The sequence below is a fragment of the Oncorhynchus nerka genome, linkage group LG18, assembly GCF_034236695.1.
Source record: "Oncorhynchus nerka isolate Pitt River linkage group LG18, Oner_Uvic_2.0, whole genome shotgun sequence".
NCBI lineage: Eukaryota > Metazoa > Chordata > Actinopteri > Salmoniformes > Salmonidae > Oncorhynchus > Oncorhynchus nerka.
In genome coordinates, this window is record NC_088413.1 from 20566564 (window position 1) to 20638652 (window position 72089).

At 41.8% G+C, this 72089-nt stretch overlaps 2 protein-coding genes and 1 pseudogene across 2 annotated transcripts; all 3 read left to right on the top strand.

Moving 5' to 3' along the window:
* The first annotated feature begins 23122 nt into the window (after positions 1 to 23122).
* Positions 23123 to 23719, top strand: LOC135561602 (ecto-ADP-ribosyltransferase 5-like; annotated as a pseudogene).
* A 13215-nt stretch (positions 23720 to 36934) lies between these two features.
* LOC135561799 (C-type lectin domain family 4 member M-like) lies at positions 36935 to 45897 on the top strand. Its single transcript, XM_065003665.1, has 6 exons — positions 36935 to 37193; positions 37340 to 37441; positions 38273 to 38527; positions 38633 to 38775; positions 44170 to 44270; positions 45279 to 45897. Exons 1-6 carry the CDS (start codon positions 37007 to 37009, stop codon positions 45382 to 45384), a joined length of 894 nt encoding a protein of 297 aa, XP_064859737.1. The 5' UTR covers positions 36935 to 37006; the 3' UTR covers positions 45385 to 45897.
* A 15287-nt stretch (positions 45898 to 61184) lies between these two features.
* LOC115120669 (C-type lectin domain family 4 member M-like) lies at positions 61185 to 64025 on the top strand. The gene is made up of 6 exons (XM_065003664.1): positions 61185 to 61333; positions 61486 to 61587; positions 62465 to 62761; positions 62881 to 63026; positions 63117 to 63217; positions 63749 to 64025. The coding sequence occupies exons 1-6, from the start codon at positions 61210 to 61212 to the stop codon at positions 63918 to 63920; spliced, it is 942 nt and encodes a 313-aa protein (XP_064859736.1). The 5' UTR covers positions 61185 to 61209; the 3' UTR covers positions 63921 to 64025.
* The last annotated feature ends 8064 nt before the right edge of the window (positions 64026 to 72089 follow it).

The window sequence follows — 72089 nt, forward strand, 5'->3', positions numbered from 1 at the left end:
TGTACTACATCCTGTCAAATGGAGAATCATCACCTGTACTCTGTACTACATCCTGTCAAATGGAGAATCATCACCTGTACTCTGTACTACATCCTGTCAAATGGAGAATCATCACCTGTACTCTGTACTACATCCTGTCAAATTGAGAATCATCACCTGTACTCTGTACTACATCCTGTCAAATGGAGAATCATCACCTGTACTCTGTACTACATCCTGACAAATGGAGAATCATCACCTGCACTCTGTACTACATCCTGTCAAATGGAGAATCATCACCTGTACTCTGTACTACATCCTGTCAAATGGAGAATCATCACCTGTACTCTGTACTACACCCTGTCAAATGGAGAATCATCACCTGTACTCTGTACTACATCCTGTCAAATGGAGAATCATCACCTGTACTCTGTACTACATCCTGTCAAATGGAGAATCATCACCTGCACTCTGTACTACATCCTGTCAAATGGAGAATCATCACCTGTACTCTGTACTACATCCTGTCAAATGGAGAATCATCACCTGCACTCTGTACTACATCCTGTCAAATGGAGAATCATCAGCTGTACTCTGTACTACATCCTGTCAAATGGAGAATCATCACCTGTACTCGGTACTACATCCTGTCAAATGGAGAATCATCACCTGTACTCTGTACTAGTACTGTGACTGGTGATGCAAGGAGCTCTTCAATCAAATTCTTCTTACGGTGGATCAGTTCTCTCTGTCATCCCAGTCATGTGTTTCTTTAAATAGCTGTGATAATGATGATCCACCCCATGGTGACAACTTTAAAGTTACTTTCTCTTTCAATTTGGATAAATCTTTAACTTCATTTTCTTCATTACAATGTAATATATTATTGTGATAGTGAGGTATGGTCATACTAGACATAATCTAGCTCAAATTCTTATTATATGTGTACGTAGCCAGAAGGGGAATTGTCAAAGGTTACCGGAGTAACTACATTGGCAGGGAGTGTCAGTTGTCTCTAAGCTTCGTCTGCCAATCATGTTCTCAGCTGGTGAGATTCTGATCTCTTGTACACACAGTGCTTCATGTCAAGACGATGATTTAGGCAGAATCCCAATGACTCTCAAACAGCTTCCTATTGTTGTTTCCTTTACCTTGTTATGTCAGTGTGAGACCCAGATGTTTTTCCCACAGAGACTCATTCAATTCTATTTAATTATATGGGTTTTCCATCATATTGCTTTTATATGGCAAGGTCTTTCAGATCTGTGGTGGTTACAAAGGAACGATGACAGGAGACAAGGAAAGAGGACAAGGAAAGGAATGAATCAGATTGGAAAGGGACCTTACCTGTTTGGTATCACAGCGGCTGACTGTGTAGTTAAAGCTGGAGTCCAGCCACTGCAGAGGTAGCACCTAATCCAACAACTATACTGTATATGTACAGTGATGTCTGTTTGCACAGATAAATACAGCTCACACTCTAACACACACACACACGCACACACACACACACACACACACACACTCTTTCTTTTGTCTCCATAACATTCTGTCATTCAGAATGTCAACACACTGGACACACCCAAACACGTATGCACATTGCACATTAAGTGGATGTTAACAGTTGTCCCTGTGGGTGATTGTGTCATAACAACAAACGCCTTGAGAAGGAGGATACATTGACAGACAATCACATATTTCTACAGATTCTGAAGTGGGGGTCAATGTTCTCTCAAGAATTCTGGAGAACAGAATGTTGAATGTCTGCATTCCAGCAACGTTCAGCAAACATTCTGATGTGTTTGGATAAAAGGGTTCCATTGTTGTACATCTGACCTGGGTCACTAAAGTTACAATAATTGATGTTGTAGTCATACAAGTCATACAGTGTTGCTGGTGCTGTGTAATCTAGCAAAGGTGAAACACATTGACGGTGCTTCCTGGGTTGAGAATTGAGGTCCGGTTTGGATTAGTTGATAACAGCGTGGTCCTAGCAATGTAAGGGTGGTGGGTTTGATTCCTGCTGGAGTCACATATCCTAAACTCTAAATGTATACACTCACTGTACTGTAAATCACTTTGGATTAAAGAGGTTGATAAAATTGTTATGTTAATAAACAGACTTCCGTTAAAAAACAACGTATTTTCACCTACAGTATCAGTCCTGATTCAATCACAGTGTGTAGAGTACAGTATGTAACAATACTGTATATCACCTACAGTATCAGTCCTGATTCAATCACAGTGTGTAGAGTACAGTATGTAACAATACTGTATATCACCTACAGTATCAGTCCTGATTCAATCACAGTGTGTAGAGTACAGTATGTAACAATACTGGATATCACCTACAGTATCAGTCCTGATTCAATCACAGTGTGTAGAGTACAGTATGTAACAATACTGGATATCACCTACAGTATCAGTCCTGATTCAATCACAGTGTGTAGAGTACAGTATGTAACAATACTGTATATCACCTACAGTATCAGTCCTGATTCAATCACAGTGTGTAGAGTACAGTATGTAACAATACTGGATATCACCTACAGTATCAGTCCTGATTCAATCACAGTGTGTAGAGTACAGTATGTAACAATACTGTATATCACCTACAGTATCAGTCCTGATTCAATCACAGTGTGTAGAGTACAGTATGTAACAATACTGGATATCACCTACAGTATCAGTCCTGATTCAACCACAGTGTGTAGAGTACAGTATGCAACAATACTGAATATCACCTAGTTAGAAGATGTTTAACTTCCATGTGATACTATGCAAAAAGGTATTGTAAGATGTTGTGTTGTCAGGATACAGTCATGATTCTCAACTCTGTTCCTGATGTTGTGTTGTCAGGCTACAGCCATGATTCTCCTCTCTGTTCCTGATGTTGTGTTGTCAGGAAACAGCCATGATTCTCCTCTCTGTTCCTGATGTTGTGTTGTCAGGCTACAGCCCTGATTCTCCACTCTGTTCCTGATGTTGTGTTGTCAGGGTACAGTCCTGATTCTCCACTCTGTTCCTGACGTTGTGTTGTCAGGATACAGTCCTGATTCTCCACTCTGTTCCTGATGTTGTGTTGTCAGGATACAGTCATGATTCTCCACTCTGTTCCTGATGTTGTGTTGTCAGGCTACAGTCTTGATTCTCCTCTCTGTTCCTGATGTTGTGTTGTCAGGATACAGTCCTGATTCTCCACTCTGTTCCTGATGTTGTGTTGTCAGGATACAGTCATGATTCTCAACTCTGTTCCTGATGTTGTGTTGTCAGGATACAGCCATGATTCTCCTCTCTGTTCCTGATGTTGTGTTGTCAGGCTACAGCCCTGATTCTCCACTCTGTTCCTGATGTTGTGTTGTCAGGCTACAGCCCTGATTCTCCACTCTGTTCCTGATGTTGTGTTGTCAGGCTACAGCCCTGATTCTCCACTCTGTTCCTGATGTTGTGTTGTCAGGATACAGTCCTGATTGTCCACTCTGGGGCGGCAGGGTAGCCTAGTGGTTAGAGTGTTGGACTAGTAACCAAAAGGTTGCAAGTTCATATCCCTGAGCCTACAAGGTACAAATCTGTCGTTATGCCCCTGAACAGGCAGTTAACCCACTGTTCCTAGGCCGTCATTGAAAATAAGAATTTGTTCTTAACTGACTTGCCTAGTTAAATAAAGGTAATAAATAAGAATACAAATGTTGTGTTCTCAGGATACAGCCCTGATTCTCCTCTCTGTTCCTGACGTTCTGTTGTCAGGCTACATCCATGATTCTGTTCCTGATGTTGTGTTGTCAGGATACAACCATGATTCTCCAGTCTGTTCCTGTAACTGGTAGTATATTTGTGTATTTAACACTTATTTCTACAGGTTATTCTTGTTGGGATATATTTTTTTTAAAAAGAGCCCTGTTTTATCTTGTTCCAGACTTGTGGAGGTCTACATTTTTTTCTGAGGTCTTGGCTGATTTCCTTTGGTTTTCCCATGGAGTCAAGCAAAGAGGCACTGAGTTTGAAGGTAGGCCTTGAAATACATCTACAGGTACACCTCCAATTTACTCAATGGATGTCAATTAGCCTATCAGAAGCTTCTAAAGCCATGACATCATTTTCGGGAATTTTACAAACTGTTTAAAGGCACAGCCAACTTAGTGTATGTAAACTTCTGACCCACTGGATTTGTGATACAGTGAATTATAAGTTAAATAATCGGTCTGTAAACAATTGTTGGAAAAATGACTTGCGTCATGCACAAAGTAGATGTCCTAACCGACTGCCAAAACTATAGTTTGTTAACAAGAAATGTGTGGAGGGGTTGACAAACAGGTTTTAATGACTCCAATTGTCTATGCTCCTTGTTTACTTGTGTAACCTGTCACTATGAATTTAGTAGGTTATCGCACATATGTACCACTTCAAATTGCAAACCGATTTGCCCTGCAGTGTCCTTCCCAGGTGTTCTAGTGGTGCACCAGACCCTCCTGCAGCAAAGCACCCCCACAACATGATGCTGTGCTTCACGGTTGGGATGGTGTTCTTCGGCTTGCAAGCCTCACCCGTTTCCCTCCAAACATAACAATGGTCATTATGGCCAAACAGTTCGATTTTTGTTTCATCAGACCAGAGGACATTTTTCCAAAAACTAGGATCTTTGTCCCCAAACTGTAGTATGGCTTTTTTATGGCGGTTTTGGAGCAGTAGCTTCTTCCTTGCTGAGCGGCCTCTCGGGGTATGTCGATATAGGACTCGTTTGCCTGTGGATATAGACCATTTTGTACCTGTTTCCTCCAGCATCCTCACAAGGTCCTTTGCTGTTGTTCTGGGATGGATTTGCACTTTTCGACCCAAAGTACGTTCATCTCTAGGAGAGAGAACGCGTCTCCTTCCTGAGCGGTATGACGCCTGCATGGTCCCATGGTGTTTATACTTGCGTACTATTGTTTCTACAGATGAGCGAGGTACCTTCAGGCGTTTGTGAATTGCTCCCAAGGATGAATCAGACTTGTGGAGGTCTACATTTTTTTTCTGAGGTCTTGGCTGATTTCCTTTGGTTTTCCCATGGAGTCAAGCAAAGAGGCACTGAGTTTGAAGGTAGGACTTGAAATACATCAAAAGGTACACCTCCAATTGACTCAAAGGATGTCAATTAGCCTATCAGAAGCTTCTAAAGCCATGACATCATTTTCGGGAATTTTACAAACTGTTTAAAGGCACAGCCAACTTAGTGTATGTAAACTTCTGACCCACTGGATTTGTGATACAGTGAATTATAAGTGAAATAATCGGTCTGTAAACAATTGTTGGAAAAATGACTTGTGTCATGCACAAAGTAGATGTCCTAACCGACTGCAAAAACTATAGTTTGTTAACAAGAATTGTGTGGATGGGGTTGACAAACAGGTTTTAATGACTCCAGCCTAAGTGGATGGAAACTTACGATCTTTGTTCCCAAACTGTAGTATGGGTTTTTATGGCGGTTTTGGAGCAGTAGCTTCTTCCTTGCTGAGCGGCCTCTCGGGGTATGTCGATATAGGACTCGTTTGCCTGTGGATATAGACCATTTTGTACCTGTTTCCTCCAGCATCTTCACAAGGTCCTTTGCTGTTGTTCTGGGACGGATTTGCACTTTTCGACCCAAAGTACGTTAATCTCTAGGAGACAGAACGCGTCTCCTTCCTGAGCGGTATGACGCCTGCGTGGTCCCATGGTGTTTATACTTGAGTACTATTGTTTCTACAGATGAGTGAGGTACCTTCAGGCGTTTGGAAATTGCTCCCAAGGATGAACCAGACTTGTGGAGGTCTACATTTTTTTTCTGAGGTCTTGGCTGATTTCCTTTGGTTTTCCCATGGAGTCAAGCAAAGAGGCACTGAGTTTGAAGGTAGGCCTTGAAATACATCTACAGGTACACCTCATATTGGTTGGGGTGATAAATTATAATTCAAGATTTGAACACGATGTTATAAATTAGGTTTGGTTTATCGAACAACAATTATTTACAATTCATTGAAAGTCGCTACGAATTGGGCTGAGGTTGAGCGCTTGATGATGACTTCACTAGCAAAGCACTATTGGTCGTCACCGAAATTACGTTATGAATGGGGGTAACGGAGAAAATTGTTTGTCTGTTAGAAGGAAAATGTGTGCATTAGTGGTTCGAGTCACTTTTCCGAAGTTGATAAAAATTACAAAATACATTTTTAAAAGTAATTTGAGAGTCGCCAGGATATTCAGGAAAGATGCTAAAAACTAGCAGCTGATACGTTAGGTAGGCATCATAAGAATTGTGGTGTTTGTTTGAATTGAATTAGGCTATGGGAGAGAGAGACTGGATGTCGGAATCGTAAAACATTGTGACAATGGATTCTGATGGTTGTCGATTCCAGGTTTGATTGGTTATGTAACACCAGTGAATTTGAGCACTGTTTCCATAGTGTGGAACCATGTTAGGATATTTAAAGTTTGAAAAGCAACCTCTATAGAAAAACATAACTGCATATGTTTCGGGAAATTAGCTAGGTTGAATTTGGCTATTCGAGCTTTGCCCCTGATATGTAGACATCCGTAACAGGGGCAATAGGGTTTTTTTTCCTTGAGGAACTAACAGATGTGAACGTGAGTCTCTGAGTAATTTTGCCATCTGAAGCATTATAGTAGTGAGTTTTCGTATAGTTAGTTTTTAGCTGATAAAAGTGGTTTGTTTATTTGTTTACTGGTTATGGTCAATTTTAGGGGTTGATTTAACTTAGTTAAACATTGTGTTCTGGCGTGTTTAGGTAGGATTCTTTGTTCCGGGACGGATGGGAGTTACCTAAAATAAGTAAATTAAAGGAGCCATGGGAGAATGCGAATGCATATTTATTCAATATCGGGGATTAAATTACGGATTTCTTACACTGAGAAATGTACGACATTTGTGGTAGAGGGGAAAAGTAATACATTGGATAATAATGTTATCAGGTTAATTGTATCTAAGGGAAGCATGTTCATTTAAGTAAACATATACGTGGACGATGTTTAAAACTTATGATTAATGATTTGAGTCAAAGGGGAATTATCAGTAGGTTTAGTTATAGTTCACTTATTGAGTTTCTGAATCGAAGTAGCATAGTGAAAGTCAGTTAGGCGTGTTGTGTCTCACTTTTAGAAGCCTCCTGGGATTATAATTTTGGGGAGAGTGGGGGAGAGAGCGGCCATAAACGACCAAATTGAAAAAGCTCTGCAAATATATACACATAAAACAATTGTTAGAACTATTTGTTTTAGTGCAAAGGTATTTTAAAGAGGATGCTCACATATGGAACCTTATGCGTTTTTATTTTATGGGTTTTAATTACACAGGTGATTATTTTTATTTTAAGGATAAAGGGTTCTTTAACCTGTTGCTTCTACTCGGGACGCTTGCGTCCCAACTAGAGCTCTGGAAATGCAAATGCGCTACGCTAAATGCTAATAGTATTAGTTAAAACTCAAAAGTTCATTAAAATACACATGCAGGGTATCGAATTAAAGCTACACTCGTTGTGAATCCAGGCAACAAGTCAGATTTTTAAAATGCTTTTCGACGAAAGCATGAGAAGCTATTATCTGATAGCATGCAACACCCCAAAATACCCACAGGGGACGTAAACAAAATAATTAGCATTTCGGCGTTACACAAACCGCACAATAAAATAGAAAACATTCATTACCTTTCACCATCTTCTTTGTTGGCACTCCTAGATGTCCCATAAACACTATTTGGGTCTTTATTTCGATTAAATCGGTCCATATAAAGCCTAGATATCGTTATATGTAGACTGTGTGATAAACGAAAAAAACATTGTTTCAAAACGTAACGTCATTTTTTAAAATTCAAAAAGTCGACGATAAACTTTCACAAAACACTTCGAAATACGTTTGTAATGCAACTTTAGGTATTAGTAAACGTTAATAAGCGATAAAATTCATCAGGAGGCGATGTAAAGATCATTAGCTGTCCGTCTGGAAAAATGTCCGGCTAGAAACTCAACGAAAATATCCGGTCCTAGACCGGATTAGATACTGATGTCCTGTATGTGTTTGACCAAGAAAAACTCGAAGGGAAATGACAAGACTCTAGACACCCTGTGGAAGCTGTAGGTACTGCAACCTCAGTCAATTAATTGTGGTTCACGTTTATCAATGGGTTCAAGTAGCGCATGGATATATTTTCCCCATTTTCAGTGATCAGTTTTTCCTGTGCTTTTCGATGTAAATGCCGTTCTGGTAAAGCCACAGCAGTGATTTAACCAGTTTTTAAACGTCTGAGTGTTTTCTATCCACACAGACTAAGCAAATGCATATACTATATTCCTGGCATGAGTAGCAGGGCGCTGAAATGTTGCGCGATTTTTAACAGAATGTTCAAAAAAGTAGAGGGTCGACTGAAGAGGTTAACCTCTTGCTTCTACCCTCTACTTTTTTGAACATTCTGTTAAAAAATCGCGCACATTTCAGCGCCCTGCTACTCATGCCAGGAATATAGTATTTGCATATGATTAGTATGTGTGGATATGAAACACTCAGACGTTTATAAAACTGGTTAAATCACGGCTGTGGCTATAACATAACGTGCGTTTCATCGGAAAGCGCAGGAAAACTGATCACTGAAAATGGAAAAATATATTGCTGCGCTACTTGAACCCATTGATAAAGGTGAACCACAATTAATGAGGCTGAGGTTGCAGTACCTACAGCTTCCACACGGTGTCTAGAGTCTTGTCATTTGCCTACGAGTTGTTTCTTGGTCAAACACATGCAAGGCAGCGCATTTCTTCAGGTCTAGGACCGGATATTTTGGTTGAGTTTCTAGCCGGACATTTTTCCAGACGGACAGCTAATGATTTTTACATCGCCTCCTGATGAATTTTATCGCTTATTAACGTTTACTAATACCTAAAGTTGCATTACAAAAGTATTTCGAAGTGTTTTGTGAAAGTTTATCGTCGACTTTTTGAATTTTAAAAAATGACGTTACGTTATGAAACGCTGTTTTTTTTCGTTTATCACACAGTCTACATAGAACGATATCTTGGCTATATATGGACCGATTTAATCGAAAAAAAGACCCAAATAGTGTTTATGGGACATCTAGGAGTGCCAACAAAGAAGATGGTCAAAGGTAATGAATGTTTTCTATTTTATTGTGCGGTTTTGTGTAGCGCCGAATATGCTAATTATTTTGTTTACGTCCCCTGTGGGTCTTTTGTGGTGTTACATGCTATCAGATAATAGCTTCTCATGCTTTCGCCGAAAAGCATTTTAAAAATCTGACTTGTTGCCTGGATTCACAACGAGTGTAGCTTTAATTCAATACCCTGCATGTGTATTTTAATGAACGTTTGAGTTTTAACTAATACTATTAGCATTTAGCGTAGCGCATTTGCATTTCCAGAGCTCTAGTTGGGACGCAAGCGTCCCGAGTAGAAGCAAGAGGTTAATATGTCTAAAATGGTATGGAAACATGACAAAAAAAAGGGGGGGGTATGACCTTTTGACCTTATCGTGGCTATCTTTTGGGGTCTGATCAGCCCCGGGGGAGAGCCATTTGTATAATGAATTGTGGTCAGTTGGGTTACTAATTTGAAGATAAATTAGTTATAATGGAGTGTTAGTTTGGGGTTTAGAATTATTGTTTGAATCACTGAAGCTGATTTACAATATTAGCTGTGAAGTTTTTGAATTGGCTATTATGGATTTGATATTACAACAGAAAATAGTTATATTTATCATTGAGAATAAATAGGGGTGATAAATTACTGTAGATAATGTATTCCATGTTATTGTCAGATAGAATACTGAGGATCCCTGAAGTAAAGAGCTGGTAAAGTGTAGGAAGGATTTCGATATGGTTAGCATTTGTTCAGGCTCTGGTTAACCATTAGGAGGTCTTTTAAATATTATTACATTTGACAGGAATATAGGACATCTGTGGTGATTTAGGATTATTGTAAGGATTAAGATAGATTGATTAAGGAAATGTAAGGACTTTAGAGATGGCCACTTGTAGACATGTTTTTTCTAAAATCAATGATTTTAGATAGTCAAACAGTGAGACACTTAGTGGCATTTTGAGAGATAGGAGAGAAAGGAATTACTGTTTAAATCGGTAAATATATATATTTAAGAACATATATAAATAGCACAGATACTTCTTAAACTAGATGAGCCACTGGACAGAGAATTGATACAGGATTGGGATGAATGGATGCCCAAGGGAGAATTGGACATACATGATAATGTCAGAAAATAAGGATAATTTACTAATCCTACCTAAGTCATTATTTAGGGTATATAATGTTGATACCTGGGCAGAGCCAGGTATCAAAAGGGGGGTGGGTAAGTTAGTGGCCTATTCGATAAGAAACTAATAATAAAAAATAAATATATTTTTTTTTAGCTATCAGATAAAACATATGAGAAACTGTTTGTTAACCAAGCCTGTATGTCCAGGATTTTATGCATTACAGGTGACCTACAGGTGAAGTCACTCAATCCAGTCCCAGAGGCTTGTTGGGGGGACCATACCAAGGACTCCTGGTGACAGCTAGCTGAAAGAGCTACCCGGATTCATATCGCACGGCGGGAGGGTAAGACACACTCACACTGTCGAACAATAAACTGTGTTCGAGAGGAGAACTGGAATTAACAGAATTCCGGGGCCATCTCTCGAATGAAGTAACCCTCCCTGTCCTGTCACCCCTGTTTTTGTTCATAGAAGTGAAGATGTGTCTGGCTCTTTCGAAGTGATGTGTTCTCGGGGAGAGGGTGGGGCTTCACATGGAAGCTGTTCGTCTGAGCTGTCTTATCGTGGGTGACATATTCCTGATACAGCATGTCCTACTTGAGTATGCGGAGAGTGGTAATTTGGCCCATGGTTTAGACGATGAGGATTTTGTTCCAAAATAAGCATAAGAGATCCCTAGATCTGGGTAGACAGGAAGTTAGAGTAGAGGTTGGGAAGGATCTCTCAATGGAGTTTTATGTAGACCAACATGGAGTCTCTAACTACATGGCAGTCTAGGACTCTGAGCCATTATGGCATATATCGGTGCAGGTTCCCATATTGATCGTGGACACAGGTCATAGCTCATTTGGAGAGAGAGGGCTATATGAATCCACTCACCCAGTATGGAAGAACGTAGAGTATAGTGAAGGTGAGAGTTTTTGATTGTAATCAGGAGAGAGGGATGTATTGCATAAAGATATGCCTAACCCTTTAAACAGAAAATGAAGGAGGATCTAGGGTTGTGGTATGGATATGACCAGGTCTTGATCGACACCCTAGTACGGTTCTGGGTAGAGGAGTTTAGGCCGGTAAAGCTGTTCACGAAAGCAGGAATGCCAGATAATGACAGTTGTATTGATTTGCACTATTTAAATCTCCAGGTTCCTCCCTTTACAGTGACCGGAGGAGATTATTACCGTTTGGCCCGGTACAGTACTCTTGGGAAATGATGTCAGGGCGAGGTTTTACCGACAGATTGGACAGGATTATGCTCCAATGTAATGCCTTTCACACTCATTCAACACCAAGACATGAAGTATAGTCAAATGGGAGAAAAGAGCTATTCCATCCGGGTCTCTTATTGACTAAGTACACATTGATAACATTGGGGTTCCAGGGGGGGTGCCAGATGAGTCAAAGCAAGAAATCAGATCCTAGCAGGATTAGAGTTAACCTCATAGTCCACCAATACCGTATGCGGGTTCGTGACTAGGGCTCAAGCTCATTAGCATAACGCACAATGCGAAAAAATATTCCTAAAAATATTTAACCTCCACACATTAACAAGTAAAATAGCTCAAATGAAAGATAAACAAGTTGTTTATCTACCCAGCAAGTCAGATTTCTAAAATGTTTTACGGCGAAAACATAGCACATATTTATATTAGATCACCACCGAAATAAAAGGCAAGCGGCAGCCATTTTGTCCCAGAAAAAATAAAATTTAAAAGTAGGATTAAAAAATAAATAATTCACTAACCTTTTGAAAATCTTCATCAGATGACAGTAATATTACATGTTACACAGTACATTTAATTTTTTTTCAATAATATGCTATATAATATCCATAAATCTCGGTTGACAACATTTAAAAAAAAACATGCTACTCAAATGTCAGGAGAAATGATGATAGCTCCGACAGATAACGTCAGATAACAAGCAATAAACATGACTAAATATACATGTTCTACATATAGTTACAAAGATACACTTCTTCTTAATGCAACCGCTGTATTACATTTATTTTTAACGTTACAGACATCGTTCACTTGGCTATACTAGGAGTCGGCACTCCGATATTAGCAGTACGTTTGGAGTCCACAGAAACCCAAAATAACCACATAAATATTCCTTACCTTTGATGTTCTTCCATCAGAAGACGTAGAAGGAGTCATACTTACCCAATACATCGTTTGGTTTCACGTTGTGTGTCCCTGTATTAGCATATGCTAACAGCTTCAGCTGGAATGCATCAAAAATGACTTCTGGTCCAGCACTCTGCGCATTAAAACTTCCAATTTACATATTATATGTCGATTAAACTGGTCAAACGATGTGCAAAATCGAGCTTTATGATGTTTTTAGCATGTAGAACAAAGGACAGCGCTAACAGACAAACCGGCTTCGAATGCTGCATGTTGGAAAAAGACGTACTCCAAATCGGCCGCGCGCAATAGAGTGCCCGGTTTTGAGAGGGACACGCAGAATTTCGCGCACCAAAGGTGCAGGGCTCGTGCGATTCTCACAGTGAACTTGAAAGCAGACATCGCGCTGAACTGATAGAGACTGTTCCTGGGAAGGGTGTTGGCGATGACGTCAAAGTAGAACCAACTTTTCCATTGTTGACAGAGTGTTTGGGAGAATGGCTCTCCTGAGACTTCTGCTTTACATACAGACATAATTTAAACGGTTTTAGAAACTTTAGAGCGTTTTCTATTCAATAATATTTTTTATATGCATATATTAGCAATTTTGGGTAAAAATATTTTCAGTTTACTATGGGTACGCACTTTCTCCAACAGGGGCAGTATAGAGCAGGAGTTCTAAGAGGTTAAGCTTTATTTTGATTTATTACACTTGTATTTGTATGAATGGTAAATATTTATGTTTCTGCAGTTTGAATTTGGCACTCTGCAATTTTACCGGATGTTGTCAAATCTATCCCGCTAACGGGATCCGAGCGTTAAGGGATCCCTAAATTAAAGACATACAGTCAGTGTCCAGATTTCAGTTTCTATTTAACCCATCTAAACAGTAGGCTACAGTTCCCGTTGATGTGCCATAGGCCTATTTGAAGTCCCATCTTGTGATGGTCAAATTTGTGTAGCACCTCACAATCATCACATATGCAGTTGAAGTCGGGAGATTACATACACCTTAGCCAAACACATTTAGACTCATTTCCTGACATCTAATCCAAAAAAAAAAAATCCTTGTCTTAGGTCAGTTAGGATCACCACTTTATTTTAAGAATGTGAAAAGTCAGAATAATAGTAGACAGAATGATTTATTTCAGCTTTTGTTTCTTTCATCACATTCCCAGTGGGTAACGAGTGGAGGACAGAGGAGCCTTTTAAAGAAGAAGTTACAGGTCTGTGAGAGCCAGAAATCTTGCTTGTTTGTAGGTGACCAAATACTTATTTTCCACTATAATTTGCAAATCAATTCATTAAAAATTCTACAATGTGATTTTCTGTATTTTTTTTCTCATTTTGTCTGTCATAGTTGAAGTGTACCTATGATGAAAATTACAGGCCTCTCTCATCTTTTTAAGTGGGAGAACTTGCACAATTGGTGGCTGACTAAATACTTTTTTGCCCCACTGTACTAATTAAAATGCCTTTGTTTGTATGGCATGTTCAATAGCAACAACGTTTTAAAATCCGACTCTTTTCGGCTGCATGGCCTTCTCCCCTCAGACGCACCACAAACTCCCACTGCAGGACCCTGGCCATGGTATCCAGGAAGTCGCCGCCACCGGTGCCGCCTAGCGACTGCAGGGTTCCGTTGGCTTCTACCCCTGACCCCGAGGCCTTTGTTGGTCAATTTCTTCAACAAATGATCAGGTCTATTTAATTATCAAACATACATTAGTAATGAAAAGGAAACACAGACTCTTTGTTTAAGTATTAAAAAATACTCCTTTAGTAATAAAATTGTAGGCAGAAGTTGGTAAAGAGTGTAGTATAACAGCTTATGATAGCTCTCCCCAGGTTCTGCATAATGTCTAAGACATCCTGTAACTCATATAGCCTCCCCAATCCCCCTTACGTAACTTTCCCTGACAACAACATTTTAATAAATCCAACCTCCCCTGACAGCAGGAACCTTCTTATCAGCAAGAAAAAACTCAGAAGTGGGTTTGATCAAAACCTTTCATCACAGGTACAGGGTCATAACAAGGTGAACAAGTGTAAGCATCTTCTGACAGGGGGCTGGTTTCATCAGGTCTGTGACAGCCTTCTCTTCTCAGAAAACCAGATAACCACGGTGGGATCCGGACAGGAGGAGTCTGAACGTAGAAGCCTTCTGATAGTGTCTGAAGGTCACAACACTCAGAACAGGTTTTAACACACACACAGACATCTCCTGAAGAGGAGACCTCACAGCTTATCATAAGATCATGTATTAACACTATAAGGCCTTGGTTTAACCCTCTTTACCTCGACCAGGGCCAAGATGAAGTTACTTCTGGGATTTTTTGTTACCTGTTAGAGGACGGCCCTCTTTGACAACTGAGCTGGAGGACATTGGTTAACCTCTTCAGTCGACCCTCTACTTTTTTGAACATTCTGTTAAAAATCGTGCAACATTTCAGCGCCCTGCTACTCATGCCAGGAATATAGTATATGCATTTGCTTAGTATGTGTGGATAGAAAACACTCAGACGTTTAAAAAACTGGTTAAATCACTGCTGTGGCTTTACCAGAACGGCATTTACATCGAAAAGCACAGGAAAAACTGATCACTGAAAATGGGGAAAATATATCCATGCGCTACTTGAACCCATTGATAAACGTGAACCACAATTAATTGACTGAGGTTGCAGTACCTACAGCTTCCACAGGGTGTCTAGAGTCTTGTCATTTCCTTCGAGTTTTCTTGGTCAAACACATACAGGACACCGTATCTAATCCGGTCTAGGACCGGATATTTTCGTTGAGTTTCTAGCCGGACATTTTTCCAGACGGACAGCTAATGATCTTTACATCGCCTCCTGATGAATTTTATCGCTTATTAACGTTTACTAATACCTAAAGTTGCATTACAAACGTATTTGAAGTGTTTTGTGAAAGTTTATCGTCGATTTTTTGAATTTTAAAAAATGACGTTACGTTTTGAAACGATGTTTTTTTCGTTTATCACACAGTCTACATATAACGATATCTAGGCTTTATATGGACCGATTTAATCGAAATAAAGACCCAAATAGTGTTTATGGGACATCTAGGAGTGCCAACAAAGAAGATGGTGAAAGGTAATGAATGTTTTCTATTTTATTGTGCGGTTTGTGTAACGCCGAAATGCTAATTATTTTGTTTACGTCCCCTGTGGGTCTTTTGGGGTGTTGCATGCTATCAGATAATAGCTTCTCATGCTTTCGCCGAAAAGCATTTTAAAAATCTGACTTGTTGCCTGGATTCACAACGAGTGTAGCTTTAATTCGATACCCTGCATGTGTATTTTAATGAACTTTTGAGTTTTAACTAATACTATTAGCATTTAGCGTAGCGCATTTGCATTTCCAGAGCTCTAGTTGGGACGCAAGCGTCCCGGGTAGAAGCAACAGGTTAATACCCTGTAAGTCAAGACAGTACCATATCTGTGCTGCAGCAGAGGTGTCCTCGATGACGCTGGTGGACCGGGGCAGATCCTCCTTGGTGACCTCAATGGCCTGATTCCATCCACGGAATGCCTACGACAACGGCAACTGGAGCGTAGGTTATCATTCAACATGAAGGTCACCTGAGGAGGAAAGGTAGAGACAGGAGAGGCAGAGAGAGGAAATGAGAGGTAGGGAGAGGAGAGGTAGAGAGAGGGAAGGAAAGGAAAGGTAGAGAGAGGAAACGAGAGGTGGAGAGAGGAGAGGAAATGAAAGGTAGAGAGGAGGAGAGGTAGAGAGAGTAGAGGAGAGGTAGAGAGGGGAGAGGTAGAGAGGGGAGAGGTGGAGAGGTAGAGAGAGGAGAGGGAGAGGTAGAGAGAGGAGGTAGAGAGAGGAGAGTTAGAGAGGTCAGAGGTAGAGAGGTCAGAGATAGAGAGAGGAGAGGTAGAGGAGGAGAGGTAGAGAGGGCAAAGGTAGAGAGGGCAGAGGTAGAGAGGAGAGGTAGAGAGAGGAGAGGTAGAGAAAGGAGAGATAGAGAGAGGAAAGGTAGAGAGGAGAGGTAGAGAGAGGATAGGTAGAGAGAGAGGAAAGGTAGAGAGAGGAGTGGAGAAAGGAGAGAGGTGGAGAAAGGAGAGGAGAGATAGAGATAGGATAGGAGAGGTAGAGTGGAGAGGTAGAGGGAGGAAAGGAGTGGTAGAGAGAGGAGAGGAGAGGAGAGAGAGGAGTGGAGAGGAGTTAGAGAGATTAGAGCAGAGGAGTTAGAGAGAGAGAGAGAGGAGAGGAGAGGAGAGGAGAGGAGAGGAGAGGAGAGGAGAGGAGAGGAGAGGAGAGGAGAGGAGAGGAGAGGAGAGGGAGAGGAGAGGAGAGGAGAGGTAGAGAAATGTTCATGACAGAATAAAGGATGGATGTGTAGGAAAGTAATGAAAATATGGGAGAATGGAAAGAGGATACATTGAAATGCAGAGAGCGAGCGAGAGAGATAAAGAGAGAGAGAGAGGGAGAGAGATACAGTGAGAAAGATAAAGGAAAGATAGAGAGATACACAGTAGTGAAAGCCCAAGCAACCACATACTTGGTTCTCTCAATGAGGCTGGTGACAGTCAGTGGAGGATGGTGGGAGGAATTATAGGAGGATGGGCTCGTTGTAATGGGGTTTCCATATATTTGATGTGTTTGGTACTGTTCCATTTATTCCATTCCAGCCATTACAATGAACCTGCCCTCCTATAGCATGTCAGACCAGCCTCCAGTGGTGCGTGCGCGTGTGTGTGTGTGTGTGTGTGTGTGTGTGTGTGTGTGTGTGTGTGTGTGTGTGTGTGTGTGTGTGTGTGTGTGTGCGCTCCAGTGCATTGTCTTTAGCAGGAGCATCAGTGAACATGTAGATCTCAGAGGAGGGTGGCGCCTCCATGAGGGCCAGCTGGGAATTACAACACACACATCAGAGAGTCAGACTACACTGGGATCAAGTACTGGAACTCTATGGGAAATAACATGTTCAGTCTAACTAACCAGCTCTGGCAGAGTTACTAAAACAGGCAACCACATTTCAAATGCAGACGTTCAAATACAGCCTTCATATTGGGAATGTGAAAGTAACATTTGCTAATTAAATCAAATGTATTTATTTTGCCCTTCTTACATCAGCTGATATATCAAGTGCTGTACAGAAACCCAGCCTAAAACCCCAAACAGCAAGCAATGCAAGTGTAGAAGCACGGTGGCTAGGAAAAACTCCCTAGAAAGGCCAAAACCTAGGAAGAAACCTAGAGAGGAACCAGGCTATGTGGGGTGGCCAGTCCTCTTCTGGCTGTGCCGGGTTGAGATTATAACAGAACATGGCCAAGATGTTCAAATGTTCATAAATTACCAGCTTGGTCAAATAATAGTAATCACAGTGAACAGGTCAGGGTTCCATAGCCGCAGGTAGAACAGTTGAGAGTTGAGAGAGTGGAACCGGCCAGGCAGAGACAGCAAGGGCGGTTTGTTGCTCCTTTCCTTTCACCTTCACACCCCTGGGCCAGACTACACTCAATCATAGGACCTACTGAAGAGATCAGTCTTCAATAAAGACTTAAAGGTTGAGACCGAGTCTGTGTCTCTTCACATGGGTAGGCAGACCATTCCATAAAAATGGAGCTCTATAAGAGGAAACGATGCCTCCAGCTGTTTGCTTAGAAATTCTAGGGACAATTAGGAGGCCTGCTTCTTGCGACCGTAGCGTACGTGTAGGTATGTACGGCAGGACCAAATCGCAAAGATAGGTAGGAGCAAGCCCATGTAATGCATTGTAGGTTAGCAGTAAAACCTTAAAATCAGCCCTTGCCTTAACAGGAAGCCAGTGTAGGAAGGCTCATGACATCGCCTGAACACACACACACACACACACACAAACACACACCTGCAGTCCTGACAGACACAGCTCTCCTCCTCCTGTTGCTGTCACAGAGTTAACACTCTGTTTGAAAATGTCTGCATTTGTTGTGATGATCAGAGGCCCAAATCCTGCAAACACACACACACACACACACACACAAACTCACACACACACACACACACACACAAACTCACACACACACACACACACACACACACACACACACACACCTCAAAGGACTGATTGCGTAAGATTTGAACAGAAGTGAAAATATATTCCACACAAGTAAAAGAACTTTGGGTTAAAAGAGTTATCCGGCTCCAATTTCAGGGAAGCATTAGTCATGTGATGTAACAATAATGTTGTAGTTGGACAGCACTAACAGATCTGGGACCAGGCTAACACCCACCTGTGTCCTTGAGGGGACCAGGATGTATGTTACTGCTGATCTGGGACTAGGCTAACACCCAACTGGGTCATTGGATGGGACCAGGATGTATGTTACTGCTGATCTGGGACCATGCTAACACCCACCTATGTCCTTGAGGGGACCAGGATGTATTTTCCTGCTGATCTGGGACCAGGCTAACACCCACCTGGGTCGTTGAAGGGGACCAGGATGTATGTTCCTGCTGATCTGGGACCAGGCTAACACCCACCGGGGTCGTTGAAGGGGACCAGGATGTATGTTCCTGCTGATCTGGGACCAGGCTAACACCCACCGGGGTCGTTGAAGGGGACCAGGATGTATGTTCCTGCTGATCTGGGAACAGGCTAACACCTACCTGGGTCGTTGAAGGGGACCAGGATGTATGTTCCTGCTGATCTGGGACCAGGCTAACACCCACCGGGGTCATTGAAGGGGACCAGGATGTATGATGAAGGTTCCTGCTGGGTTCCTCTATTACTGTCCATGATGGAGAAGGACACTCTCTTTGCCTCAGTGATGTCATCACTCATACTGCCTGAGGTGTCGTTGACAAAACACAACACTGATGACTGGGTGATGTCCATTATCCTGGGAGGGAGAGAGGGGGGAGGGGGATGATAGAGAGTTGTAAAGAGGGAGGGAGGGAGGGAGAGAGAGAGAGAGGGGGATGATAGAGAGTTGTAAAGAGGGAGGGAGAGAGAGAGGTATGACAGAAGAGATAATGAACGTGTGAATGAAGGTTAGTCATAGCTGCTGTATACTTCATACAATCTGTATGTTTTGGTATGGTGGTATCTGCTGTCTACTCAGAGGTGGTGATGACAGACACTTCATGTTGTTTTGGTATGGAGATATCTGCTGTCTACTTAGAGGTGGTGATGACAGACACTTCATATTGTTTGGGTATGGAGGTACCTTCTGTCTACTCAGAGGTGGTGATGACAGATACTTCATATTGTTTGGGTATGGAGGTATCTGCTGTCTACTCAGAGGTGGTGATGACAGACACTTCATGTTGTTTGGGTATGGAGGTATCTGCTGTCTACTCAGAGGTGGTGCTGACAGACACTTCATATTGTTTGGGTATGGAGGTACCTTCTGTCTACTCAGAGGTGGTGATGACAGACACTTCATATTGTTTGGGTATGGAGGTATCTGCTGTCTACTCAGAGGTGGTGATGACAGACACTTCCTATTGTTTGGGTATGGAGGTATCTGCTGTCTACTCAGAGGTGGTGATGACAGACACTTCATGTTGTTTGGGTATGGAGGTATCTGCTGTCTTGTTGAAGGAATTCTAAATTCCTATGTTTTATTTCCCAATCAAAATTAAACACTCTGTCAATGCATTCGAAGGGTTTGTAAGACCCTATATTTTATAAGAATGGACAGAGCCCCGGTCTTAAAAGTCAGGTAACAGCGTTTAATTCAAAAGAGTACTCAGTTCATACACATTTTGCCACAGGTTATAAACTGAAAATGACGTCAGCGTTTTCTAAATGTTCTGTCTCTTCTTGACACTGGTAGAAAGGCTCTATAGATCTCAAGCCTTCCCTCCTCGCCTAGAGCCAAGGTCAGTCACTGTAAATCAGCATTCTAGACAGTCTGGAGATAGTCCGTCCCTGCCATCTGGAGATAGTTCATTCATTTGTACAAAGGAACAGACCGTCATTGTACTAAACTCCTGACTACATTATATTCAATACTGAGAGCAACAGAGAAAATTCATACATGTACAGTAACATAAGTCTTTTAATTCATCCTGATTGAAATGTATACATAATTAGTCATTATAGATAAAAATTCCTTAACATATCCACCCTTTGATTAAATATTATACATCCAATCACACATGTAGTTATATTGTAATATTAAAAAGCTCATTTCTATTTTTAATAGAGATATTTCTTGTCATCAAAACATCACCTAAACCTAAACCCCATACTTACATTTGCCACAACTGTTTCTCAGGCCTACATCAGAATCATAACTCTTCTTATCCCGATTTTCGTTACAATCTTCATAAAAAAACAGTTGAATATTGAGATGGGATACAACCTAGCCTCCCTAAACATCAAAAATGGTCTCATCAAATATAAATTCCCCACAAATAAAAGATCCAGATTCGTACACTTGTTCTGTAGACATGCATTCAGTCCTCCACGGGTCAGAACCTGGAATCGGCCCATACCGCACCATCTATTGTGTCATCGATTTCTCCAGAGTCCTGGAAATAAGGCCTCGCACACAGGGAATTAGACAACAGCCACATAAAACTAAAACAGTCACACAGGTGAATGTAGCCCATAACACAGTGATCATAACATTTTTCCATTTTCCAAACGTACTATCAAACCCAATTAGTCAGAGAAGTATCCACCCCATAGTTTTCTGACAAACCGTGAGCCAGGGTGGTCAAACCAGCTGAGGCTTCAGTCACTGATTCGTCTGGAGCTGTGTTATTTGGGATGTAAGCACAAACATGGTCCTGATCATCACGCATACTTCTCCCTTTTCAGCCATTAACATATCTAATGCAATTCTATTCTGCCAAGCCATCCAGCTGGTTGCTTCAGTCTGTTCTGCAAAACCTTTAATAGCATCTCTGGTATACTTGTTAAAGCGCTGTTGATTATCATAAAAATAATTAATCCAGTCCACGTTCTTATTGAGAGTAGACCACCCGGAAATGCTTAACTTCTTGTTAATCCAGCCACTGTGTCATTTCAAAAAGGCTTTACGGCAAAAGCACACCATGTGATTATCTGAAGACAGCACCCCGCATACAATAACATGAAAACCATTTTTCAACCAGGCAGGTGCGACACAAAAGTCAGAAATATCGATATAATAAATGCCTTATCTTTGAAGATAATCTTTTTGCAATCCCAAATGTCTCATTGACACAATGACTGGTCGTTTTGTTCGATAAATTCCTTCTTTATATCCCCCAAATTTCAATTTATTTGGCGCGTTTGATTCAGAAATACTTCGGTTCCAACTTGCCCAACTTGACTACAAAGTATCTAATAAATTACCTGTAAACTTAGTCCAAACATTTCAAACAATGTTTCTAATCCAACCTCAGGTACACTAAAATGTAAATAATCAATCGAATTTAAGACGGAATAAACCGTTTCCAATACCGGAGAAAAATAACGAGGTGCGTGCTCCTGTTCACAAGCACAAAAGACTTGAGTTCATCTAAGTGACACATGGAAAGAATAGGACTACTTCTTCATTTCTCAAAAGAAAAACATTGAACAATTTCTAAAGACTGTTGACATCTAGTGGAAGCCGTAGGAACTGCAATCTGGGCCCTAATAAATCAGGTTTCCCATAGAAATGCATTGGAAAACACAATGACCTAAAATAAAATATTCCCTGGATGGATTGTGCTCAGGGTTTCGCCTGCCAAATCAGTTCTGTTATACTCACAGACATTATTTTAACAGTTTTAGAAACTTTAGAGTGTTTTCCATCCAATATTACCACCCATATGCATATCCTAGCTTCTGGGCCTGAGTAATAGGCAGTTTATTTTGGGCACGCTTTTTATCCGGACGTGAAAATTCTGCCCCCTAGCCCAAAGTGGATTTATAACCTCTCATATAGCCGCAATATCAACCCCTGCAGAATTAAACACTTTTTGCAGTAAAATGATACACCACATGTAGGTAAAGCTTGGACTTGGGAACAGGAGTGGAGAAATATTATTTATTTATTTCTGCATTTTGACAGAATGCAATGCTCAGTTCGATACTATCTGTAGGGGTGCTGTCTTCATCATAAAAGCAACATAAAACCTGATCATATTTTAACCACATAAAATATGCATCAAAGCCAAAATAAAATCTCATCAGAAACACCTTGGTCGTTTCCACAGCTGTCTTTTTCCTTACAACCGGTCAAAATGATTTCATTTGGACATTTTCCACAACAATTATTTCAATTTATTTGTTGGGTTCTTGTATTTTCTCCACAGACCCTAAACATCTTTGCAAGGTGAAATATGACAGAACTTCACCGATGTCACCTAGCATTCATTCTATTGATCTTTTACATTGTTCTGTTGATCAAGGCTTTATTTATTCTTCAAGGGCAACATATACTTGTAATGACAAAATAGATGCTACATGTATCTAATTATTGACAAGTTGTCTAACAAATAGCCTACCAAAATGTTGGAAATAATAAGCAGAAACATATCTAAATCAAACTAAACAAAGTCATGCACCCCATGTCAAATAAATATTAGTGTGGGGTCAGTTTTTCACCATATCACATACAGTCAGGCGGATGGGTTATTAGCCATGGCGGGCGGGTGTGGGTGAAAAAACAGATGACCACTAGGCTGCGTATGTAGTATATCTGAATGTGTCGGCGTGTGCTTGTGTAAGAAATGGAATTCGCCCTGGCACTCTATCTAAATAATGCCATTTGCGCAAAGGTCAAGTCTACAGAATGTTGTGGCAGCTATACCACATGGAGACAGTTTGAATACACAGCATTCCATTGCTCTATCTGTATACGAATAACAAACCCAGACCCAATTCCAAATCGATCTATGTGGACTTCAACAAAGCAGTTCAAGATTCTGCATATATGACAACATCATTCAGGTACCATGCACTGCATTTCTACCTGACTGACGCCATTCAGATTCTTAGAGAAAGACAAGAGACATGTAAGGAAACCTTTCACAGAACCAACAAGAAGTTTGATCTGAGTGTTCTCAACCACAAGATCCGTTTCGGCACCTTCGCCACAAGCTCTTTAAGATCTGACTTAGCCAACTTTGAGAATGTGTCTTGCTTTGAGATCCACACTTGCTTTGGCGCTGAGCTAACTTCTTACTCAGCCTTTCCTGAAGAGAGAGAAGTTTTAATTCTGCCATATGAGATTTTTGAAGTCACCAAAATCCAGAGAAAGTCACCAGTGAATAACCTGTTGTGTGAAGTCATCTACACACTAAAGAGCAAGGGAGTAAACAGTGATCGGAATTGAAAATATATTTTGAGTGGAGGAGAATCAAACATCATCAGAGCATCAGATACAGGCTACATTATTATGTTGATAACTACTGTATGTTACTGATCATTACCACCTCTACCAATGAGAAGTAGCCTGATCTGACACAACAGCTGCCCCAGCTTCACAGTGTAGAGATCCTGGCCTTGTCCCAGGTCAGCTACATTGCAGACACATGCCTAATCTCACACCTGTATAGGTCTTTAACATATCAACTAACCACATAATTTAGCAAGCTGATGCCCTACAACGATGTCGATGACCTGGCACACAATTGATTCATGCAATGCAATGTCTGCAATGTATTCCACCTTCACTGCAAGCCCTGTTAAGGCTTGATTTAACCTGCAATGATTGCAAATCCTTAAAATCACCTCATATTCCTGACTGTCATGCCTAATGGCTGTACAAAGAAATGACACGTCAGTACTGGCTTTAAAGCTTCCTTCACATTACATGGTTTACAAAATCCTTCAGTTTTATTACCTTTCACACTATGCAAGTCTTGACAGGATTGCATGTGTCCCATCATGTCTAATCTGTAATGAATTATATCAGACAAACTGACTCAATTGAACCTAAGGTCAGTTCGTAATGGGTTGTAAGAATAACAAGAGTGAGGAGAAAATACAACTTGGAGGGCTCTGAGGCTGAGAGAGAGGGTTGGGTGAGAGAGCACTGAGAAGGGTTAGTCGTTAACTTTGAGAGCTCTCTGAGGGTGAGAGAGAGGGTTGGGTGAGAGAGCACTGAGAAGGGTTAGTCGTTAACTTTGAGAGCTCTCTGAGGCTGAGAGAGAGGGTTGGGTGAGAGGCACTGAGAAGGGTTAGTCGTTAACTTTGAGAGCTCTCTGAGGCTGAGAGAGAGGTTGGGTGAGAGAGCACTGAGAAGGGTTAGACATTCACTTTGAGAGCTCTCTGAGGCTGAGAGAGAGGGTTGGGTGAGAGAGCACTGAGAAGGGTTAGATGTTAACTTTGAGAGCTCTCTGAGGCTGAGAGAGAGGGTTGGGTGAGAGAGCACTGAGAAGGGTTAGACGTTAACTTTGAGAGCTCTCTGAGGCTGAGTGAGAGGGTTGGGTGAGAGAGCACTGAGAAGGGTTAGTCGTTTCCTGTCTGTGAGGTCACTGGCCGTACGCCTCTCAAAGTAGGAGTGCTGATCTAGGATCAGTTTGGCCTTTTAGATCATAATGAATAAGGTAATAGGGACAAGGGATCCTAGATCAGCCCCTGAGCTCCGTAATCCTCAATCAACCAATCACAACCAGCAGAGAGAGTGGGAGGAGTGGGAGGAGTGGGAGGAGGACACAAAACATAGATGAATGATACAGCTACAGTATCAATCCTAAATACCATGCAGCCTTTTCATGGGAGGGAAATTCTGTCGGTTTCATTAAGTACATTGTTCATCTGACAAAACTGGTTTGAGAGACTCAGTCAAGCATAACCGACACACGTTGATAACACTAGTCTGGTATGTGATTCTACCATGAGACTAAACACACTGGCCATGTCCGACTCCCCATACTAACTAGTGGGCTGATGGATATGAGAAAATACAATGTTTTATACTATGTGAAATGTCTACTACTGAGTCATTCATTTCAGCCTTTTAATGTTTTTATTATTTTTATTTATCCTTTATTTATCCAGTTAGGCTAGTTGAGAACAAGTTCTCATTTACAACTGCAACCTGGCCAAGATAAAGCAAAGCAGTACGACACAAACAACAACACAGAGTTACACATGGAATAAACAAACATACAGTCAATAATACAATAGAAAAAGTCTATATACAGTGTTTACAAATGAGGTAGGATGAGGGAAGGCAATAAATAGGCCATAGTGGCAAAATAATTATAAAATAGCAATTAAGATTCTTAATCTAGTGTAATTCACTACATGCTATTGAGGAAGATAATTGTCACTTCAGACCCAGATTATAATTAGCTGATAATAAGATAAGTGGATAGACTGTAGAAGACACATTCTCATTAGCATGCTGTACTAGGCTCACCCATACTATTTGTTGCTTATTGCACACATTTTATCTAGACTACATTGTAAATAGCGTAGTAATAACCAGACAGATAACCATGTAGCGTAATATTAATGTAAGAGATCCAGCCGGCTCACCAGGCTCCATTCTAAAAATAGTATGTTATAGTATGATCAGAACACAGTAGTTATAGTCAGTAGTAGTCAAGACAGATGTCAGACACGGTCCAGGTGGTTTGTCTATGAGATCCAGCCGGCTCACCAGGCTCCATTCTAAATAGTATGTAATATGATCAGAACACAGTAGTTATAGTCAGTAGTAGTCAAGACAGATGTCAGACACGGTCCAGGTGGTTTGTCTAAGAGGCAGGTTGACCAGGAACATCAAATAGTACAACAATCAAGGGCATATTTTAGTCATTGACCTTTTATTAATTGATCTGATAAAGGTGTTTTCATATTCATATGACTGTCTCACACCTGCAAATGGGCCACACACTTATTTAGAAGTTGGATTCTGGGGGAACAAATGTTTTAAATAGATGGTTGACAGATCCTTCAGTTTAGGTAGGCCTCAGAGACATGGAGCATTGTTCACAGTTACCAGAAGAGGGAAGCATTTCACTTAACCAGCTAAAGGCATGATTGACAGAGAAAGCTCAGACTAGGGTTATTCAAATCCAGTCTCACACAGTAGGGATCAGTTCAGTGATTGCCTAAATTCAACACAACTGTTCTTCCAGGTTGGTTAAATTCAAAACATGATTTGCCTTGGCCCCTCCAGGACCACGGTTGCCTACAAGGTGCAGTACTTCCCAACCCTCTTCTCTGGGTTCAACAGACAGGCACATCTGCATCAATTAGTAAAGGGTTTGATGGTTAGTAGAATGAATCAGGTGTGTCAGATTAGGACCACTGAAAACCAAACACACACTAATTTACCCAGAGGCCTTTAGTTACTTGACACAGCTCATTCTGCACAACAGCCAGAAGAGGGCAGTATTTAACTCCACAAGCTAAAGGAATGATTTGCAGACTAAGCTCTAACTAGACAAACCTCTTTCTGCAGCACTTCCAGGACCAGGGTTTTCTACTACACTGTAGGTGCAGTACTTTCCAACCCTCTCCGCTGGGTTCACCAGACAGGCACACCTGCATTAATTTGATGCACTACAGGGTTTGATGGTTAGTAGACTGAATCAGGTGTGCCAGTTTAGTGCTAAAACCAAAATGTGAAATGTCTGATGGTCCCTGAGGAGAGGGTTGGGAAACCCTGGACTGGGGGCCTCAATCTTCAATGATCCAGCTATGGTGTTAATTCATGTCATGTCTGACTACAGCAGTGTTGCTTGTCCATGTGCTAGCTAACAGCAACAAGCCCAGACGAGCTAGCTAAACGTGGTCTCAGCATCCAGCAGTGATCAGCTGGTGGTTGCATAGTAACGGTGTCACCACCCCAATTCTAATAGAGCTGGCACCAGTTGTTAAACTGGGCTGCACTGGACCGGGTTTCCACGACCCGATTCCAATTTGAAAATGTCATTCGACCCGGCTCTAATTTGGCCCTAATTTTGATGGCCAGTGATAGAGCATCTACAGATGGACTATACAAAAAAAGGGTTACCAAATGACATCACACAGGGATTACTATGTTTGCAGTATTTGTCATACTTTTTGCACTATGAAAATGTTGCACTATATATACATCTTATCAGATTATAATGATCTGATAGTTCAATTTACCAGACTGGAGCACGATTGAGGTTGTTTTGTATTGTTCAGCTTCAGGACGTTTTTTTCAGACGGTCTGCCAAGATCTACTTATACCTGGTCAGATTTCTTTACAGGCAGACATAACCACAAACCATGTTCCCACACTGAAGCACCAAGATCTACTTATACCTGGTCAGATTTCTTTACAGGCAGACATAACCACAAACCATGTTCCCACACTGATGCACCAAGATCTACTTATACCTGGTCAGATTTCTTTACAGGCAGACATAACCACAAACCATGTTCCCACACTGAGGCACCAAGATCTACTTATACCTGGTCAGATTTCTTTACAGGCAGACATAACCACAAACCATGTTCCCACACTGAGGCACCAAGATCTACTAATACCTGGTCAGATTTCTTTACAGGCAGACATAACCACAAACCATGTTCCCACACTGAGGCACCAATATCTACTTATACCTGGTCAGATTTCTTTACAGGCAGACATAACCACAAACCATGTTCCCACACTGAGGCACCAAGATCTACTTATACCTTCATTTCTTTGCAGACATAAACACAAACCATGACTGAGGCACCAGATCTACTTATACCTGGTCAGATTTCTTTTTAAACTAAACCATGACTGCTGGCACCAAGTTAACTTATACCTTATTTCTTTGAGACATAACCACAAACTATGTTCCCACACTGAGGCACCAATATCTACTTATACCTGGTCAGATCTCTTTACAGGCAGACATAACCACAAACCATGTTCCCACACTGAAGCACCAAGATATGCAGATCTTCATGTCTGCAAATGTACACATGCATGAGGATGTACACAGCTCTACTTTGGTTCACAGGGAGATTTGAAACTAAAAGTGATGCTACTGACAAAAATGTTAACGCTCCCCCTTTATGTTTTGACGCTACCCCTGACCCAAAGTTAACCACTGCAGTGTGTGGTCAGTCTGTTGTCATGGTCACCGTCTCTCATGTTGTCACTGGATGAGTTCCAGCCATTTCTCAGTAACATTGGTGGCAGAATCAAGTATCCCATATTGAATACAATACAATAAAATACAAAATGTAAATTGTTATAGTAGTGTCAAAGCAACAGATAGTGTTAAAGTCACCTGTGGATAGAGAGTAGATGTTATGACAGTTAACCTGTGGATAGACAGTAGATGTTATGACAGTTAACCTGTGGATAGACAGTAAACGTTAGGACAGTTAACCTGTGGATAGACAGTAAACGTTAGGACAGTTAACCTGTGGATAGACAGTAAACGTTAGGACAGTTAACCTGTGGATAGACAGTAAACGTTAGGACAGTTAACCTGTGGATAGACAGTAGATGTGATGACAGTTAACCTGTGGATAGACAGTAGATGTTATGACAGTTAACCTGTGGATAGACAGTAGATGTTATGACAGTTAACCTGTGGATAGACAGTAGATGTTATGACAGTTAACCTGTGGATAGACAGTAAACGTTAGGACAGTTAACCTGTGGATAGACAGTAGATGTGATGACAGTTAACCTGTGGATAGACAGTAGATGTTATGACAGTTAACCTGTGGATAGACAGTAAATGTTATGACAGTTAACCTGTGGATAGACAGTAAATGATATGACAGTTAACCTGTGGATAGACAGTAAGATGTTATGACAGTTAACCTGTGGATAGACAGTAAATGTTATGACAGTTAACCTGTGGATAGACAGTAAACGTTAGGACAGTTAACCTGTGGATAGATAGTAGATGTTATGACAGTTAACCTGTGGATAGACAGTAGATGTTATGACAGTTAACCTGTGGATAGACAGTAGATGTTATGACAGTTAACCTGTGGATAGACAGTAGATGTTATGACAGTTAACCTGTGGATAGACAGTAGATGTTATGACAGTTAACCTGTGGATAGACAGTAGATGTTAGGACAGTTAACCTGTAGATAGACAGTAGATGTTATGACAGTTAACCTGTGGATAAACAGTAGATGTTAGAACAGTTCACGTCCACCCTATGACCTGTCTCTGCTAGTCAACATGATGGCTGCTGAACACTTCCTTCACAACAAAGTATGTCCCCATCTCTCATCATGCCAGACATCACAGATAGTAAAATGTATTATTATTACCAGACAGAGAATTAGACAATGTAGGCTGCCACTCTGCCTATTGGCTTATTTGCATGTTCAAGCCTGTCTCAAAATACAACACTGCCACTTTAATTAAGAAATAAGCGTTTTACTTGACTGGCTTTTGAAATACAGCTTAAAATGTAGCCTACACGTTTTGTGCTCTCGTAGAAAGCAGTCACTATCCATTGCTTACTGATACTTATGTATAACTCAGCTAATAACTCGACTAGCAAGGAATATCAACAAATGTGCACACTGATCTAAAAAGCGCGTTCACTCAAGGGTAAATAAAATACCGCTCGTGGGCAACACCTTTCAATAGAGTACTAGTTTACTCCTTTGCGCTGTGACTCTGTCTACAACAAAATCACAGACTCAAACTTGGAAAATTCGATTTGTTTTGTTTTGTTGCATTGAAAATGGGCTGATATAATATTGATTCGATCACAGAACAAACGTTGATCTATATAGTGCAAAGTAATAGAGCAAACTAAGTGAAGTTCAATCTATTGAGTCTCTGCCCGGCAGATCAATTCTTCTGCGCAGCACTTCTGGAGCAATTGCGCTGCCACGCACACGGTCTGTTTCGAGGGAACATTGCTGTCTCGACTGTCTGTTTTTTAGTGCAACAATTGACCCGTACCTTAACTCTAACCATTGCCTAATGTTAACCAATCCAGAAAATAAACAGATTATAAACGTATGATTGATGTTTTAAATTAAGCATTTTTCTTTATAGTTGTCCTGTCTGTGGTACCTTATATCCAGTGATGAAAAGTGGCCAGTGTTTTCTGGACAGATACAGTATATGAGACCCACATAGAATGGACATTGATGGCCAATTATATGCCAACGTAAGAGCCTTCAAACCCAGTACAAGAGATGGATTTGTTGCTTCAGGTAAGATTGCACTCATGCGCACTCACACACACACACACACACACACACACACACACACACACACACACACACACACACACACACAATATATTAAACAAGTGTGATAACCCTGTAGTACTCTAGCTGTATTTGTCCCAATCCTGGATGAAATAGTAAAACATATTACCAACGATCTTTAATCATTTGTGATTCAGTACATGTTCAGTGGTGGAAGAGACCCTCTGGAGTTGCTGCAGTGTGTCTGGGGCTGCTGTGTGTTCTAATAATCTTTGAAAGTCAGTCTGTTGTCAAATTACATATAAGCACAATATCAAATGCTCATATTTGATTGTTGTTCCCCCATATGGGTCCCAAAAGAGGGAAGTGAAGTGGATCTTTCCTGTCACTCAACCAGCTGTCACTCAAAATCTCCTCGACCAATCAGGTTCCTTAAGAGAGAGGGAGGCAGGTCGTCTAGCGGTTGGTTACTGGCCAAAGGTTGAAATCCTGAGCCGACTACATGAAAAATCTGTCGATGTGCCCTTGAGCAAGGCACTTAACCCTAATGGCTCCTGTACATCTTTCTGGATAAGAGCGTCTGCTAAATAACAAAAAGGTAAATGTAGAGGAGAGCCCCGGGGGTTACTGTTATCACCTCATCCTCACTGGTTAAGACTACTCACCCTCAATATCCACTAGGAGCAGTTTGTAGTGTCACATCTATTGTCTGGACATTATAATGACCCATGTTTGTAGTTCTGGACCTCCTGAACATGTTGATGTATATTTGGGAGTAAACAGAGGGTCCAAATCAGCAGAAAGGTGAAAGGAAGGAGGAGTTCTGGAAACTCCCTGAATTATCTTGGGACTGTTACATATGATATTTAATATATGTTAACAACTAGTCTTTGTTCTCCACTTCCCCTCTATGATCTATATCTTCCTGGTATGACAGTGTCCTGTCCATCATCACAAATAGCAAGTCCCGTTCCCTGGGCAGGAGGACTGTGTTGAGATATACTCTGGACAAGATGAACATGTAGAGACATGGAATGGTTTATATTGTGCTGCAGAAAATGGTTTAACAATGAACACTACAACAATCTCTCACACACACATGCAAATCAAATCAAAGTTTATTTGTCACGTGAGCCGAATACAACAGGTATCTCCTTACAGTGAAATGCTTACTTACAGGATCTAACCAATAGTGCAAAAATGTATTAGGTGAACAATAGGTAAGTAAAGAAATAAAACAACAGTAAAAAGACAGTGAAAAATAACAGTAGCGAGGCTATATACAGAGGCTATATACAGTAGCGAGGCTATATACAGTAGAGAGGCTATATACAGTAGCGAGGCTATAACAATAGTGAGGCTATATACAGAGGCTATATACAGTAGCGAGGCTATATACAGTAGAGAGGCTATATACAGAGGCTATATACAGTAGCGAGGCTATATACAGTAGCGAGGCTATAACAGTAGCGAGGCTATATACAGAGGCTATATACAGTAGCGAGGCTATATACAGTAGAGAGGCTATATACAGAGGCTATATACAGTAGCGAGGCTATATACAGAGGCTATATACAGTAGCGAGGCTATATACAGTAGAGAGGCTATATACAGTAGCGAGGCTATATACAGTAGAGAGGCTATATACAGAGGCTATATACAGTAGCGAGGCTATAACAGTAGAGAGGCTATATACAGAGGCTATATACAGTAGCGAGGCTATATACAGTAGAGAGGCTATATACAGTAGCGAGGCTATAACAGTAGCGAGGCTATATACAGAGGCTATATACAGTAGCGAGGCTATATACAGTAGAGAGGCTATATACAGAGGCTATATACAGTAGCGAGGCTATATACAGTAGAGAGGCTATATACAGTAGCGAGGCTATAACAGTAGCGAGGCTATATACAGGCACCGATTAGTCAGGTCAATTGAGGTAGTATGTAAATGAATGTATAGTTAAATTGACTATGTATATATGATAAACAGAGAGTAGCAGCAGCATAAAAGAGGGGTTGGAGGGGGGGGGCACACAATGCAAATAGTCTGGATAGCCATTTGATTACTTGTTCAGGAGTCTTATGGCTTGTGGGTAAAGCATTGAGAAGCATTTCCTAGACTTGGCACTCCAGTACCGCTTGCCATGCGGTAGTAGAGAGAACAGTCTATGACTGCACACAAGTACACACACAATTACACACTCAACTATGCAAACGTGTTCTACGTTTTACATTAGCATAACCACAACTACCGTGTAATTTTGTTGATACTTCCGTAGAGTTAACGCCTACAGCAATGACACAGACAGAGACACACAGATGACTCAGAGACAGAGATGTCACTAGAAGCAGAGACTTAACGTATAGAGGGCCTGCAGTTGATGTACGACGCCTCCTGGTGGCCATGTTGGAAGACCACCACATTAATTCTAGAAGCAGAGACTTAATGTATAGTAGACCTACATAGAAAGAAAGACCCAGGCATTGTTAAAGATGTAAAAGGTAATTTATGCTGAACCAGATATGAACAAGAAGGTCAAGTTTGACAGAGGTGAGATGGAGGAGAGGATTGTGCAGACACCCTGAGAGACGGTGAGACCAGCACCAAGAGAGAAAAGTCAGCAGACGCTGCTCCTAATAATGGTTGAGGAGACCAGAACGCAGGTAAAACACACACACACACACACTCACAAAACATAACAGTATATTATGTGTGTCCACAGAGCTTGATAGCTCAGGGAAGAGACCCTTCCTAGTTCCTGCAGTGTTTCTGGGGCTGCTGTGTGTTCTCCTACTGGCTGGGATCATAGGCCTGTCTGTCTACTGTGAGTTTGTGTCCAAGTTCATTGCTTATCACCCAGTTATAAGAGGTGCTGGTTACTAAGCCAATTTACCTGGTGTTTTACCTAGTAACTATGTGTTTATACTTTGTAGATAACAGAGCCATTAAAGATTCTGAGGATAAAAGGAACATCTTGTCCCAGAGTTTATCCCTTTATAAGACAAACACAACTTCAGAGAGAGACCAGCTACAGACCAGTTATAACAACCTGACTAAAGAGAGAAACCAGCTACAGACCAGTTGTAAGAACCTGACTAAAGAGAGAGACCAGCTACAGACCAGTTATAACAACCTGACTAAAGAGAGAGACCAGCTACAGATCAGTTGCAAGAACCTAAGTGAAGAGAGACTCAGTGTTCATAAAGGACTCTGGCTATTTGGATTTTGAAACGCCCCTAATTAAATAGATATTACCAAAATCATCCATTTAAAGCTCCTAATTAACTAGATATGGTCAAAATCATCCCTGTAAAGCCTGTGGGAATATACAACGCCGTACCATGATATAGCCTACAAACCGCAACCAAAAGAACCTTAGAATGATAATAATCCAGACTCTAATACAGTTGTAGTGTCAGATTGAGTACAACCAACAGGTTTTATTTGTCTCACTCAGTTGCAGTTTGACCAGTAAAAATATAAAACATAGCTACAAATAGAGGACCATTAGGACAATTCAAGTTGCTTTAGGAAAGGCAAATGAGTAGTCAACACTCACCAATAAGCCATCCATCCTCAACAGCTCCTTCCTGTAGGTGTAGACGCCGACATTGCTGTTCTACAGAATGAACAAGTCGTGGTTCCAACGGGCCACTTTGAAACCACATTCAGCAGCGTTGTTTTGTTGTCATATAATCACCTGCACATTAAGATTTGAAGCCTTTTCTATTCATATAGTGGAACTGGTTTTGGCATGGGGATGGGGATGTGGGTGCCGTCTATTGCTCTGTTTGTATTTGGGAATCCATTGATGGGAAGAAAGCCCTTTTGATTTAAATCTGTTGTGTGATTGTGTATGGAAGTGGTATGTTACAGTTTGTTTTGCTGGTGATTGCAATCCAAAACATTGACTCGTTGAAGGATGTAAGGTGACGATCGGGAAGCTCCCGCTGTAAAATGCCCGTTACTACAAACTCGAAACAGATTGGCACTTCATGTGCACCAGAATGACATGTTTTGGCCTTTCTTAGATAGATCTTCAATCCTCAAAAAGATCCTTTACGATTGGTTTTGGGAAACGATATCAGATGATCCAATCTATACTCTCTGTAAATCCCATCGGTCTCCGCGAAATGCAGCGTGGACCAAACCTTCTAACAGAGCAGGATCAGGCATCTCTAATTTGATTTCCATTATGGTTTATCTACAATGTTTTCTCTAATTTAACAAATTACTCTACATTATATTGATTATTATATAGATTATTATCATAACAAATGCCCTGATGTGATCACATTGCATATAGCCTGTCAAGATCTGATACATTAATTCACAAAGTAAATACAATTAAATCGATTTAAAAATAAATATATGTTACTCACAATTTCACACATTTTCAACATATATTGTCCCCATTCTTGACAAGCAGTTCCCTTATTCCACCACTTGGCATTCATTGTTCCTAGCGGATGGTCATGTCTGTGTGTAAATTCAAGCATGGTTTACTAACAGATTTGTGTCTGTCTGCGGTTGATGAGGCTCTGGTTGTCATTAACAGAGAACATTCATATAAATCTCAGACTTTGCTTGGAAATGACTCTACACATGGTTTACTAACAGATTTGTGTCTGTCTGCGGTTGATGAGGCCTCTGGTTGTCATTAACAGAGAACAGGAACAGGTGTCAGAGACAGAGAGCTGGATGGGGTTCTGGACTAACATTCCTTGGACAGTAGTGTATTTTACACATATAGACCATTTGTAGTTATCTTCATCTTTCTCAACAAACACATTTCTCTTCAACCTCAACAAGAGAGGCTGGATTGACCTGACTGACATAGATGAAGATGAGACCTGGAGATGGGGGGACACATAGACACACACACATTACATGGTTTGTATTTGCATGTGAAAATGTTTCCTACTTATTTCCTGATTGTGGCTTTGGTCCCAGTAGTTACTGTATGTTTCACATTATCAGATAAATCATGGAGTCAGTACAACAGACTCGTTGTTAAATTAGACAAACATGTTTGAGGTCACATAGACACAACATGATCGACACAACATGGAAAACACACTGTCAGTGCATTAGACACAACATGAGGTCAGGTACATTAGACAAAACATGAGGTCAGGACAGTAGACACAACATGAGGTCAGGACAGTAGACACAACAGAGTAGACACAACATGATGAGGTCAGTAGACACAACATGAGGTTAGACACAACATGAGGTGAGGACACAACTACAGTAGACACAACATGAGGTCAGGACATTAGACATGACAACATAGGATGAGGTCAGACATTAGACACAACATGAGGTCAGACATTAGACAAAACATGAGGTCAGGACAGTAGACACAACATGAGGTCAGGACAGTAGACACAACATGAGGTCAGGACAGAAACAGTAGACACAACATGAGGTCAGGACAGTAGACACAACATGAGGTCAGGACAGTATGAGGTCAGAAACAACATGAGGTCAGGACAGGACAGTAGACACAACATGAGGTCAGGACAGTAGACAAGATGTCAACATGATGTCAGGACAGTAGACACAACATGAGGTCTGGGGACAGCAAGGAGTACATGTAGACACAACAGGTGAGGTCAGGACATTAGACACAACATGAGGTCAGGACAGCAGACACAACATGAGGTCAGGACAGTAGACACAACATGAGGTCAGTACATTAGACACAACAAGAGGTCAGGACATTAGACACATCATGAGGTCAGTGCATGAGTACATTAGACACAACACACAACATGAGGTCAGGAGGTCAGTAGTAGACACAACATGAGGTCAGGTCATGAGGTCAGGACATTAGACACAACATGAGGTCAGTCAGGACATTAGACACAACATGAGGTCAGGACAGTAGACACAACATGAGGTCAGTAGACACAACATAGACATTAGACAACATGAGGAGGTCAGGTCAGACATTAGACACAACATGAGGTCAGGACAGTAGACACAACATGAGGTCAGTATACATTGACACAACATCAGGACATTAGACACAACATGAGGTCAGTACATTAACATGAACAGAGGTCAGGTCAGTACATTAGACACAACATGAGGTCAGTACATTAGACACAACATGAGGTCAGTACATTAGACACAACATGAGGTCAGTACATTAGACACAACATGAGGTCAGGACATTAGACACAACATGAGGTCAGTCATGAGGTCAGTACATTAGACACAACATGAGGTCAGGACAGTAGACACAACAGACACAACATGAGGTCAGTACAGACACAACATGACATAGTAGACACAACATGTCAGGTTCATACATTAGTTTCTCCTGATAAGTAAGTTAGACACAACTGAGGTTCTCAGGAATCAGCTATAAAGATGTACTGGAGCAGAAATGGTCCCAACCTCAACCACCATGTTACACTTTTATCTTCCTCTTTCTACATTTCCCTTTTATTCTGAGGATGACATCATAAACTGTTAGTCACAGACTCAGAGCAGAGACAGAAACAGACACAGACAGAGGGGCAACGATAGTACCAGAACCTGAGTACAGACAGAAAACACAGTAAGTTGTTGGAGATGTCTGAGGACATCTATGCTGTGCCAGATATGACCAAGAAGGTCAGGTTTAACAGAGGTGAGATGAAGGAGAGGATTGTGGATATATATGTCAGTGCAGACACCCTGACAGATGGTGAGACCAGCACCAAGAGAGAAGAGACAGCAGACACTGCTCCTAATAATGGACCAGGAGACCAGCACTCAGGTAACACACACACACACACTCACACACACTCACACACAAACACGCAAATAAGTTACACACACATACATTAAACAGGTTTATTTGTCCCAATACTGGATGAAACAGTAAAACACATTACCAAAGATCTTTAATCATTTGTGATTCAGTACATGTTCAGTGGTGGAAGACACCCTCTGGAGTTGCTGCAGTGTGTCTGGGGCTGCTGTGTGTTCTCCTACTGGCTGGGATCATAGGCCTGTCTGTTCAATGTAAGTCTACAGTATATCTAAACTAAACAACAATGTAAACGCAACATGCAAACATTTCTAAGATTTCACTGAGTTACAGTTCATATCAGTCAATAGGAATAAATTCATTAGGCCCTAATCTATGGATGTCACATGACTGGCAGAGGTTCAGCCGTGGGTGGGCCTTGGAGGGCATAGGTCCACCCACTTGGCAGCCAGATTCCAACCACTGGGGAACCAGGCCCAGCCAATCAGAATGAGTTTTTCCCCACAAAAGGGCTTTATTACAGACAGAAATACTCCTCGGCAACAGGTGAAGTAGCCAGATGTGGAGGTCATGGGTTGCATGGTTATACGTGGTCTGCAGTTGTGAGGCCAGTTGAACGTACTGCCAAATTCTCTAAAACAACATTGGAGGCAGCTTATGGTAGAGAAATGAACCTTAATTTATCTGGCAATGGCTCTGGTGGACATTCCTGCAGTTAGCATGCCAGATGCAGATTCCTCAAAACTTGAGACATCTGTGGCAAAACTACACATTTTAAAGTGGCCTTTTATAGTCTCCTGCAGAAGGTGCACCTGTGTAATGATCATACTGTTTAATCAGCTTCTTAATATGCCACACCTGTCAGGTGGATGGATTATCTTGACGAAGGATAAATGCTGATGAACAGGGATGTAAACACATTTGAGGGAAATAAGCTTTTTTTTTCATCTCATGAAACATGAGACCAACACTTTACATGTTACATTTATATTTTTGTTCAATGTTTAAATAGTTCTTATAATTCAGATTTAGTAGTTCTGATGTGATCTATTTTAGTGAGCAACTTGTCTTTATTGTTGTTGCAGACAGCAACGTCTCAAAGAACTCATCTGCAGCAAGAGACCAGCTACAGACCAGTTATAACAACCTGACTAAAGAGAGAGACCAGCTACAGACCAGTTATAACACCCTGACTAAAGAGAGAGACCAGGTACAGACCAGTTATAACAACCTGACTAAAGAGAGAGACCAGCTACAGACGAGCTATAACAACATAACTAAAGAGAGAGACCAGCTACAGACTGAGAGAGATGTTCTTAGCGGCAGGCTTTCCAATCTCAGTGAGTAAACCTACACAATACAACAGACCTGATCATGAGTCTGTGTTCTTTCATTAAGTGTACAGGGTGATAAATTGAAGGAAATTAATGTTAATCCTCTTGTAGAAAAAACCTGTCCTAAAGGCTGGCAGAAGTTTGAATCCAGTTGGTACTTCCTGTCTACTGAGACTAAAACCTGGAAGGAGAGCAGACAGGACTGTCTGGAGAGAGGAGCAGACCTGGTGATCATAAACAGTGATAAGGAACAGGTGAGAGAGAGAGAGAGAGTGTGAGAGAGAGAGAGAGAGAGAGTTTTTTAAAGTTTTTATAAAACCTTTATTTTTTACTCAAGTGTTAACATAAATAATGACACACTGCCTTTTCAGAAATGAAACAACAAATGTAATTCCTAAACAAAAATAAATACATAACATATGCATTCAACTTATTTCATTAGCAAAAAATAATTTCCCCTCCTCTACAAAACAAAGCGCTCCTTCGTATGCCCACTTCTCCTCAAATAATAGGAGATCTTTTACAGCTGAAAAGAACTCCAAATCTACTTTTATTCTTGCTTTCACTAATCCTTTAAAAACACATCTTACATCCTGCCCATATCCTGCCCATGTTTCTATCTTATGTTTACTACTCAGAAAAATTAACATCTTAGCTTGTCCCAAAATAAAATGTAACATTTGACATTTTCTTTTCTGTTGTTTACTATATTGAAACCCCAAAATAAAAACAGTGTTATTGAAAAACTCCCCTACAGCTTTAAACAAAGATTCCAGCATTTCCAATAGAGGTTTTATCCTCTCACACTCCATAAAACAGTGAAAAATGGTTTCTCTTATATTACAAAAAGGACATCCATCTCTAACATCTGAGTTAATAACAGATACAAAAGCATTAACTGCAATGATGCCATGTAAAACCCTCCATTGCATATCACCAGTACCCTTTTGTAACGGTGGCTTGTACAGTGCTCTCCATGCTGGCTTTACCTTGTCATCAATGCCCAATTTTACCCTCCATGGAGTGTCTTATCTTTTTTTCAATTTATCTTTATTCAACACCTTGACACACCCCCTATACAAGTCCTTCCCATTCACCTCATCCAAACCCACCTCCTCCAACCCTCTCAAATCCAGCAATAACGCCTTTTTTTCTGACTCTGGGATATTTGGTGTAATCCCTAGTCTTGGAAATGAGACGTCTTCATCTTGTACCTTCTTCTTGTGGCTACTAAGCATACCCCATTATTCTGCTGACAGAGCCTTCCTGCAGCTCCCCAGCATTTGTCCGACAATCCTTTCCGACCTCATCCCCAAATGTTCTGCCACCCGTCTTCCATCCATTAAGGCGGGCCCAGCCATGGCCATTAACTGTTTTAAGGTGATGATTTTCCCCTTCACCAGAATCTTGGAGAAATGTGGAACAGCTGCAGTTGTACAATCCAGTCTTGCCCCATACACCAGAGGTTCCTCCAACAGCCAATGCACTGACTCCGCTGAAGTTCGTCTGGACACCTTCATTATGCTCCACACTCTGAGAATGCCTCTGTAAAACGGAGGTACTCCCTCCCTAGAAATCTGGCTACTATCAACCAGAAATAAAGCCTTCTTTAAACCTAATCCTCCAACCCGCTGTAATACAAGACCTGCCACACCTCTCCACACCACATTTTCTGGTCCATAAAGCAACCTTTGAATAAACTGAAACCGGAAAGCAGCAGCCCTACTAGCAAGATGTACAAAAGAAATCCACAATAATTGCCTGTATCTTAGCCAGAAGTCCAGATGGTGGTTCTAAAACTGACAACCGATGCCACAGTGCAGAGGCAATCACATTGTTAACTATAATACTGTGCCCCCTATATGACATACGAGATAGTAACCAACGCCATCTCCTCATCCTCCCTTCCACCATTTCAACCACCCCACTCCAATTTTTTTTCCATAGTCCCCTCATCTCCTAGGTACACTCCAAGATACTTAAAACCTCCCTTACACCATTCTAGCCCCCTTGGCAAAGCCATGATCCCTCCAGACCATTCTCCAATCTGTAAAGCACAACTCTTTTCCCAATTTACCTTTGCAGAGGATATTCCCCTAAAACAATCAACCATTAGACTCAAGCTATCCACCTCCGCTTGATTTTTCACTAACACAACTACATCATCAGCATAGGCTGAGAGACGAATAGGAGGAATATCCTCTGAAAAGTACACCCCTGCAATGCGACTTCTAATGCTATTTAGTAGTGGCTCTATATAGCAATGGCATATAACATTCCTGACAAAGAACATCCCTGCCTAATACCTCTACACACTTTAAAAGGAGCACTCAAACCACCGTTAACTTTCAATACACTTTCAATGTCACCATATATCACCTTTATCATGGCAATAAAACCAGAGCTGAACCCAAACGCCTCAAACGTGTGCCATAAATATTGATGTTCAACTCGGTCAAATGCCTTTTCCTGATCAATTGAAATTAGACCAGCATCCAACCCAATAGCCCTAGAGACGTCCAAAAAATCACGAATCAGAGAAATGTTATCCCCTATCTGCCTGCCAGGAACACAGTAGGGCTGATCCATATGTATGATTTGCCCCATCACCTCCCTCAGCCTGTTGGACAAAGCCTTTGACAATATCTTATAATCAGTGCACAATAAAGCCACCGGCCTCCAGTTCTTCACCTCCCTCGGGTCACCCTTTTTGGGCAGTAGGGTGAGGACAGCCCTTCTGCAGCTTATTGGTAGTAACCCTCCGGTTAAACTATCATTAACTACTTCTAACCAATCCTCTCCCAACATAGCCCAAAAAGACTTAAAAAAGTCAACGGGAAGCCCATCAATGCCTGGTGCCCTTCCATTTTCCATGCCTTTTAATGCAGTGTATAAATCCTGCAAAGACAATGGTTGCTCAAGCTCAACCTGAGCTTCTGCAGCCACCTTTGGGAGCCCATCAAAGAACTGCTGTGTCACTGTTTTATCCTCTTTGTACTCACACTTGTAGAGCTCAGCATAGAACTCTACTGCCCTCTTTCTAATTTCACTAGGGCTAGTGAGCTCTTGTCCAACAGCTGATTTGAGACAATGAATAATCTTTCTTTGTCCATTCTTTTTCTCTAAACCAAAGAAACATTTGGATGAGGCATCCATTTCAGATATTCCCTGAAACTTACTTCTCACCAATGCCCCCTGCGCTCTGATACCCAGCAGGTCTGCCAATGCAGCTTTTCTCCTCTTGAGGGCCTGAGTATGGCCTCGATCTCCTGTGGTCTCAACCAACGTCATGAGTTCCACTATTTCAAACTCTAGGGCTTTCATTGATCTGGTGATATCCTTGGTGACATTCCTCGTGTATTGATTACAACATTGTCGAATCTGGATTTTCCCTATATCCCACCACTGTTGAAGGGATACAAAACTGGCCTTTTGAGACCTCCACCTCTCCCAGAAAAAAACTGAAACAGTTCCTGAAGTGAGCATCACTCAATAAAGTTATATTAAAATGCCAGTATGCGCTTTTGGGTTTTACATCGTTAATGAACACCACCTCTGTTATTAAACAATGATCAGAAAATCCCACTGGGCTTATCACACTTGATTTACAGACCTGAGATTGATGCTAAAAAACATAAAACCTATCTAACCTGGCCATAGAGATGATGTTCTCTCTCACATGCGCCCAGGTGTACTGCCTTGTTCCTCCATGTTGACTCCGCCAAATATCACACAGATCATGTGTTACAATGAGGCGTTTTAAAAAAGTCCTTGAGGCTATATGAGGTTCTTGGTGATTTCTATCTAAATCGCTAACTGTGCAGTTAAAATCCCCAGCAATAAATAAATAATCTTCTTTGTTACATTTCTCAATGGTATTTGATAATGTCTCTAAGAAACATACCCTCTCAACTGTCACCACTGGGGCATATACATTTATCAGACACATAGTGATGTTTTCATACCTTGCTCTAACTTTTAATAACCTCCCCTCAACTACCTCTTCAACCTCATATGACAAAGGTAAAAACCCTTTTGAGAACAAGATAACCACACCCCCACTTTTTGAGTTTTTATGACTACACACCACTGTCCCCCCCACTCCTGTTGCCACATAACTTCATTTTCCAAATTACTATGCGTTTCTTGTAGAAAATGTATGTCACTTCCCTTTCCCCTAATTAACTCATACACCATGGCTCTTTTTTTACCATCTCTTGCCCCATTTACGTTTAAAGAAGAAATCTTAAAACTGCTCATGGATGAAAAAAATATACAGAGGAAGATACAGCCACCACATCTCTTTACAGAGTTAAAACTGCAACAAAAAATCAGTTACATTGTAATCCTGCATATATTTCTTCCCTTTTGTCAACTTCAGAAATTGACGTATCTTCTCGATCCCATACCTCCCTTCCACCCCATTTATCTCACTATATTGTTGTGACGCGTCAGATGACTCACTCTCGCTATCCTCCCCAGAAGAAAACTCCACCATCTCTACAACTTCTTCATCTTCAACTGATTTATCAATCTCTACCTTTCTCTTAGAATTAGACCCTTCACCACCCCTTAAATTCTTCCTTTTACTCCTTGGTATTTTGAAAACATCCGCTTCCTTTTCCGTTAGTTCAATCTCCTCTTGACCTCCAATTTAATTTTCCAGCACCACCTCAGCGACGGCAGTCGCAATCTCACCTACTGTTTCCCCTCCCTCTTACTGAGCTACTACCAGGCTCAGCGCGCTCATTCTCGGGACAACTACGCACCAAATGCCCCTCTCTTCCACAGCCAAAGCATTTCATTGATTCAGTAGATGCATAGAAGACATAATCAAATCCATCAATCTTAAAACTGAACGCTAAATTCAGTTAATCTCCGTCCTTTTTTTAAATAATATGCACTTGTCTCCTATGAGACACGACATGTTTCAAAAACGGAGATTTGCTTCCAAAAATAACCTTCTTTATTGTAGATACGATTTGACCATGGCGAGATAACTCTCGCTCCAACACTTCATCTCTAACAAATGGTGGCACGTTAGAAAGTATAACTTTCTTCGCCGGATTCATAAGCGGAAATACCGGCGTCTGTGTCTCCCGCAACACAACACCCCTCTCAACTATGTTATTCACCTTTTCAATTGAATCTAGGAATATCACTACAGCGCTATTCATCCTTGAGGCTGATTTGATGCTATCATACCCAATGATAGCACCCACAGCCAAGCTACATTCTTCCACTGAACACCCGGCCGCAGCAGGAATCTTTACTCCATGCCTCCGACTAAGTTTTTCAAACTCTACACTTCCGTGAGTGGCCATTGCAACCAGCCCCACCCGCTGGTTGTGCCCTCGCAAAAAACCAACCTCAAAGATCCCACCACCCCTATACGTGCTTAGTGATAGTTAAACAAGATACCCTTAAAACAACTCAACTAATCAATATATATATATATATATATATATCTACATATACATATATACCAAAACCCAATAGAGTGAAAAGAAATTCCATTCGCTCTCTCAATCACTCCTGCTTGACGACTCACTCCCAGCATGCACTCCGACGAGAGCGAGAGAGAGAGAGAGAGAGAGACAGTTAGATATTAACAAACATGAAAATATATTTATCTTTCTCAACAACAGACATTTCTCTTCAACCTAGAGAAGAGAGTCTGGATTGGTCTGACTGACTCTGTTATTGATGGGACCTGGAAATGGGTGGACGGCAAACCACTGACCACAAGGTGAGAGATGATAACTAATCTGTCAATAAGTCTCCATTCAACCTTTTTCTATACAGGTTATTGTCATTGATGGCATCAGTCAACAAAGTTAACTTTAAGATTAAACATGTCTGTATATTATTTAGGATTGTGATGTTCTAACTGTGCTATCTGACTGTTGTTAACCATGTAGGTACTGGTATTAACCATGATATCTGACTGTTGTTAACCATGTAGGTACTGGTATTAACCATGATATCTGACTGTTGTTAACCATGTAGGTACTGGTATTAACCATGATATCTGACTGTTTTTAACCATGTAGGTACTGGTATTAACCATGATATCTGACTGTTTTTAACCATGTAGGTACTGGTATTAACCATTATATCTGACTGTTGTTAACCCTGTAGGTACTGGTATTAACCATGATATCTGACTGTTGTTAACCCTGTAGGTACTGGTATTAACCATGATATCTGACTCTTGTTAACCATGTAGGTACTGGTATTAACCATGATATCTGACTGTTTTTAACCCTGTAGGTACTGGTATTAACTATGATATCTGACTGTTTTTAACCATGTAGGTACTGGTATTAACCATGATATCTGACTGTTGTTAACCCTGTAGGTACTGATATTAACCATGATATCTGACTGTTTTTAACCATGTAGGTACTGGTATTAACCATGATATCTGACTGGTTTTAACCCTGTAGGTACTGGTATTAACCATGATATCTGACTCTTGTTAACCAAGTAGGTACTGGTATTAACCATGATATCTGACTGGTTTTAACCAAGTAGGTACTGGTATTAACCATGATATCTGACTCTTGTTAACCATGTAGGTACTGTTATTAACCATGATATCTGACTGTTTTTAACCCTGTAGGTACTGGTATTAACCATGATATCTGACTGTTATTAACCCTGTAGGTACTGGTATTAACCATGATATCTGACTGTTTTTAACCCTGTAGGTACTGGTATTAACCATGATATCTGACTGTTTTTAACCCTGTAGGTACTGGTGTGACCCACAGCCTGATAATGGTGGTGGCAATCCAGAATATGGTGAGGAGGACTGTGTTGAGATACGCACATATCAGTCCTCTGAATGCATGGAATGACTTGTCATGTGCGGAGAATCTTCACTGGATTTGTGAGAAAGTGGTTTAACATCACCACGACAACATACTGAAACACATACAGCGGCCTTCAGTGCACAGAACGTCCTCCTTCATTCTCTCTCTCTCTCTCTCTCACTCTCTCTGTCTCTCTGTCTCTCTGTCTGTCTCTCTCTCTCTCTCTCTCTCTCTGTCTCTCTCTGTCTATCTCTCTCTGTCTCTCTCTCTCTCTCTCTCCCTCTGTCTCTCTCTGTCTCTCTGTCTCTCTGTCTCTCTCTCACTCTCTCTCTCTCACTCTCTCTGTCTCTCTGTCTCTCTGTCTCTCTCTCTCTGTCTCTGTCTCTCTGTCTCTCTCTCTCTCTCTGTCTCTCTGTCTCTCTCTCTCTCTCACTCTCTCTGTCTCTCTCTCTGTCTCTCTCTCTGTCTCTCTCTCTCTCTCTGTCTCTCTCTCTCTCTCAAACCCACACACAGATGCACAAGTGTGTTTTATTTGTTTGTATTAGCATACTAATAAAAGTCCAGCTTTTTTCCTAATTGTGACTTCCTGTGTCCCTGTAGTTATGTTTCACACATTATCAGACACAACATGGAGTTAGTACAGTAGACTCAACAGAATACATTTAACAATGAAAATGTATAATTTTGCTGTTATAATACCAAACCACACACATACACACTCGTTTACAGGTTTGTATGAGCAAATTAATACAATTCCTACTTATTTCCTGATTGAAGCTTCCTGTCTACCAATAGGCTAGTTATGTTCCACAAAACATTGTGGAAGGGCGATGATGCTAATCCGAGGTAATGGCGCTAAGTACAAACCTTTGTCTGCTGCATACAAGCCAAGTCCATTTAAAAACACATCTATTTGTTCTCTTGAGGATCTTGGACCCCATCATTCTACCTGCTCTGTTTAGAAACTCAAGGTGGAGTCGGTCTCCAGTAATGTTTGCTCTGAAATGAAGCCTAGCCAGGATGAAGTGCCTGCAGCGGCAGCTACAGTAGAGACTTCCAGCCTTGGCCCTGATCATACCAGAGATGATTTTGGACGGGTAGGAGTGAGATTTTGGGAAAAAGTGGATCCCTGCTCTTTGTCCGACCCATATGTTGTGTCAAGCCGGGAACTGTCACATATGTCACATTTTGGAGAAGTGGAATTGTTTATATTTTGTGTGCATGCAGAGGCAGATGGTGCTCCACATGATGTAGCTTATGATCGGGCCAAAGTAGAGGGATGGTGTGGTGGGTGTGTTGGTTGAAAGTGCTGTATACAGGTGTAGGATGTTAATTTGATCCCCTTGTTGCACAATAACTTTTCTGCAAATCATTTAGCATGTACATGGGGAGAACAAGTATTTGATACACTGCCGATTTTGCAGGTTTTCCCACTTACAAAGCATGTAGAGGTCTGTCATTTTTATCATAGGTACACTTCAACTGTGAGAGACGGAATCTAAAACAAAAATCCAGAAAATCACATTGTATTTATATCACATTAATTTGCATTTTATAGCATGACATAAGTATTTGATCACCTACCAACCAGTAAGAATTCCGGCTCTCACAGACCTGTTCGTTTTTCTTTAAGAAGCCCTCCTGTTCTCCACTCTTTACCTGTATTAACTGCACCTGTTTGAACTCGTTACCTGTATAAAAGACACCTGTCCACACACTCAATCAAACAGACTCCAACCTCTCCACAATGGCCAAGACCAGAGAGCTGTGTAAGGACATCATGGTTAAACTTGTAGACCTCCACAAGGCTGGGATGGGCTACAGGACAATAGGCAAGCAGCTTGGTGAGAAGGCAACAACTGTTGGCTCAAATATTAGAAATTGGAAGAAGTTCAAGATGACAGTAAATCACCCTCGGTCTGAATGATCATGAGGAAGGTGTCATGCAATAAAATGCAAATGAAAATCATACAATGTGATTTTCTGGATTTTTGTTTTAGATTCCGAAGTGTACCTATGATAAAAATGACAGACCTTTACATGCATTGTAAGTTGGAAAACCCACAAAATTGGCAGTGTATCAAATACTTGTTCTCCCCTCTGTAGTTTAGTAGTATATTGGCATGTATTTTCAAATACAAATATTCTATATTCTAATTCTAATATTCCTACATATTTCAATCCAGGTTTGACAAATATCCAACTTTCTCTTCTGCACTGCAGGTGAAGCAGGAAGAGATACATTTTCCTTGATGGACCTTGAGGGAACGAAATAGTTTTGACGCCACCTGCTGACAATTTAAAGTAATGATCTCTCTGCACAGGTGAGTTTATGAAGAAACAGTTTCTCTCTCTGTCGCCCTCTACATCCAGTCTGTGTCATGGTAACGCTGCACCCTGTACCACTAAGGTGAATCTTTGGTTAGAGGAAAAATCATTGTTACAATCAGCAAAACGCCTGTCACCGGTTGTAATTTATTCCTCTACTCTCTCTCTTTCTCTCTCTCTCTTACTGTCTCTCCTTCCATCCATCCTGACCAGCAAAAACCAGTTGTAACCAGTTGTAACACTACACACCCTGGTGTCGTAACGCTACAGACCCTGGTGTTGTAACACTACAGACCCCGGTGTTGTAACACTACAGACCCTGGTGTTGTAACACTACAGACCCCGGTATTGTAACACTACAGACCCTGGTGTTGTAACACTACAGACCCTGGTGTTGTAACACTACAGACCCCGGTGTTGTAACACTACAGACCCTAGTGTTGTAACACTACAGACCCTGGTGTTGTAACACTACAGACCCCGGTGTTGTAACACTACAGACCCTGGTGTTGTAACACTACAGACCCTGGTGTTGTAACACTACAGACCCCGGTGTTGTAACACTACAGACCCTGGTGTTGTAACACTACAGACCCTGGTGTTGTAACACTACAGACCCCGGTGCTGTAACACTACAGACCCTGGTGTGTTAACACTACAAACCCTGGTGTTGTAACACTACAGACCCTGGTGTGGTAACACTACAAACCCTGGTTTATCCAACTGAGCTATTTGAACCTCCATCTGTAAACTCTACCTGTCTAGTGTCTTGGTAAGTTTTCCTGCCCTGTCCGCTTCCTGTGTGGGTTGGAATGCAGATCCATTTCCTGAGAAATTAAGAAAGAAAGACAGAAAGAAGGAAAGAAGGATAGGAGGATAGAAGGATAGAAGGAAAGAAAGAAAGAAGGAAAGAAGGATAGGAGGATAGAAGGATAGAAGGAAAGAAAGAAAGAAGGAAAGAAAGAAAGAAAGAAAGTAAGCCAGGACCAGGAGACCTCAAGGCTAGAGAAACATTTAGCTGAGTTCATCTTATCCACTTTCCCCCTCTACCATGAACTAGGGAACAATCAGACACTTATACCTGTTGAACATGCTTCAGTGAAGGACTAGAATTCCTCACATAGTCTCATAGCCCAAAGTATTTAGATTTCTGTTCTATCGTTGGAAAGCTGAACAGGCACAATTCAAGAGTGGAACCATTCATACCATTCTATACAATCTAGCTCTGTGTCTAAAGTGAGGTGAGTGGGGGCACCTGTTTTATTATTGACAGAAGTGGGGGAACATGTAGACTGTGGTCCAGTGGAGGCTGCTGAGGGGAGGGCGGCTCATAATAATGGTTGGAATGGTATCCATTTCAACCATATGGAAACCACATCGTTGATGTGTTTGATACGATTCCATTGACTCCATTCCAGCCATTATTATCAGCCGTCCTCCCCTCATCAGCCTTCCAGCCTTCACTGCTGCGCACACACACAATATTGTACAGTCACACTCACACACACACACACACTCTCCCCTTCATGCATCCTACTGCTGTAGAGGTATGTGTGGAATTCCCTCAAAAACATCTGACAAGCGAAGATGAGTGCATCACCGTCCCATCCAACATGTATACTATCAGCCATCTGCCTCCGTCCCATCCAACATCTCTACCATCAGCCATCTGCCTCCGTCCCATCCAACATGTATACCATCAGCCAACTGCCTCCGTCCCATCCAACATGTATACCATCAGCCATCTGCCTCCGTCCCATCCAAAAGGTATACCACCAGCCATCTGCCTCCGTCCCATCCAACATGTATACCATCAGCCATCTGCCTCCGTCCCATCCAACATCTATACCATCAGCCATCTGCCTCCATCCCATCCAACATGTATACCATCAGCCATCTGCCTCCGTCCATCCAACATGTATACCATCAGCCATCTGCCTCCGTCCCATCCAACATGTATACCATCAGCCATCTGCCTCCGTCCCATCCAACTTGTATACCAACAGCCAGCTGCCTCCGTCACAAACAACATGTATACCATCAGCCATCTGCCTCCGCCCCATCCAACATGTATACCATCAGCCATCTGCCTCCGTCCCATCCAACATGTATACCATCAGCCATCTGCCTCCGTCCCATCCAACATGTATACTATCAGCCATCTGCCTCCGTCCCATCCAACATGTATACCATCAGCCATCTGCCTCCGTCCCATCCAACATGTATACCACCAGCCATCTGCCTCCGTCCCATCCAACATGTATACCATCAGCCATCTGCCTCCGTCCCATCCAACATGTATACCATCAGCCATCTGCCTCCGTCACAAGCAACATGTTACCATCAGCCATCTGCCTCCGTCACAAGCAACATGTATACCATCAGCCATCTGCCTCCGTCCCATCCAACATGTATACTATCAGCCATCTGCCTCCGTCACAAGCAACATGTATACCATCAGCCATCTGCCTCCGGCCCATCCAACATGTATACTATCAGCCATCTGCCTCCTTCGCAAGCAACATGTATACCATCAGCCATCTGCCTCCGTCCCATCCAACATGTATACCATCAGCCATCTGCCTCCGTCCCTTCCAACATGTGTACCATCAGCCATCTGCCTCCGTCCCATCCAAAATGTATACCATCAGCCATCTGCCTCCGTCCCATCCAACATGTATACCATCAGCCATCTGCCTCCGTCCCATCCAACATGTATACCATCAGCCATCTGCCTCCGTCCCATCCAACATGTATACCATCAGCCATCTGCCTCCGTCCCATCCAACATGTATACCATCAGCCATCTGCCTCCGTCCCATCCAACTTGTATACCAACAGCCAGCTGCCTCCGTCACAAACAACATGTATACCATTAGCCATCTGCCTCCGCCCCATCCAACATGTATACCATCAGCCATCTGCCTCCGTCCCATCCAACATGTATACCATCAGCCATCTGCCTCCGTCCCATCCAACATGTATACTATCAGCCATCTGCCTCCGTCCCATCCAACATGTATACCATCAGCCATCTGCCTCCGTCCCATCCAACATGTATACCACCAGCCATCTGCCTCCGTCCCATCCAACATGTATACCATCAGCCATCTGCCTCCGTCCCATCCAACATGTATACCATCAGCCATCTGCCTCCGTCACAAGCAACATGTTACCATCAGCCATCTGCCTCCGTCACAAGCAACATGTATACCATCAGCCATCTGCCTCCGTCCCATCCAACATGTATACTATCAGCCATCTGCCTCCGTCACAAGCAACATGTATACCATCAGCCATCTGCCTCCGGCCCATCCAACATGTATACTATCAGCCATCTGCCTCCTTCGCAAGCAACATGTATACCATCAGCCATCTGCCTCCGTCCCATCCAACATGTATACCATCAGCCATCTGCCTCCGTCCCTTCCAACATGTGTACCATCAGCCATCTGCCTCCGTCCCATCCAACATGTATACCATCAGCCATCTGCCTCCGTCCCATCCAACATGTATACCATCAGCCATCTGCCTCCGTCCCATCCAACATGTATACCATCAGCCATCTGCCTCCGTCCCATCCAACATGTATACCATCAGCCATCTGCCTCCGTCCCATCCAACATGTATGCTATCAGCCATCTGCCTCCGTCACAAGCAACATGCTGCCTGCGACCCCTCCCTTCTCCCCCTGACTCTCTGTCTCCAGTATTTCCTGCTGATGCTGCTGTGGCAACCGTATCCAAGGAAAACAGTCCTTTCCTGACCGTCTGCTGGAGGCGACCAATGCCAGCACAGCCGGTGTCCAGCGTCAGTGTTGTTTCATCCAGGGAGTTCTCGTCATCACCAAGTCCCAGACTCTGGCCCCAGATTCTACAGCCAATAAACTACAGGAGGAGACAACAGGGTGTGTTCACTAGGAACCAAACAGAGCCAAACAGTACGAAACGGAACCAAACAGGGATGGACCTAGATAAATTAGTCCAATAGAAAATCTTGTTTTCCTTGCAAAACTTTCCGTTTGGAGTAAACTATTTCCGTTGCAAAGCGTTTTGGACTAATGATTACGGATTCTTAAGGATTCGTCGACATCCATTGCGACATGCTGCTACCAAACATACTGAATGGGATGCTTCAGCAGAAAGCCCCATATGTACTGTAAGCCAAGGAGGACAAGCGGCATCCAGGACAGAGAATGCATAGACCTTTAATAACCCTGTCAGTCCCACGCCAGAATCTGCATTTTTGAGGGCGTGTACAACCCTCATGTTTAGTGTTTCACCATTTCCTTTTCAGAGGAGACACTTTTATCCAACGCGTCTTACCTGACAGTGAATGCATAGACTTTTAAGTGCATTTCATCCCTGCAGGAGTCGAACCCACAGCCTGCAGATGCTGAGCCACACAGGACCGAATACTGTAATGTGTAACAGACCATGTAACCCACTACCCCTCGCCGTTCACTGTACATTTTCTCTTTCGGACGGGCCTCTATAAAACCACGTTTGTCTCCTGCATGTGTAACTTTGCTCTACTTTTGGTTCTGAGACTGAGACAGGGTGTTCTTTGTGAATCAGTTGACCATTGAAAACAAACAGTCAGTCCGTCTCCAGAGACACAAACAGACACAAACACACGACTGATCATCCATCACATCAGCTTTATAGTTTAACCATGTTTTAAGGATATACATACAGTTTGTTTACAATATCATTGATGACAATCAATGGAATAAAAAAACGTATATTTTGGGTTCTGATGGAGTACGACTGCTTAACTAATTTCATGAGGCATTTATAAGTTTTCATCTTTAAGAATTGATTGGTAGACTTTATATTATAAAACAGCTGTGAGAAACAGTCCTATTGTGGTTGATTATGTCACACCCCCACCCTCTTATATGTGTGTGTGTGTGTGTGTGTGTGTGTGTGTGTGTGTGTGTGTGTGTGTGTGTGTGTGTGTGTGTGTGTGTGTGTGTGTGTGTGTGTGTGTGTGTGTGTGTGTGTGTGTGTGTGTGTGTGTGTGTACATGTGTGTGTCTGTGTGTGTGTGTGGGTATGTGTGTGTTCTCACATCAGAGTGTATCTCCTCAGGACCTGGGGATTCAGGCAGAAGACTCTATATGATGGTTGCTGTGAGCTTTGGGATTCTGTGTGTTCTACAAGTCACTCTCAACATCTCCCTGAGACTAGTCTGTGAGTGTATTTTTGTCTAATCATTACACTATATCAGACTTTCACAACAAGGTCCAAATTCAGATGTTATCTGTGTACAGTAGCTAAGTTCCTCCTCTGTTACAGACCAGTTACAACAACCTGACTGACTGAAGAGAGACCATCTTCAGGCAAACGTTTGTTGCTAAGTTTCTCAATGTGTTCACCTTTACTCTTCAACAGAGCAGATACTTAATACTTTGATTCCAATTTCTACTTCCTCTCCACTGAGAAAAAAACCTGGGCTTCCACCATTTTTAAAGTAGTCAAAGTTTTTAACTGTGTGGGTTTTCCTATGGGTTGTAGCCTCAATGGCGCTACCCACATTGTCAAATATTAAGATGAGTCCTCTATCTATCTCTATGGGTCAAGGTAACAGTAATTGAAGGAAGAAACTGAGCTTGTAGAAAACAGCCAGTAGGGGAAGACAAACACTTAATAAAGAAGGTATGATACCCAACATTGGGGACTTTTCTGACCAGCATCCCATTGACAAGCAGATTATAGACCAAACCTAAAACTGACCCTTACCTTAAAGCGAACCTTCACAATTCAGAAATTGAACAGATTATACATGTTTTGTGATTTAATAAAATTATGTTCTTGAAGTTTAAAATAAAGCCTTTATCTGTATATAAGTCCTGTTGTACTTGTGGTGACCTTATATCCATGGATGAAACGTGGTCTGTGTTTTCAGGACAGATGCAGTACATAAGACCTACATAGAATATGAATTATGACATTAATGGTACATCTCTAATGGCACCATATTCCCTGTATAGTGCACTACCTTTAACCAGGGTCCATCACTATGTAGGAAATAAGGCTCCATTTGGGACACAGTAAGTTTAGGGAAGTTATTGCTGGATCACCTATTGTATTGTAATTTCAGTTGATTTCAGCATGCGTTGCTGTGCCAACTCATATTTAGGCCATACCCCTGACTTCCTTTAATAACAGCTTTCTGTCTGTCAGTGGTTAGTGGTTATTATCAGACCTGGGTCACGTATTCATTAGGAGACACCATAGTCAAATGTTTGGCAAGGAAAACATGTTATTCTTATTGGACAGGTACAGTTAGTCACTCTCTGTTTCGGTTTGCTTTCTTCCGTTTGGTGCCTAATGAATAAAACCCAAATCATTTAGCTGTTCTTGGTTGAGCTTGCCTGGCTTAATGGAACCAATAGAATAGCCCCAAACACTCAAAGTATTTAACAGATTTCAAATAGGTTTTAAACCCAGGTCTGGTTATTCAATATTTTTTAAAGCATCCATAGACATTATTAAGATACATCCAAAATGTTAATCAGTGATATAGAGTAGTAAGAGATCATAATAGACGGTCTGGGTGTCTGGTGCATGTATTTGTTTTTATTATGGATCCCCATTAGTTCCTGCCAAGACAGCAGCTACTCCTCCTGGGGTTTATTATGGATCCCCATTAGTTCCTGCCAAGACAGCAGCTACTCTTCCTGGGGTTTATTATGGATCCCCATTAGTTCCTTCCAAGACAGCAGCTACTCTTCCTGGGTTCCAGCAAAAATAAGAAACAAAAAATTTGAACAACATTACAATACATTTACAACAGATTTCACAACACATTAAGTGTGTGCCCTCAGGCCCCTAATCTACTACAACATATCTACAACACAATATCCATGTGTAAGTGTGTGTATAGTGCATTTGTTATCGTGTGTGTGTGTGTGTGTGTATGCATGTGTGTATGCATGTGTCTGTGCCTATGTACAGTGCCTTGCGAAAGTATTCGGCCCCCTTGAACTTTGCGACCTTTTGCCACATTTCAGGCTTCAAACATAAAGATATAAAACTGTATTTTTTGGTGAAGAATCAACAACAAGTGGGACACAATCATGAAGTGGAATGACATTTATTGGATATTTCAAACTTTTTTAACAAATCAAAAACTGAAAAATTGGGCGTGCAAAATTATAGGTACACTTCAACTGTGAGAGACGGAATCTAAAACAAAAATCCAGAAAATCACATTGTATGATTTTTAAGTAATTAATTTGCATTTTATTGCATGACATAAGTATTTGATCACCCACCAACCAGTAAGAATTCCGGCTCTCACAAACCTGTTTTTCTTTAAGAAGTCCTCCTGTTCTCCACTCATTACCTGTATTAACTGCACCTGTTTGAACTTGTTACCTGTATAAAATAGACCTGTCCACACACTCAATCAAACAGACTCCAACCTCTCCACAATGGCCAAGATCAGAGAGCTGTGTAAGGACATCAGGGATAAAATTGTAGACCTGCACAAGGCTGGGATGGGCTACAGGACAATAGGCAACAGCTTGGTGAGAAGGCAACAACTGTTGGTGCAATTATTAGAAAATGGAAGAAGTTCAAGATGACGGTTAAATCACTCTCGGTCTGGGGCTCCATGCAAGATCTCACCTCGTGGGGCATCAATGATCATGAGGAAGGTGAGGGATCAGCCCAGAACTACACGGCAGGACCTGGTCAATGACCTGAAGAGAGCTGGGACCACAATCTCAAAGAAAACCATTAGTAACACACTACGCAGTCATGGATTAAAATCCTGCAGCGCACACAAGGTCCCCCTGCTCAAGCCAGCGCATGTCCAGGCCCGTCTGAAGTTTGCCAATGGCCATCTGGATGATCCAGAGGAGGAATAGGAGAAGGTCATGTGGTCTGATGAGACAAAAATATAGCTTTTTGGTCTAAACTCCACTCGCTTTGTTTGGAGGAAGAAGAAGGATGAGTACAACCCCAAGAACACCATCCCAACCGTGAAGCATGGAGGTGGAAACCTCATTCTTTGGGCATGCTTTTCTGCAAAGAGGACAGGACGACTGCACCATATTGAGGGGAGGATGGATGGGGCCATGTATCGTGAGATCTTGGCCAATAATTCCCTCAGTAAGACCATTGAAGATGGGTCATGGCTGGGTCTTCCAGCATGACAATGACCCGAAACACACAGCCAGGGCAACTAAGGAGTGGCTCTGTAAGAAGCATCTCAAAGTCTTGGAGTGGCCTAGCCAGTCTCCAGACCTGAACCCAATAGAAGGGAGCTGGAGGGAGCTGAAAGTCCGTATTGCCCAGAGATAGCCCCAAAACCTGAAGGATCTGGAGAAGGTCTGTATGGAGGAGTGGGCCAAAATCCCTGCTGCAGTGTGTGCAAACCTGGTCAAGAACTACGGGAAACGTATGATCTCTGTAATTGCAAACAAAGGTTTATCTACCAAATATTAAGTTCTGCTTTTCTGATGTATCAAATACTTATCATGCAATAAAATGCAAATTAATTACTTAAAAATCATACAATGTGATTTTCTGGATTTTTGTTTTAGATTCTGTCTCTCACAGTTGAAGTGTACCTATGATAAAAATTACAGACATCTACATGCTTTGTAAGTAGGAAAACCTGCAAAATCGGCAGTGTATCAAATACTTGTTCTCCCCACTGTATGTAAAAAACAAAAAGAAAGGCCAGATACAACACCCTTACTGAATACAGAAACCAGCTAGTTCTGATGTGATATATTTTTGTGAGCAACATCTTCTTTATTGTTGTTGAAAATAATGTCTCAAATAACTCAGAGACCAGATACAACAACCCGACATAAGAAAGACCAGCTAGAGACCAGTTATAACACCCTGACTAAAGAAAGACGAGGTACAGACCAGTTACAACAATCTGAATACAGAGAGAGCCCAGCTACAGACCAGTTACAACAATCTGACTACAGAGAGAGACCAGCTACAGACCAGTTACAACAACCTGACTAGAGAGAGACCAGCTACAGACCAGTTACAAACATCTGACTAGAGAGAGACCAGCTACAGAGGGAGAGAGATGGTACTACATCTTCACCAAAACCAAAACCTGGACAGCAGACAGGACTGTATCAAGAGAGTAAAAGACCTGGAGCCTCATTTATCAATACTACATTAGAACTGAATTTAGAATGTTGGTGTGAATAGAAAAGTTATATTTAACAAACAATCCTACCAGCATCATAAGCACACCAATAGGAGATAACCTTTGATAAATACCAAATTGTTCTCATCCTCAGTGCTCTTGCACAACCTTGGCTAGTTGGATATAGAACTGCCTCTAATTAACCAAATATGGTCAAAATAAACCCTTTAAAGCCCATGGGAATATACAACGTCGTACCATGAATTACAGTTGTAGTATCAGATTGAGGTCAACCAAAAGGTTTTATTTGTCTCAGTTCTGGTTTGAACAGTAAAAATAAAAACATAGCTACAAAGAGAGGACCAGTTGGACAATTCAAGTTTATTTGTTTTTTACATTTTTAATGACAAACTAGCAACAGTGGGTTAACTGGCTGTTCAGGGGCAGAACAACAGATTTGTACCTTGTCAGCTCAGGGGTTTGAACTTGCAAACTTCCTGTTACTAGTCCAACACTCTAACCACCAGGCTACCCTGCTGCTTTAGCAACGCCACATTTACTACAAATGAGTAGTCAACACTCACCAATAAGCCATCCATCCTGGACAGCTCCTTCCTGTAGGTGTAGAGGCCTTCATGAACAGGATGAACAAGTGTGCTTTCTTACTGGCCACTGCTGGCTCTTGATGTGTAACAGAATGGCATGTTTTTGCCTTTCTTAGGTAGGTCTTAAATCCTCAAAAAGATACAGTATGACTGTTTTGGGAAATTATATCTGATGAGCCAATCTGTGCTTTCTCTTAAACAAGTCTCTAAAAATGCGCTCTGCACAGGAGGCCTGTGCAGTAGACACAACATGGAGGTCAGGACATTAGACACAACATGGAGGCCTGTGCAGTAGACACAACATGAGGTCAGTACATTAGACACAACATGAGGTCAGTATAGTTGACACAACATGAGGTCAGGACATTAGACACAACATGAGGTCAGGACATTAGACACAACATGAGGTCAGTACATTAGACACAACATGGAGGTCAGGACATTAGACACAACATGGAGGCCTGTGCAGTAGACACAACATGAGGTCAGTACATTAGACACAACATGAGGTCAGTATAGTTGACACAACATGAGGTCAGGACATTAGACACAACATGAGGTCAGGACATTAGACACAACATGAGGTCAGTACATTAGACACAACATGAGGTCAGGACATTAGACACAACATGAGGTCAGTATATTAGACACAACATGAGTTCAGGACATTAGACACAACATGAGGTCAGTACATTAGACACAACATGAGGTCAGTACATTAGACACAACATGAGGTCAGTACATTAGACACAACATGAGGTCAGTACATTAGACACAACATGAGGTCAGGACATTAGACACAACATGAGGTCAGGACATTAGACACAACATGAGGTCAGGACATTAGACACAACATGAGGTCAGTATATTAGACACAACATGAGGTCAGTACATTAGACACAACATGAGGTCAGTACATTAGACACAACATGAGGTCAGTACATTAGACACAACATGAGGTCAGTACATTAGACACAACATGAGGTCAGTACAGTATACACAACATGAGGTCAGTACATTAGACAAAACATGAGGTCAGGACATTAGACAAAACATGAGGTCAGTATAGTAGATACAACATGAGGTCAGTATATTAGACACAACATGAGGTCAGTACATTAGACACAACATGAGGTTAGGACATCAGACACAACATGAGGTCAGTACATTAGACACAACATGAGGTCAGTACATTAGACACAACATGAGGTCAGTATAGTAGATACAACATGAGGTCAGTATATTAGACACAACATGAGGTCAGTACATTAGACACAACATGAGGTTAGGACATCAGACACAACATGTGGTCAGGACATTGGACACAACATGAGGTCAGGACATTGGACACAACATGAGGTCAGGACATTAGACACAACATGAGGTCAGGACATTAGACACAACATGTGGTCAGGACATTGGACACAACATGAGGTCAGTACAGTAGACACAACATGAGGTCAGTATAGTAGACACAACATGAGGCCAGTTCGTTAGACACAACATGAGGTCAGTACATCAAGCAAAACATGAGGCCATGACAGTAGACACAACATGAGGTTATACAGTTTCTCCTGATAAATAAGTCCACTGTTCTCAGGAATCAGCTATAAAGATGTACTGGAGCAGAAAATGTCCCAACTTCAACCACCATGTTACACTTTTATTATCTTCCTCTTCCTACATTTCCCTTTTATTATTAGGATAACATCATAAACAGTTAGTCACAGACTCAGAGCAGAGACAGAAACAGACACAGACAGAGGGGCAACGATAGTACCAGAACCTGAGTACAGTCAGAAAACACAGTAAGTTGTTGACACGGCCTGCAACGAAAACATGCGGTCTCTCCTTCACTGCAGCCGAGGTGAATAAGACATTTAAACGTGTTAACCCTCGCAAGGCTGCAGGCCCAGACGGCATCCCCAGCCGCGCCCTCAGAGCATGCGCAGACCAGCTGGCCGGTGTGTTTACGGACATATTCAATCAATCCCTACACCAGTCTGCTGTTCCCACATGCTTCAAGAGGGCCACCATTGTTCCTGTTCCCAAGAAAGCTAAGGTAACTGAGCTAAACGACTACCGCCCCGTAGCACTCACTTCCGTCATCATGAAGTGCTTTGAGAGACTAGTCAAGGACCATATCACCTCCACCCTACCTGACACCCTAGACCCACTCCAATTTGCTTACCGCCCAAATAGGTCCACAGACGATGCAATCTCAACCACACTGCACACTGCCCTAACCCACCTGGACAAGAGGAATACCTATGTGAGAATGCTGTTCATCGACTACAGCTCGGCATTCAACACCATAGTACCCTCCAAGCTCGTCATCAAGCTCGAGACCCTGGGTCTCGACCCCGCCCTGTGCAACTGGGTTCTGGACTTCCTGACGGGCCGCCCCCAGGTGGTGAGGGTAGGCAACAACATCTCCTCCCCGCTGATCCTCAACACGGGGCCCCCCAAGGGTGCGTTCTGAGCCCTCTCCTGTACTCCCTGTTCACCCACGACTGCGTGGCCATGCACGCCTCCAACTCAATCATCAAGTTTGCGGACGACACAACAGTGGTAGGCTTGATTACCAACAACGACGAGACGGCCTACAGGGAGGAGGTGAGGGCCCTCGGAGTGTGGTGTCAGGAAAATAACCTCACACTCAACGTCAACAAAACTAAGGAGATGATTGTGGACTTCAGGAAACAGCAGAGGGAACACCCCCTATCCACATCGATGGATCAGTAGTGGAGAGGGTAGCAAGTTTTAAGTTCCTCGGCATACACATCACAGACAAACTGAATTGGTCCACTCACACTGACAGCGTCGTGAAGAAGGCGCAGCAGCGCCTCTTCAACCTCAGGAGGCTGAAGAAATTCGGCTTGTCACCAAAAGCACTCACAAACTTCTACAGATGCACAATCGAGAGCATCCTGGCGGGCTGTATCACCGCCTGGTACGGCAACTGCTCCGCCCTCAACCGTAAGGCTCTCCAGAGGGTAGTGAGGTCTGCACAACGCATCACCGGGGGCAAACTACCTGCCCTCCAGGACACCTACACCACCCGATGTTACAGGAAGGCCATAAAGATCATCAAGGACATCAACCACCCGAACCACTGCCTGTTCACCCCGCTATCATCCAGAAGGCGAGGTCAGTACAGGTGCATCAAAGCTGGGACCGAGAGACTGAAAAACAGCTTCTATCTCAAGGCCATCAGACTGTTAAACAGCCACCACTAACATTGAGTGGCTGCTGCCAACACACTGTCATTGACACTGACCCAACTCCAGCCACTTTAATAATGGGAAATGATGTAAATATATCACTAGCCACTTTAAACAATGCTACCTTATATAATGTTACTTACCCTACATTATTCATCTCATATGCATATGTATATACTGTACTCTAGATCATCGACTGCATTCTTATGTCACTAGCCACTTTAACTATGCCACTTTGTTTACTTTGTCTACATACTCATCTCATATGTATATACTGTACTCGATACCATCTACTGTATGCTGCTCTGTACCATCACTCATTCATATATCCTTATGTACATATTCCTTATCCCCTTACACTGTGTATAAGTCAGTAGTTTTGGAATTGTTAGTTAGATTACTTGTTGGTTATCACTGCATTGTCGGAACTAGAAGCACAAGCATTTCGCTACACTCGCATTAACATCTGCTAACCATGTGTATGTGACAAATAAAATTTGATTTGATTTGATTTGATTTGAGATGTCTGAGGACATCTACTCTGTGCCAGATATGACCAAGAAGGTCAAGTTTAACAGAGGTGAGATGAAGGAGAGGATTGTGGATATCTACGTCAGTGCAGACACCCTGAGAGACGGTGAGACCAGCACCAAGAGAGAAGAGACAGCAGACACTGCTCCTAATAATGGACCAGGAGACCAGCACTCAGGTAACACACACTCACACAAACACGCAAATAAATGACACACACAATTCATATAACAGGTGAGATTATCCTGTAGTACTACAGGTTTATTTGTCCCAATCCTGGATGATACAGTAAAACACATTACCCAAGATGTTTAATCATTTGTGATTCAGTACATGTTCAGTGGTGGAAGAGACCCTCTGGAGTTGCTGCAGTGTGTCTGGGGCTGCTGTGTGTTCTCCTACTGGCTGGGATCATAGGCCTGTCTGTTCAATGTAAGTCTACAGTATATCTATACTAAACAGCAATGTAAACGCAACATGCAAACATTTCTAAGATTTCACTGAGTTACAGTTCATGTCAGTCAATGGAAATAAATAAATTAGGCCCTAATCTATGGATGTCACATGACTGGCAGAGGTTCAGCCGTGGGTGGGCCTTGGAGGGCATAGGTCCACCCACTTGGCAGCCAGATTACAACCACTGGGGAACCAGGCCCAGCCAATCAGAATGAGTTTTTCCCCACAAAGGGCTTTATTACAGACAGAAATACTCCTCAGCAGCCTCCCTCAGATGATCCAACAGGTGAAGAAGCCAGATGTGGAGGTCAGGGGCTTGTGTGGTTATACGTGGTCTGCAGTTGTGAGGCCAGTTGAACGTACTGCCAAATTCTCTAAAACAACATTGGAGTCCGCTTTTGTTAGAGAAATTAACATTAATATATCTGGCAAGAGCTCTGGTGGACATTCCTGCAGGTACCATGCCAGTTGCACGTTCCCTCAAAACTTGAGACATCTGTGGCAAAACTACACATTTTAAAGTGGCCTTTTATTCTCTGCTGCAGAAGGTTCACCTGTGTAATGATCATGCTGTTTAATCAGCTTCTTGATATGCCACACCTGTCAGGTGGGTGGATTATCTTGGCAAAGGATAAATGCTGATGAACAGGGATGTAAACACATTTGAGAGAAATAATCTTTTTGTGCATTATGGAACATTTCAGGGATCTTTTAATTCATCTCATGAAACATAGGACCAACACATGTTGCATTTATAATTTTGTTCACTGTTTAAATAGTTATTATAATTCAGATTTAATAGTTCTGATATGATCTATTTTAGTAAACAACTTCGTCTTTATTGTTGTTGCAGACAGAAACATCTCAAGGAACTCATCTGCAGAGAGAGACCGGCTACAGAACAGTTACAACAACCTGTCTAAAGAGAGAGACCAGCTACAGACCAGTAACAACAACCTGACTACAGAGAGAGACCAGTTACAGACCAGTTACAACAACCTGACTAGAGAGAGAGACCAGCTACAGACAATTTACATCACCATGACTAAAGAGAGAGACCAGTTACAGACCAGTTACAACAACCTGACTCAAGAAAGAGACCAACTACAGACTGAGAGAGATTTTCTTAGCGGGAGGCTTACCAATTGCAGTGAGTAAATCTACAGTAACAAATGATCATTAATCCAACAAACTGTATAGTGTGTCTGTATTCTTTCATTAATTATCCAGGGTGATAAGTTGAAGGAAATTCATGTTATTTTCTTGTAGAACAAACCTGTCCTGAAGGCTGGCAGAAATTTGAATCCAGTTGGTACTTCCTCTCTGAGAAGACTGATAAAACCTGGGAGAAGAGCAGACAGGACTGTCTGGAGAGAGGAGCAGACCTGGTGATCATAAACAGCGATAAGGAACAGGTGAGAGAGAGAGAGAGAGAGAGAGAGAGAGAGAGAGAGACGGGTAGATATGATCAAACATTAATATATATTTATCTTTCTCAACAACAGGAGTTTCTCTTCAACCTCAAGAAGAGAGTCTGGATTGGTCTGACTGACTCTGTTAAGGAGGGGACCTGGAAATGGGTGGACGGCACCCCACTGACCACAGGGTGAGAGATGATAACTAATCTGTTAATAAAACAATCAACCTTTTTCTATACAGGTTATTGTCATTGATGGCAACACAGTTAACTATGAAACATGTCTGTATATTATTTAGGATTGTGATGCTTTTAACCCTGTAGGTACTGGTCTTAACCATGATATCGGACTGTTGTTAACCCTGTAGGTACTGGTATTAACCATGATATCTGACTGTTTTTAACCCTGTAGGTACTGGTATTAACCATGATATCTGACTGTTTTTAACCCTGTAGGTACTGGTATTAACCATGATATCTGACTGTTGTTTACCCTGTAGGTACTGGTATTAACCATGATATCCGACTGTTATTAACCCTGTAGGTACTGGTATTAACCATGATATCTGACTGTTGTTTACCCTGTAGGTACTGGTATTAACCATGATATCTGACTGTTATTAACCCTGTAGGTAATGGTATTAGCCATGATATCTGACTGTTGTTAACCCTGTAGGTACTGGTATTAAACATGATATCTGACTGTTTTTAACCCTGTAGGTACTGGTATGTCCCACAGCCTGATAATGCAGGTCCTACTGGGGAAGAGGACTGTGCTGAGATACACGAAGATCAGAGTCCTCTAAAGGCATGGAATGACTTGTCATGTGACAGCGAACTCAACTGGATTTGTGAGAAAGCATTTCAACATCACCATGACAACATACTGTAATACATACAGCAACCTGCAGTTCTCTCTCTCTGTGTCTCAAACCAACGCACATGTTTGTATTTCTTTGTATTAGCATATTAATAAAAGCCTTACTTATTTCCTCACAAAAAAAAAATCCTGTGTACGAGTCAACATCAAGTTAGTACATTTGATTTTGTCAACACTCTGCATGCAGTGCATTTCACCATTTCCAGATAAAATTCAATCTTCTTACTTGCTACAGATATTTACATGCTCCAATTTAGGCCTGGTGATGACATTCTCAACAGTACCAAACCACCATTACATACACTGTATAGGAGTTGACTGTATCACCAATCAATGAGTGTAGTAGAGATATCAAAGGGTGTCAATGGATGTTACTTAATATTTTTTGACAGTCAATCTTTGTTGTCAAGTTACATTTAGGCACAATATCAAATGCTCACATTTAACTGCATTTCCCTTATATGGGTAACAAAAGAGGGAAGTGAAATGGGTATTTTCAGTGGTTCAACCAGCTGTCACTCAAACTCAACCAATCAGGTTCATTAGGAGAGAAGTGGGCTACGGTCAATTATGTCGCCATCTCATCCTCACTGGTTAAGACGACTCACCCTCAAAATCCACTTGAGCAGTTTGTACTGTCAAAGCATTTATATGGATATTATCGGGTAGCCTAGTTGTTAGAGTGTTGGGCTAGTAACTGAAAGGTTTCAAGTTCTAATCTGACAGCTGACAAGGTGTAAATCTGTTGTTCTGCTCCTAAACAGGCAGTTAACCCACTGTTCCTAGGTTGTCATTGATTTTAAGAATTTGTTCTTACTTGCCTAGTTAAATAAAGGTAGAAATAATGACCCATGTTTGTAGTCCTGGACCTCCTGAACATGTTGATGTATATTTGGGAGTAAACAGAGGGTCCAAATCAGCAGAAAGGTGAAAGGAAGGAGGAGTTCTGGAAACTCCCTGAATTATCTTGGGGCTGTTACATATGATATGTAATATATGTTAACAACTAGTCTTTGTTCTCCACTTCCCCTCTATGATCTATATCTTCCTGGTATGATAGTGTCCTGTCCATCATCACAAATAGCAAGTCCTGTTCCCTGAGCAGGAGGACTGTGTTGAGATTCTCTGGACCAGATGACCCTGTAGAGACATGGAATGATGTATATTATGGTTTATATTATGCTGCAGAAAATGCTTTAACAATTACCACTGTATCTCTCACACACACAAATGCTCACAAGCACGGACACAGTATCCACACAAGTATACAAACTTGTTCTATTTGTTGTATTAGCACAGCCACAACTACCCGTGTCATTTTGTTGATACAACCCTAGAGTTAACACCTACATCAGTCACACACACAGAGACACACAGATGACTCAGAGACAGACATATCACTAGAAGCAGAGACTTAACGTATAGTGGACTTGCAGTTGACGTACGACGCCTCCTGGTGGCCATGTTGGAGGACCACCACATTAACTCTAGAAGCAGATACTTAATGTATAGTAGACCTACATAGAAAGAAAGACCCAGGCATTGTTGAAGATATCAAAGGTCATCGTGCTTCTACTGTGCTTCTACACCTGCATTGCTTGCTGTTTGGGGTTTTAGGCTGGGTTTCTGTACAGCACTTTGAGATATCAGCTGATGTAAGAAGGGCTATATAAATACATTTGATTTGATTTGATTTGAAAGAGCCTCTTTGGTGAGATCATCTCTTACTTTAACCAGTAGGTGGCAACCTCACTGTATCAGAGAGAGGGAGAAAGAGAGAGAAAGAAAGAGAGAGAGAAAGAGTGAAAGACAGAGAGAGAGAGAGAGAGAGAGAGAGAGACATAGCAGGTTGATGTTACACCACTTTCTCACAGATGCAGTTTTGATTTGTACCACAATTGTCATCATTCCATGTCTTTACAGGGTAATCTTGTCTATACTATATCTCAACACAGTCCTCCTGCCCAGAGAACAGACCACCATTATCAGGCTGTCCTGCCCCCAGTGCCTAAACAACACAGAGATCCAGACAGTCAGACACTGTGGTACAAACATCCTCCTCAATTATAAGCATAGTCCTATGTTATTTAACTTTAAAGACTTTTGGCTCTACTCTTTTGGTTCTGGAGTCAAAGTATCTTCATCCCTCCTGACAATGACCAGCTACAGACCACTTACATCACCCTGACAAATAAGAGAGACCTGCTACAGACCAGTTACAACATCCTGACTATTAATAGAGACCAGCAACAACACCCTGACTAATTAGAGAAACCAGCTACAGACCATTTACAACGTCCTGACTGAGGAGCGAGACCAGCTACAGACCAGTTACAACACCCTGACTAATGAGAGAGACCAGCTGCAACACCCTGACTAATGAGGCCAGCTACAGACCAGTTACAACACCCTGCCATCTTCAGGTAAAGCTTTTTGTGATAGGTGAGAAATAAACTGTTATTAATTACAAGTAAAATCAACAGTAATCACAGTGCATTCGTAAAGTATTCAGACTCTTATTTTTCCCACATTTTGTTACATTGCAGCCTTATTCTAAAATCGATTAAATAAACATTATTCCTCCTCAATCGACACACAATACCTCATCGTGACAAAAAAAATACAGTGGCTTGTGAATGTCTTCCCCCTTTGGCTATTTTCCTATTTTGTTGGGGGGTTTGTATCATTTGATTTATACATGCCTACCACTTTGAAGATGCAAAATAATTTTTATTGTGAAACAAACAAGAAATAAGACAAAAAAACTGAAAACTTGATCGCGCAAACTATGAACCCCCCTCCCCCCAAATGTTAATACTTTTTAGAGCCACATTTTGCAGCATTTGCAGCTGCAAGTCTATTGGGTTATTTCTCTATAAGCTTGGCACATCTAACCACTGGGATTTGTGCCTATTCTTCAAGGCAAAACTGCTCCAGATCCTTCAAGTTGGATGGGTTCCGCTGGTTTTCAGCAATCTTTAAGTCATACCACAGATTCTCAATAGGATTGAGGTCTGAGCTTTGACTAGGCCATTCCAAGACATTTAAATGTTTCCCCTTAAACCACTCGGGTGTTCATTTAGCAGTATGCTTAGGGTAATTGTCCTGCTGGAAGGTGAACCTCTGTCCCAGTCTCAAATCTCTGGAAGACTGGAACAGGTTTCCCACTGGGAATGTGATGAAAGAAATAAAAGCTGAAATACATCATTCTCTCTACTATTATTCTAACATTTCACATTCTTAAAATATAGTGACCTAACTGACCTAAGAAAGATCATTTTTAGTAGGATTAAATGTCAGGAATTGTGAAGAACTGAGTTTAAATGTCTTTGGCTAAGGTGTATGTAAACTTCCGACTTCAACTGTATATACCCCAGTTTAGGTGGTCTCCTCCTTCCCTCTAAACATTTCATCTTTATTCCAAAGCAGGAAATTAATTGATTTGGCTAATAAACTGTTCCTTCTCCCTTACTGTGACCTGAGCTGACCTCATCCTCCATTCCTCACTAATCCACAGCTCTCCACCCTTATCTGTGACTGCAACCATGTGATTGTCTTTCCCTTAGTAACATTCCAAGCCCCTGGTTCATATTCAACCTCCATCGACCCCAACATATACATTCCTCCTACAGATAACCATTAACGTCTGTTGTAGCAAGGATTTCAAATTACAACCCAGTAACTCAAACCAGACTGTGTACCTTCACCTTTCCATAGGATACCTGATGTCAAACAATAACATGTTCTGACAGAATGTAAACGTTCTGCATTCCCCTCTCTCCCTCAGTACACTGTGGACCTTCACCTTTCCATAGGATACCTGATGTCAAACAATAACATGTTCTGACAGAATGTAAACGTTCTGCATTCCCCTCTCTCCCTCAGTACACTGTGGACCTTCTCCTTTCCATAGGATACCTGATGTCAATCAATAACATGTTCTGACAGAATGTAAACGTTCTGCATTCCCCTCTCTCCCTCAGTACACTGTGGACCTTCTCCTTTCCATAGGATACCTGATGTCAATCAATAACATGTTCTGAAAGAATGTAAACGTTCTGCATTCCCCTCTCTCCCTCAGTACACTGTGGACCTTCTCCTTTCCATAGGATACCTGATGTCAATCAATAACATGTTCTGACCTTCTCCTTTCCATAGAATGTCAATCAAAACATGTTCTGCATTCCCCTCTCTCCCTCAGTACACTGTGGACCTTCTCCTTTCCATAGGATACCTGATGTCAATCAATAACATGTTCTGAAAGAATGTAAACGTTCTGCATTCCCCTCTCTCCCTCAGTACACTGTGGACCTTCTCCTTTCCATAGGATACCTGATGTCAATCAATAACATGTTCTGATGGAATGTAAACATTCTGCATTCCACTCTCTCACTCAGTACCACAAGGATATTTCATATTTCAAGTTTAGAACCCATCAGTCCCCCCTAATGAATGTTGAACAATAATTCCATACTGTTCAACATGATATAAACTTGGAAATAACTTATAAATGAACAAACACATAAAACATGATTAACAGTTGATTATTAGGTTTACACCTCTGAGACTTATGGTCTCTGATCTACAATGACACTGTACACACTCTTATTTACATCTCTCGTCAGACAACTGAGAATGACATTTCAACTGGAGCTTGATACAAAGATGTCCTCTATCTATCTCTATAAGTCAAGGTAACAGTAATAGAAGGAAGAAACTGAGCTTTTAGAAAACAGCCAGTAGGAGGAGACAAACACTTATGTTGGGTATAATAACTGCTTTTATAAGGGACTTTTCTGACCAGCATCCCATTGACAAGGAGATTATAGACAAAACCTAAAACTGTCCGTTAACTTGAACAAATTCAGAAACTGAACAGGTTATATATATATATATTTTTTTTTTACCTTTATTTAACTAGGCAAGTCAGTTAAGAACAATTTCTTATTTTCAATGACAGCCTAGGAACAGTGGGTTTCTGCCTTGTTCAGGGACAGAACGACAGATTCAACAGATTTTCAGCTTGGGGATTTGAATGTACAACCTTCCGATTACTAGTTCAACACTCTAACCACTAGGCTACGCTGCTGCACCCCCATATTATTTATGATTAAATCAAATAATGTTCTTGAAGTTTAAAATTAAGCCTTTTTCTGTATAGATGTCCTGTTGTACTTGTGGTGACCATATATTCATGGACAAAAAGTGGCCTGTATTTTCAGGACAGATACAGTGCATAAGGCCTACATGGAATGTGAATAATGACATTAAGGGCACGTCTCAAATGGCACCATATTCCCTGTATAGTGCACTACTTTTAACCAGGGTCGTTCACTATGTAGGAAATAGGGTTCCATTTGGGACACAGTTAGTTGAGGGAAGTTATTGCTGGAACACCTTTTGTATTGTAATTTCAGTTGATTTTAGCATGTGATGCTGTGCCAACTCATATTTAGCCATACCACTGACTTCCTTTAATAACAGCTTCCTTTCTGAATGTCTGTCAGTGATTGGTGCTTATTAGCAGACCTGGGTAACGTATTGATTAGGACACATCATAGCAAAAATGTTTTGCAGCTGAAAATAAAAACACATTATTCATACTGGACAGGTACAGTTAGTCACTCTCTGTTTCTGTTTGCTTTCTTCTGGTTGGTGCCTAATGAATATGACCCAGATACTTTAGCTCTGCTTGGTTGAGCTTGTCTGGCTTAATGCACCCAATAGAATAGTCCCAAACGCTCAAAGTATTTTACAGATATTAAATCGTCTTTAAACCCAGGTCTGGTTATTAGTTATTTTTCAAAGCATCCAGAGACATTATTAAGCTGTATATATTCAACATGTTAATCATTGATATAGAGTAGTAAGATACCATATAAGAGTGTGTTTGGTGTATGTGGGTGGAACAGTATGTGGGTGGAACTTCCCCCAGAAGAACAGGAAGTTACTCAGGAATCAGATAACAAGGTGAAAAGAAGAAGAAAGTGTCCCAACTAAAACCAGTCAGGACATGTTACTGTATAACTAGCCAGGACATGTTATTGTATAACCAGCCAGGACATGTTACTGTATAACCAGCCAGGACATGTTATTGTATAACCAGACAGGACATGTTACTGTATAACCAGCCAGGACATGTAACTGTATAACCAGACAGGACATGTTACTGTATAACCAGACAGGACATGTTACTGTATAATCAGACAGGACATGTTACTGTATAACCAGACAGGACATGTTACTGTATAACCAGCCAGGACATGTTCCTAATGTGGATATCTACATTAGTGCAGACAACCTGAGGGACAATCAGATCAGCACCACGACGTGCAGAAAGTCCAGCTACGGCCTCCCGAGTGGCAGAGTGGTCTAAAGCACTGCATCACAGTGCTAGCTGTGCCACCAGAGATTCTGGGTTTGAGTCCAGGCTCTGTCTCAGCCGGCCGTGACCGGGAGACCCATGAGGTGGCACACAATTGGCCCAGCGTCATCCGGGTTAGGGGAGGGTATGGCCGGAAGGGATATCCTTGTCCCGTCGCGCACTAGGGACTCCTGTGGCGTGTCGGGCACAGTGCAAGCTGACACAGTCACCAGGTCTACGGTGTTTCCTCCGACACATTGGTGCAGCTGGCTTCCAGGGTTAGTGGGCGTTGTGTCAAGAAGCAGTGCGGCTTGGTTGGGTTGTCTTTCGGGGGAAGCACGGCTCTCAACCTTTGCCTCTCCCGAGTCCGTATGGGAGTTGCAGCGATGAGACAAGACTGTAACTACCAATTGGATACCACATAATTGGGGAGAAAAAGGGGTAAAAAATATATATACAGTGGGGAGAACAAGTACAGTGCCTTGCGAAAGTATTCGGCCCCCTTGAACTTTGCAACCTTTTGCCACATTTCAGGCTTCAAACATAAAGATATAAAACTGTATTTTTTTGTGAAGAATCAACAACAAGTGGGACACAATCATGAAGTGGAACGACATTTATTGGATATTTCAAACTTTTTTAACAAATCAAAAACTGAAAAATTGGGCGTGCAAAATTATTCAGCCCCTTTACTTTCAGTGCAGCAAACTCTCTCCATAAGTTCAGTGAGTATCTCTGAATGATCCAATGTTGACCTACATGACTAATGATGATAAATACAATCCACCTGTGTGTAATCAAGTCTCCGTATAAATGCACCTGCACTGTGATAGTCTCAGAGGTCCGTTAAAAGCGCAGAGAGCATCATGAAGAACAAGGAACACACCAGGCAGGTCCGAGATACTGTTGTGAAGAAGTTTAAAGCCGGATTTGGATACAAAAAGATTTCCCAAGCTTTAAACATCCCACGGAGCACTGTGCAAGCGATAATATTGAAATGGATGGAGTATCAGACCACTGCAAATCTACCAAGACCTGGCCGTCCTTCTAAACTTTCAGCTCATACAAGGGGAAGACTGATCAGAGATGCAGCCAAGAGGCCCATGATCACTCTGGATGAACTGCAGAGATCTACAGCTGAGGTGGGAGACTCTGTCCATAGGACAACAATCAGTCGTATATTGCACAAATCTGGCCTTTATGGAAGAGTGGCAAGAAGAAAGCCATTTCTTAAAGATATCCATAAAAAGTGTTGTTTAAAGTTTGCCACAAGCCACCTGGGAGACACACCAAACATGTGGAAGAAGGTGCTCTGGTCAGATGAAACCTAAATTGAACTTTTTGGCAACAATGCAAAACGTTATGTTTGGCGTAAAAGCAACACAGCTCATCACCCTGAACACACCATCCCCACTGTCAAACATGGTGGTGGCAGCATCATGGTTTGGGCCTGCTTTTCTTCAGCAGGGACAGGGAAGATGGTTAAAATTGATGGGAAGATGAATGGAGCCAAATACAGGACCATTCTGGAAGAAAACCTGATGGAGTCTGCAAAAGACCTGAGACTGGGACGGAGATTTGTCTTCTAACAAGACAATGATCCAAAACATAAAGCAAAATCTACAATGGAATGGTTCAAAAATAAACATATCCAGGTGTTAGAATGGGCAAGTCAAAGTCCAGACCTGAATCCAATCGAGAATCTGTGGAAAGAACTGAAAACTGCTGTTCACAAATGCTCTCCATTCAACCTCACTGAGCTCGAGCTGTTTTGCAAGGAGGAATGGGAAAAAAATTCAGTCTCTCGATGTGCAAAA

What these genes read in the sequence shown, in the direction of transcription:
- LOC135561799 (XM_065003665.1), top strand. Translation starts at nt 37,007, where the DNA reads ATGTCTGAGGACATCTATGCTGTGCCAGATATGACCAAGAAGGTCAGG. An exon ending in ACCAGGAGACCAGCACTCAG is followed by an intron (nt 37,194 to 37,339) that starts GTAACACACACA and finishes TTTGTGATTCAG; the next exon opens with TACATGTTCAGTGGTGGAAG. An exon ending in CATAGGCCTGTCTGTTCAAT is followed by an intron (nt 37,442 to 38,272) that starts GTAAGTCTACAG and finishes TTGTTGTTGCAG; the next exon opens with ACAGCAACGTCTCAAAGAAC.
- LOC115120669 (XM_065003664.1), top strand. Translation starts at nt 61,210, where the DNA reads ATGAAGGAGAGGATTGTGGATATCTACGTCAGTGCAGACACCCTGAGA. An exon ending in CGGGAGGCTTACCAATTGCA is followed by an intron (nt 62,762 to 62,880) that starts GTGAGTAAATCT and finishes ATTTTCTTGTAG; the next exon opens with AACAAACCTGTCCTGAAGGC. An exon ending in GGCACCCCACTGACCACAGG is followed by an intron (nt 63,218 to 63,748) that starts GTGAGAGATGAT and finishes TTAACCCTGTAG; the next exon opens with GTACTGGTATGTCCCACAGC.